This window comes from Budorcas taxicolor, chromosome 11 (assembly GCF_023091745.1).
Source record: "Budorcas taxicolor isolate Tak-1 chromosome 11, Takin1.1, whole genome shotgun sequence".
Classification (NCBI taxonomy): Eukaryota; Metazoa; Chordata; class Mammalia; order Artiodactyla; family Bovidae; genus Budorcas; species Budorcas taxicolor.
In genome coordinates, this window is record NC_068920.1 from 122,731,418 (window position 1) to 122,803,506 (window position 72,089).

At 47.1% G+C, this 72,089-nt stretch overlaps 1 long non-coding RNA gene across 1 annotated transcript; it reads left to right on the top strand.

Annotated features, from left to right (window-relative positions):
- Positions 1-14,276: 14,276 nt before the first annotated feature.
- Positions 14,277-30,395, top strand: LOC128056781 (uncharacterized). Its single transcript, XR_008200177.1, has 3 exons — positions 14,277-14,399; positions 14,631-14,671; positions 30,304-30,395. It is a non-coding gene; the product is annotated as an uncharacterized LOC128056781 (long non-coding RNA).
- The last annotated feature ends 41,694 nt before the right edge of the window (positions 30,396-72,089 follow it).

The window sequence follows — 72,089 nt, forward strand, 5'->3', positions numbered from 1 at the left end:
GGGTGATAGGGAAAGAACCCTAAATCATGACTTTTTAGAATAAGTTTTGGACACCCCAGCCAGCAGCTTCCGAATTTCAAACCAGGCAAAGGCAAGGTTCTGGATAGTCTCATGGTAACCCTGATTTACATCCCAGAAGGAGCTTTCTGGATCACCAACTGGATTCTGGGTGGTGTTCATGGAGCAATGTTTGCATCAAAGACCTGTTTGCCAACCACCTCTGGGATCTGCTGGGGCCTGAGATGGCCCTCCACCTCCTCCCTGCCCCACCCAACCTCTGACTCTTCCTGACCTTGCTCCTTCCTGCTGCACCAAGGTGGGGCCCTGCCACCTCCCCATTGCAGCCCTCTGTGACTCAGTGGAAGCCGGTGACCACATCCCCCCACTCCACCCACACTCACATTCCAATGGCCAGCTCACTCACTTCTTGGCATCCGACCCACACGCACAGGCCTCTGCCTAGAGTAAATAGTCCTCTCTATGGGATGATTTACGACCAGGGCCTTGCCTGTATGGGAAGGGATCATGTGTATCTTAGCCTCCAAGTGCATGCCTTTCTCTGCGCAGCTAATAGCTGGCCTCTGTGAATCTTCCTTTTGACTCCTGACTGACCTGGAGAATTTTGTTTAAGGGAACTAGAGACATTTTTCAGTGCTGTACCTAGTGCAATGCTGGCTCAACACATGTTTAAAGAAAAGAGTCTTTAAAAAGAGAAATTAATAAATGGAGAGTAATTTAAGGGGCCCTTAGTCTTCCCCAGAACCTGACAGATTCCCACCACCTCCATAAGGACTTATTCTGGCCACATTAAAGGTAAAGATGGAGATACCTGGGCTGACACCCCAGCTTTGCCACTCTGGGATCTCAGGCACATTTTAAGACCCACCTAAGCTTCATTCCTCACCTGGCTACTGGAGGTGATAGTTCCATATTTCATCAGTTCCAAGAAGTGTTGTTTCTCACCTCTAAGACTCTGAAGCCAGGACATGTCTTTCAATTCACACAATATAGGAAATTGCATCGCTTTTGCTGCAATGTCCTTTCCTACAGGAGGAACCCAGGGGTGGTCCTGTGACTTGTTCTGGCCAATGGAGTGTGAAAGGTAGTGATACGTGTAACTTATGGGCTGAAGCTTTAAAAGGTTCACCTCAACAGCCACAAACTCCCAGATGGAGACTATTCTGTGGGCCTAGCTCTCACAGTGAGGGGTGATGGGGAGCTAAGCTGTAGTTGATGGGCATTTAAGAAGAGAGAAGCATAAGTCTTTCTTCCTGAACTTTTGGATTCTGTATTTATATATATGTATGTGTATGTATATATACATATAACTTAAACTACTCCACAGGGCCATTTAAAATGATCTTTAGCAGCAATTTATCATGCGAAAATTAGTCACAGCACCCATAAGAACAAAATAAAGCAAGACAGCCACTCAGATGGCTCAATGATTTACTATATTGGGGGCTATTTCTAGTGTTGAACCACTTTTAATACTAAGGATTATCAAAGTTTTTAATCATCATGTCCTGTGCCTCTGTTGGAGTCTATGTTTTGATAGCACAATCTAGCATATTCTGTGTTGTGTCTTCTAGTTAGTTGATAGGTTTTTTTTCTTTCTTTCTTAGTGGTCCATAATGGGGCAGCCCACAGCTGATGGTGGTGTGGATTCAAGGGGACCCAGTAGTGCCTCTCACAGGCTGAGTGAGTGAATCCGTGTGAGCCACTTAGCACAAGTGGTGTCCTGCAGTGAGTGTTCTATTCGTGCCAGTCGTTATATTTCCAGCCCTCTAGGAATACGACAGTGTGTGCTAGAAGTTTGGTAGAGTGACCTGATGACACAGAAAGCTCACAGCCCCCTCAGATCCCTTGTGGAATGAGAAAGGGTATAAATAAATTCAGGTTAACAAGAATGTGGCTTGGGTACTTGCTGGTGGGGGCTCTTTGAGGGTGTAGGTGTTTGGGTAGGTAATGAAGAATGTTAACTTTCTTCTCATGAATTATCAGTTTATTGCCTGGGATGGGAGAAGATGGGAGAAATTTTTCAAGTGTGCGAGTTTTCGGTGCAACAGAATGAAGAAACACCATATTCTTTTAGAAAATCTAAGAATCTTGACTTTTTGCAGAATTAGGAATGGCTCACAGATCCGGACTGAAGAAACCAGTAGTGTAGTGTGCCACATTAGTCCCTCAGTCATGTCCGACTCTTTGCAACATCATGGACTGTAGCCCACTGGGTTCCTCTATCCATGGGATTCTTCAAGCCAGAATGCTGGAGAGGATTGCCATTCCCTTCTCCAGGAGATCTTCCTGACCCAGGTGTCAAACCTGGGTCTCCTGCATTGCAGGTAGATTCTTTACTGACAGTCACCAGGGAAGCCCCAAAGAAACCAGACTGCCAGCTAATTTTGCGTTTCATAATATACCCAGATGATTTGGAATAGCTCTCTCCAGGAATTTTATAGCCAGCCCCTGCAGACCCAAAGCTGTGAGAGTGTTCCACGTGCTGGGCTGGGCTGAAGTGCAGTTGTAAGGGCCACTAGCTCTGTCTCTGATGTGTCATAGCCTCTGTCCTCCTGTCAGCATTCCCCCAACGCTGCTGCAGCTCATGTTACTGGCCTGACACCTCCTTCACTCAGAAGGATGATGAAAGGCATTTATCCTGAAGTATTAGTGATGTAAGCATTACTTCCTCAGGAGCATTTGTACTTTAAAGGCGAACCTAGAAAAAGTGGAAAAGAAAACTACAGGACTAGTATGTAAGGCTGTGTTAGGGGTCTGGTAATTCCAAGAAATAGAAACTCAGTCAAGTTGGCTTAAGTTAAAAAAGAAAAGGACTTACTGGAAAACTGGAATTCATATGAAACCTGGTTGCAGGTAGTCTAGTGTGACCTTAAGGAACGGAAAGTTCTCAGGCAACTCTTCCCTCCAGCTTTTTAAAAATCACATCCCCCAATTCTTCTTCACTCTTCAGGGTGTCCTGGTTTCTCATCTCTCCTGACCACGTCTATCTCAGTCTTTTCTCTCAGCAGGGAGCTCAGTCATCAGCTTGCTCATGGCCCTACCTTCAGTTCAGTTCAGTCGCTCAGTTGTGTCCAGCTCTTTGCAACCAACTGCAGCACGCCAGGCCTCCCTGTCCATCACCAACTTCCAGAGTTCACTCAGATTCACGTCCATCGAGTCAGTAATGCCATCCAGCCATCTCATCCTCAGTCATCCCCTTCCCCTCCTGCCCCCAATCCCTCCCAGCATCAGAGTCTTTTCCAATGAGTCAACTCTTCGCATGAGGTGGCCAAAGTTTCAGCTGGAGTTTCAGCTCTAGCATCATTCCTTCCAAAGAAATCCCAGGGCTGATCTTCAGAATGGACTGGTTGAATCTCCTTGCAGTCCAAGGGACTCTCAAGAGTCTTCTCCAAGACCACAGTTCAAAAGCATCAATTTTTTGGCGCTCAGCCTTCTTCACAGTCCAACTCTCACATCCATACATGACCACTGGAAAAACCATACCCTTGACTAGATGGATCTTAGTCGGCAAAGTAATATCTCTGCTTTTGAATATGCTATCTAGATTGGTCATAACTTTTCTTCCAACCTTGGCTGCCCTGAAATGACGGCTTCAGTGAGATTTTCTTTTTCACTTTGTTTTGTTTACTTTAAAAATTTTTGGTCACACCACGCAGCTTGCAGGATCTTAGTTCCCCAACCAGGGATTGAAACTGGGCCCTTAGCAGTGAAAGTATGGAGTCCTAACCACCATAGAGTTTGCAGAGAGGTGGTATCTTAGAAGTGGTAGTAGAGACATTGCCAGAGGCCCTTGTCATCCTTGTTATCCCACATGAGCATGTGGGAGGGCTATTCAGTTAATGTGTTTTGTAGGTGTGGATGTCCATTCCCTCATACACTTGAAGCCAGAGTTGGTCTACATATCTGTCTGCCCATTCTCTCCTTCACTTCGTAATGTCTCCCACAGTGCTGAAGTGCATTCTCTTTTTTCCCACCACAATCACTCCTTATGTGTGATAAGTTTCACACCTGAGAACCTTTTCTAAAACACAAAGCAAGCCAACCCCTTCGCTGTGTAAATCCTTTCCAGGCTTCCTGACCCAGGCAGGGAGACTCCCTCCCCCTGGTACCACGTCCTTATTTTCAGTTTTGGCTTTTGCCGCCTCCCTTGCTCCAGATCTAACCTCCAAGAAGCTTCTGCTCCCTGATATGCCCTGTCCACTCTTTGCCTACTTAGAAAACTTCTACTTTCCCTCCAAAGCCACCTCCTCTGTGAAGCCTTCCTTGATTACCAACAGGCACAGGCCTTTTTTCTTTCATTTGTGTTGCTGTGATGCTTTGTTTACCCATCTCTGCCAGCAGGTCTGTCTATCAGAGTTGGAACTCTTTCAAGACAGGGACTGGGCTTTATTCTTGTCTGTGCAAAGCCCAGAGTCTGGCATCAACTAGATTTTCAGTGTAAGGTAGTTGCAAGGCAGTGAAGCATAATGGTTCACTAGTGCTATCCTACCTGGGTTCAAAGCCAGGGTCTACTATCTACTATGAGTTAGCAACTTCATGCCTTAATTTCCCTACCTGTAAAAAGGGAATAATGATACTTCCAATTTGATACATTTTTGCTGAAGTTTAAATGAGGGAACATATGCAGAGTGTTTGTTACTTACTATATGTGAGTTATTATTATCTTCATTATTTCTGAATAAGGTGTTCAGCAGGAGAGAGTTCACAGATCCTTGCACCAGCTCAAGATTTTGATTAGTAAAGACTATCACCTGGAGACATGCAAGTCGATTTACTTAAAAATATTCTGTGACAATGGCACACAGGCATGTCATCTTCCTAGTTACAAAATGCCATCTATTTCCTTGAAGGATCTTGCCTATTTCCTCAACTCTTGTCCTTTTGTAGGGAGCACATTTAGTAACCTAAACAGAGTGTTGGAAGAGGCATGGCTGGAAAGGGTTAATCCCAGAGCCTTGGAAGGAACTGTGCTCTGGGGAAAGAGAGGTTTCTAAGGATAGTAGAGAATAATGCTTTCCTGCAACCATCTGAGACACTGGGAGGCATCTCCGTGGTGATGTAGAGTGTAGGCCCACTTTGCATTTATGTGGGGCTTTGTATTTCTTCAGTTCGGGTGAGGTTCAGTTGAGCTACACTGTGGAGAAAAGAGGCACAGAGAAAGGTTAATGCTTTGGTCAGCCAGGGTGGTATGGCCAGTTATTGGAAAGGTGCGGACTAGACCCCTGATTCATTCAATAGCAAGTATCTGTGAAGCCCGCTCTGTGCCAGGCCCAATTTCAGGTGTGGAGGACTCAGCAGAAAGCAAGGCAAACTGGGTCTCTGACAATTCTGTCTACATCAGTAAAGCATTTATTTGGCTGCAAACAAGAGAAAATCCAGCCAATAGTGACTTACGCTAAAGTGCATAATTCCAGTCTGATGGGCTTGCTTTTCCATATATCTTTTCACCCTAGCTTGTCAACTAATATGCTAAGTTGCTTCAGTCCTGTCTGACTCTTGGCAATCCTATGAACTGTAGCCCGCCAGGCTCATCTCTCCGAGGGATTCTCGAGGCAAGAATATTGGAGTGGGTTGCCATGCCCTCCTCCAGGTATCTTCCTGACCCAGGGATAGAACCGTGTTTCATGTCTCCTGCATTGGCAAGCGCATTCTTTACCACTGGCGCCATCTGGGAAGCCCTTGTCAACTAACACAGTCATATAATTCCTCTTGGAAATGTTTGAAAATTATACGCACTCACAGAGTTTATTGCTACCTACAGCGGCAGATTGCAAAAATGGCCACGACTGTTCTCTCCTCCCTACGCTTACTGCTTTGCAAGCAGGCTTTGCAGTCTCTCCCAGAAAGAGCTGCAGGCTGTTTCTCCACTCCTTGAATTCACGCTGCCCCAGTGACTTGCTTGACCCAGAAGAATGCGGTGGGTGTTATTTGTACAGTTCTGAGCCTAGGCCATGAAAGAGCGTGCCTGCTTCTTCTCTCTGTGGAACTCAAGTGAATGGGCCAGGCTAGACTGCCGGAGAATGATAGTCCACGTGGAGCGGAGAGGGCTGCCCCAGCTGAGGCCACTGCGGACCAGTGGGCCCCCAGCCAATGGGGCAGCAGACAGCAGAGCATGCGCGAGCACAGCCTGATGCCCAAACGCAGAGCCATGCGCTAAATAACTCCTGTTGTTTCAAGTCATCAGTTCAATAGGAAGAGCTAACTGATAGGCTTACTGTGTGCCAGACACTGGCTGTGTACTTTATGTAGTTGTCCTATTTCTTTAAACTTTATCCGTACCTATCAGCATGTAGAATACATGTTCTGGGAAGAAATAGCCCCCAGCCAGCCCCTCAGTTTGCTTCTGTCTGAAATTCGGATTGAATTTTGGTGTAGCCGTTGGCTCCAAGGAGCTCTCAGGCTCTGACAAGAAGATCAGAGTATTCTGTGATACTGCTTAGTCTCCTGTGTGGGGGGTTACAGAAGTGGCACTCCAGCTGGCATCCATTCACCTTCTCATTCTGCCAGCAGCTCCGTGGAGGCTTCTGTCTGTTTTCAAGCATATGTAGTTCCTAGATGTCGGGGACCAAGAGAGGATCAGACAGTCCTAGGGAAACCAAAGGGAGAAAGCAAGCTACTCAGTTCTTTCTATTCAGAGAGAAGTGGGAGTCGATGGATGGTGGTAGCTTAAAGCTCTTGGCAGGATGACAGTCACTAAAGCAGTGGCCACGGTAAGTGCCAATGTAGGGCACAGCCTCAGGCCGAGAAGCAGGGTGTGGTCTGAGGCTGGTAAATGTTCCCGCTGGGGTGGCCCCACTCCGGTGCGCAAAACCTCACTCTGGATATTACTGTGGGATTCAAGGCACGACTTATCACAGTCCTTTGGGGTGACAGACATTTATTTAAAGTCAAGGTGTCTGCCAAAAGATAATAGCTTTAAATGTAAAATTACAAATCATTATGGGTAATGTGATGCAAATTGCTAGAGAAGCATTGGCAGTGTTTTACTTTCATTTTTGCTTTTCTTTCATTGCCAGCCTTGTCTAAGGTTGCTGCTAGGGATACCATGTTCACACACAGTTTATCCTTCAGCTATGGCCTGATACTGTCCTCTGGAGGAGATGTGCATGGAGGCCAAGGGGACCATGAAACAGTCCCTTTGCTCACGCAAACGGATTATTTCTAAGAAACCCAGACTTGACTTTTCCAACATTGGTTTCTTCATTTACCCTCTAGGCAGTGCCTGGACATGTTTAGTTTCCACTGGGAATTGGAGGTCAATTTTAATAGTTAATCCAAAAGGCATCCTTCATTAAATGCTGTGACGGCTTTTAAATAACCAGTTGCTAGATTTGTCTCTTCTTTACCACCTCTGGGTCTCTGCCGGAGGAAGACTTATAAGCACTCTGGTCCTTAAAAGGTTCAGACTTGAGTTTGTATACTTTTTTCCCCAAGGGATGTGGATAAATTGAAAAGCGGTCATTTCTCATCTGCTTTTCTTTCTGGCTAGGGGAGGGCGAGATGGCTGGATTTAAGGCCTGTCTCTAAGCCATAAAACCAGGAAAGAAAGGAAGAAGCAACAGAAAAATTAATAAGTGTTAAAACATGTTTTATAGCAAAATATCTTTCAAGGAAAGGGGTTCAAATGGGCTGACGGTTTGGTCGCTGAGAGAAGCCTTACCAAACATATTTCCCCAAACAGTAGATGTCTCCAAGGGGCAACTGCCGAGAGGGTTTTCGACCAAGGTTTCCAGGGTCTTAGGCTGAGAACAATCTCCTTGCAAGGCTGTGTGGGGCTTGCTTCATCTTCCTCTTTTCTTCAGCTCCCCTGTGGCCACCTGTTTCCGAGGAGCTCGGTTCTCATAATGACAAGGAAACCTACAGGCTGAAAATAGAGCGGATTTCCCAGAATCTCAGGTACCAAGAGCGGAGAGGCGTGGGGACTTCTTGGACATGAGCTCACATCAGCTGATGAAATGCCGCTGTCGTGCCTTCAGCTCCAGCCAGCTCCCGGTGACAGGGACGGAAGCCAGTTTCACTGGGAAATACTGCAGAGATTTTCACCATGTTTTCAAGGGAAGAGACGAGCTTCTGCACACTGGAAATAGGGGCCAGACTCAAATGAACCTGTGGCTGGGATGGCTTTTTCTAATGGAAGCGCTCAATCAGTTCCTAACTGTGGGAACTGCATTAGATCCCTAGCCCCATAACTGTCAGGTGGATGCCTGTGACCCCAGCACTTCTCATCTGTGAACAAAGTCTGTCAGCCAGGCATCTCCTCCCTGAGACCACAGGCTTCTCTGAGTTAGTAAGAAACTTATCATTTCAAAACTGAACATGTCTGGATGGTCCTTAGCCTATTTCATTATGCACAGCCTACAGGCAAAGTGTCCTCAGTTAACACTGCTCACAGCAATCTGTGTTAGAGCATTCCCCAGCCTCTTTTCTCAGAGTTCTGACCCAAGAAAATAATATAATAACAAACACAAGACTTCCCTGGTGGTCCAGTGGTTAAGAATCTGCCCGCCAATGCAGGGGACATTGGTTTGATTCCTGGTCCAGGAAGATCCCACATGTTATGGGGCAACTAAACCCTTGCGCTATCTAGAGCCTGAGCTTTGGAACAAAGAGTAGCCCCCACTCTCTGCAACTAGAGAAAGCCTGTGTACAGCATCAAAGACCCAGGGCAACTGAGTTTTAAAAAAAAGCAAACATGTATTTGTTCTCTGTTGCCATGTAATGAATTACCTCCAAACTTAACTGCTTCAAACAATAACCATTTATTGCCTCACAGTTTCTTTGGGTCAGAAATTCTCTTTAACTTGGCAGTTCCAGTTCAAGGTCTCTTACAGTAGGGTTTTAGTCACAATGTCAGCAGAGGATCCTGTCATCTGAAGGCGTGACTGTGGCTGGAGGATCCACTTCCAGGCCAGCTAGCTTCCTTACCTGCCTGGCAACTTGGTGCTGCTGTTGGCAGGATGGCTCAACTCCTAAACTATGGGAAGGCATTACTCTGATGAAATTTTTAAAATACATAGTAAACTGAGTAAATAGATATTCACTAGGAGGGACCTAAGGGGCTTCCCTGGTAGCTCAGACAGTAAAGAGTCCGCCTCCAGTGCAGGAGACCTGGGTTCCATCCCTGAGTCGGTGCCTACTGCTGTGATTATGCCTGCTCTGGTTTATGCTGCCCCTGGTCTCTCCTACTGAGCTGCATGTGCCTCGGGATCAGGAACCTGGGTATCAGTATCTCCAGCGCCCCTTCCCCTGACCCCAGGTCACTGCCCTGCTCCTCTTCCTCTGCTGCCCAGGAGTTTACCCACCATGACCCACACAGAGGGTGTTCAACACAAAGAAAGTCAATCGAATGGGAAGACACTGACTCAGAGGAGACTCTCAACCCATGTTCAATGAGAATGAGCAGAAACACAGATCTCCATCATCCCGATTTGATCCCCCAAAGGAGCTGGGGTGCCGAGAGTGGTGGGTGGGAATGAGGGAACAGGAGCAGAGACCTCAATGATTTCTTTTCTAAGCTGAATCAGGGGTTTCACTCTGCCTGGAGTCTCAGGCAAGAGTGGGCAGGTTTGAAGGTGGCTGGCCACCCTCAAACGTGGTCCTGAGGCCTGACTGATGGCCCAGCACAATAGAGAAATTGATCCCTGCCAGGGCTGCAGGAGGCACAGGGTGAAATAAAGCTTTCTCCTTTAAGAAGGAAAATGTGTTTTCCCACTCGGGCTACTCCCTGTTGGCGCATCCTGCTCAGGCGTTGACAGGAAGGGGGGAGGAAGGAAAAGAGGAAGGAGGGCATTTCCTCTCCTAGGCTGGGTTGCCAAAGCAACTGGTCTAAGATTCCTCTTCTCTGTGGGTCTCCCAGACAGTGTGGCCCTGCTGCTAGTCCAGAAGGCTAGCAGCACTTTCTCGTGTGGCACTCCCACTCGAGAATGTACTTCCTCCAGGGTCTGTTTCCATGTCTCCACCACTGCTTGCCCACTTGCTCCAGGACAAACCCTTTCCTCCCTGCTCCCCACTCCAGCCAGGCTGGTTTGTCTTTCAAGACCTGAGTAAGTCAGGATTCCTTTGACTGCCCAGGAAGGCAACCCACTTCACACTGGCTTAAACTAGAAAAAGAATGTAGAATGTCTGGGCTTAGAATTACCATGTGACCCATCCAATTCCACTCTTATGTATATATTCCCAAAGACTTGAAAACAGGCATGCAAACAAATACTTACACGTGAAGGTCCACAGCACCATTATTCTACTCGAAGGTAGAAGCAACTCAAATGTCCATCAGAATAGACAAAATGTGGTATATTCCTTACAGTGGAATACTATTCGGCCTGAAAAATAAATGAAGTACTTAAACATTCTACAATATGGGTAAAGCTTGAAAACATCATACTAAGTGAAAGAAACCAGACGCAAGAGGTCACATGTTGTGTGATTCTACTTATCTGAAACTTCTTGAGAGAAAGAAGGAATAGGAAGTGATGGCTAGATGGGGAAGGGGTTTCCTTTTGTGATGATGTAAATGTCTTCAAAACTGGATAGAGGCAATGGTTGCCCAACATGGTGAACATACACAATGCCACTGAAGCACACACTTTAGCATAGTTAATGGTTAATTTTATGTTATGTGAAATTTACCTGAATTTAAAAAGTAAAATCTAATGACAATTTGAGCAGGAGTCGAGACTTCTTTGTTGTAAACAGAATGCCCAAGATGGACCCTGATGGCTTCAGACGTGTCTAGGTTTCGGGGCTCTGCAAAGCTATCAGGGTTTTGTCTCCATCTCTCAGCTCCGCATTCATCTGGGCAGCCCTCACAGGATGGGAGGAGAGGACCACTGCCAGCTCTGGTGTCGCGTGGTGTTCAGTGAGCAAGAAAGACTTCTTCCTGGCTGGAACCATCATTCTCACTAGGGTATGAAGACCTCTGACTAATCTGGCTCCAGTCATCTGGTCGCCCCTGTGGCCAACCCGGGATGGGGGTCTTGGAGAAGGCGGGAGGGCGGCGCCACCCAAAGCTCATCCATAGGCTGAATGGGCTACTGTGGAGAAGGTGATTTCCCCAGGGAAAGGATGCTGAGTAGCAAAAGTAATTTCTATAGAGCCTTCACTGGCTCTCTTACCATCTTCCCTGGAAGACCCTTCCTTACCGACCCCCGCACCACCCCCCCTAACCCTGTGCCACGGCTCAGGTCCTTCCCAAAGCCTCTCTGTCTGCTTGACCCACTGGGACCTCCCTTGCCAGCAGTACTACACTCAAGAGCAGAATCCAGCCCTGTAGGTGGTGGTTTTAATTTGTTCAGTCTTTACAGAGAGCAACATGGCACTGTGCACTAAAATTTGAATGTCCTTTTCTTTTGATCCTGCAGTCATACAGGAATATATCCTAAGGAAAATTTCAGCTAGAGTGCAAAGATGTATATGCATATGGATAGCCTCTGGGTAATTATCGACAATAGTGAACCTAGAATAACATAAATGATCATCAACGGGAGATGGATTAAGTAAATTATGGTGAAGATGAATGGATAGCCATGCAGCTGTTTAAAGAATAAAGAAAAAAATCTCCATGTATTGACTTGACCATGAAATTTAATTTTTTAAAGCAGTGTTATTTATTTATTCAGTTTTGGCTGCGCTGAGTCCTTGTTGCTGCTTGGGCTTTTCTCTAGTTGCGCTGAGCAGGGGCTACTCTCTAATTGCGGTGTGCAGGCTTTCATTGCAGTGGCTTCTCTTGTTGAAGCTCCCAGGCGCTAGCGTACAGGCTTAATAGTTGTGGATGCACAGGCTTAATAGTTGTGGATGCACAGGCTTAGGTGCTCCTCGGCATGTGGGATCTTCCCAGATCAGGAATTGAACCCACATCTCCTGCATCAGCAGGCAGATTCTTTACCACTGAGCCAATAGGGAAGCCCTGAAATTTAATTTTTAAAAAAGGATATAAAAAGGAAATATACTGAGACTCCATGTTTTAAAAACATAACCCTTGTAAATGAGCAGGGAGACCATAATTTCAGTCTCTGTATGGATGTAATGGCCCAAATTAATACGAAATAAATTCCATTATTTAATTACATCTCTAGAAGAACATTAAAAGAGTTTCAGAAAAATAACCACATCAGTTCACCTCTGCAGCCCCGTCTTCCAAGCCCAATTCTCTACACCCCGTCGCTTCTCCTGAGCTTCTAATGTGCTACAAACTGAACTCTACTGAACTCTAGTTCAGAAGGCTTTTCCCTACCCTGGACCTCATCCCATCTCGCTGCATTCCTTTATTATGTAGATCAGTTTAGCTTTTCTCAGCAAGTGATCATTCTTCCTCTCTGTGGAAGAGTGAAGTGAAGAGAAACCAAACAGGCAAGTTTAGAATTTTCTTCAGCAGGCAGGGGTAAGAAGAAGAAGACACTCTGATGTTAATAATTATATCTCATGTGAAAACATGGATCTGCATGCATAGAAAATAGTGTGGGAAAAATACACAATAATGATATCAGGGCTATCAGTGGGTAGTGGGATTAATAGGTGATTTTCTGCTCTTTATACTTTTTGTCTGAATTTCTTTTTATAGAGCATGCTCTAGTTTTAAATTCAGAAAGCTTTTTTTTTTAAAGGAGCCTTGTGCCGTGGCAAGTGTCTATTCTTTTTTTTTTTTTTTCCAAGATCCAGCAAAGGATAAAGAAAATTAAGACCCCCCAATCCATCCTCAACACATGATGATGTCTCTTTTTCTGTTTAATTTTGGAACTTTTAAAAAGTAACCCTCCTTTCACGTATCAGGAGAATTATGAATAAAAGAACATTCCTTAGTAGGTTTATAAACGTTATCCATAACATGCTACCGTACAGATGCATTTAAAATAAAGCAGCCTGGGGACTTCCCTGGCTGTCCAAAGGTTAAGACACCACCTTCTGATGCAGAGGGTGCAAGTTTGATCCCTGTTTGAAGAGCTAAGATCCCAGAAGCCTCCTGGCCAAAAGACCAAAACGTAAAACAGAAGCAACATTATAACAAATTCAATAAAGATTTTAATAATGGTCCACGTGAAAAAACAAAATCTTGGGAAAAAAAAAATTTAAAGCAGGCTGATGGGAATTCCCTTGCAGTACAGTGGTTAGAACTTGGTGCTTTCACTGCCACGGGCCCAGGTTCAATCCCCGGTCTGGGAACTAAGATCCGGCAAGCTGCACAGCATGGCAAATAAATAAAGCAAGAAGAGCCTGCCTTGGAAGGACTGAGGTAGTCCTGAGAGTGAAGGTCAAGCTTGTCACAGCCTGGGGTTGGGGGCAGGGTGCTGGCCTCCCTCAGCAGCTGCCCCTACCACCTACCCTTCTTCAAACAGAAAGTAACCCCTGTGGCCTAGCCACCATGTAGGTCCCAGAGCCCCTTGTGAGAGGCTCCAGAGGGCCTGAGTGACCTTGGCCTTTTGTCAAGCCAAGCAGGAACTCTCCCCTCTGCAGACTTGCTGTGTGAGAGCTCTGCTCTCTGAGCAGGATAGAAACGACCTTACTGCCAGCTTCCTTTTTCCTGCTGGGTCCCTCCCTGGCTTCTCTGCCACCTCCCCTGGGTCCCCTCTGGCCAGCTCAATTTTTGTGTCTGGGCCAGGTGGGGAAAAAGCATTTGGCTCAGCCCGTTGTTTGTCAGGAGTCCAACATTACCAGGGGTCTTGCCTGGTTTCAAGTATTTCCCAGTGCCTTGCATTGCTCTGTAGTCAAGTTTCTAGCCAGGATTTTTTGGCTCTGGGAAAGACTGAGTGCCTGTCGGAGCCTTCCTAGGCCTGTGTTTCATTTGCAGCTGCCTGGCTTTGACTGGGTGACGGTTTGGCCCTCCCCAGTCAGCCCATCCCCTTCTGCTTGGTCTGCAGAGGAGGCCCTTTGTGTCGTCATCCTGGGGCTTAGGAGGGAGGAGACTCCTAGTTTCTGTCCCCAGCCTGGTGTCCGGGGTTTACAGCGGCTTTGGCCCAGGCTTGGGGGTGGCATGCCTTCCAAGAGCAAGCAGTTCCTGCCTGTCTGGCAAAGGGAAGAATGCCAACCCCAAATAGCCCCGGCCCCCTCACTGTTTCTAAGTCAGACTGGGACCTATTCAGCACCTGGCACTCTCCCGCTAGAAATTTCCAGCTGTTCTGATCTTTCACACAGAACTTGGCAAGGCTGAAGAGGTCTACAAGCAAATGAATTTCAGGAAGCCTGCAGAACACCAGGCCTGGGCTGGGGGGCACTCTCCCCCTCCCTGCTTTTGGACTCCCTCTCAGGCTCCCTGAAACGCCGCCACATCCTGCCTTTGGATTCACCTGGGGCAGAGGACCTGATGGGGTGTCAGACCCTGGAGTCCAACTGCCAGGAAAGAGAGAGCCGAGCCGTGTACCATGTGACACTGTGCCCCAGGCAAGGTGCATGAAGGTTGCCAGTCCAGTGCAGGGGAAAGGGTGTGAGTCAAGGTTGCAGGTTCCAGAACCTATTTGGGAGCCTGTTTGGGACCTGGACACAGACGTGAAGATTCAAGGGACCCAGATGTATCCTCATCACCATATGCAACCTAGGCCCTGCTCCAGTGTAGGAAAGCTGTGAATGTTAAAATTATGCATCCTTGACAAAGATCTCTTCTCTTCTGTTTCTTTCAGATTACAGTGTATTTCCTGAGCTCTCCTTTGCTTTTCTTAAGGTAAGGGGATCAAAGGTAATGTATATAGATAAATACTCAAGTATTTGTAGCCTACGGTGGCAAACTGTGGGGAGTGTGTAGTTGTAACCACTGAAGGAGGAAAAAGGTATTGTTGGTCAGAGTTTCTTCTTTATACTCTTTCCACTCTAGTACCCTGGAGATAAACCAGGTAATTGGAAAGGTGCCCTGCCTGTGCTCACCCTTCTAGCCCAGCATATATTTCCTGCTCCCTTCCTGGGGGGGAAGGGGGGGGGTGCTTGCTAACCCCATCAGCCCACCTCTGCCTTGGGATTCAGGAGCTGCCAGAAATGCCCAGACTGAGGTGTTTAGGAAAGTTGTGTCAGGCTCTTCCCCTTGAACCTAGGGAATTCCCAGGATGGTGGGGAGGAGACGCTGTAGACAGGGCCGGTGATGACAGGTCCCAGCGACTTGGGTTTGGCCTGGCCTCTGGCTAATGCCAAGCAGCACAGGGGTAAAGAATCCGCCTTCCAATGCGGGAGAGTTAAGAGATGTGGGTTTGATCCCTGGGTGGGGAAGATCCCCTGAAGAAGGAAATGGCAACCCACTCCAGTATTCTTGCCTGGAAAATTCCATGGACAGAGGATCCTGGCGAGCTACAGTCCATGGGGTCGCAGAGTAGGCTTGACAGCGCGACTGAGCACACGCACACACCGGCTAATCCAGGAGGACTTGCACACCCTTTGCCGGCTTGGGCCCTCACAAGCCCCGCTCGAGATGGACAGGGACTGGTCTCAACCACAGACGATTCCGCGACTGTCCAAGGTCTCTCAGCCTGTCAAACGCCCCAGAACTCAAGTGTCCTGGCTCCCCGGGCTGGGAATGGTTCCCGCCTTGGCCCTCTCGGGGCCTGGTCTGCGCCCATCGCCCAGTCCCCTGGCACAGCCTCGGGGCAGGGAGCAGGCGTGTCTGGGCTGGGCCTGGCCGACGACAGCGCACGCAGGGCACGGAGAGCAGGAGCAGGAGCTGGAGGCCGGCTCTTAACCGGTGCCCCAGCCCGGCCGGGTGGCGCCTGGAGGGCCCCCGCGGCTCCCAGCGGAGGCTCGGGCCACGGCTATTGGCCGCCGAGCCCTGGGTCGGGCGGGGGAGCGGGCCCAGGCGTCGGGTTACTCAGACCCGGCGGCTGCGGGGCAGGGGGGGAGGGGCGGCCGCAGCAGCTGGCCCGGGAGGGGGTGGGGGTGGGGGTGGGGGCGGGGGCCTCGGGCAGAAGGACGCCCCCCTCCCTCCAACCCCCCGGAACGGGCCCCTTTCTTGGCCTTAAAGGGAAACTATTACCGTATTTGCATCCAACTCCAGCAGCAAACAGTTGTGAAGGGCCATTGCGTGTCAGGTGCTGTGCTGGACTGGAGCGCGCGTGCAAAATGGCCTAGACGGGGTTCTGCCCAAACTTGCCTCTAATTGAGGAAATAAGAAATCCACACGGAAGAAGAACGCTGAGGACACCAGGAAGCAGGGGACCAGGCCCAACTGAGAAACGCGAGAAACCAGAGTTATAGGGGTTCCTGGAAAAGGAAGCCTCCCCTCCAGGCCAGGGTAACCTGGGAAGCTTTCCTCTAGGGGCCTGGTGAGGCTGCCCTTATCCATCACGCGCCGGGGTGGGGCGCAGCAGACACTGATGAATGCCCCCTCCCCCTGTAACCCTCACCCAGCCCTCTCTGCCTTCTCATGCAATCTCCTGCAAGCCTGGGACCCTCTCTTCCTTCCTCCTGAAGACTGTCTGACCTCTGAGGACCCTGCTGCTCCACAGCCCTGTCCAACAGAGGCTTCTTTCTCCTTAGGCCACGCTTCCGGGCCTGGAGATGTCTCCTCACTCACCACTGAAGCTTCCCAATCCGGTTCTTATTCTTCCTTCAAAAACCCGTCTCCTTTGGAATACATGTCAACAGATCCACCGCTTCTAGTTAGTGTCACCTTATTATCCTTCTGGCCACTTCCTCCATTCCGCGACGATTTCAGCACTGGGCTCTTTCTCCTCCACTGTCACCATTCTTGGTGATCTCAACATCAAAGCTGATGACCCGCCCCACAACCTTAGCCCCTAACTCTCCTGACTACCTTAGTCCTAGTGATACATCTCCTGCCCCACCCTGGTCTCCTGGTCATACCCTAGACCTGGGAACCATGAATGTCTACGTGCATATGTGTTTGGTCGTGTCTGACTATTTGCAACCCCATGGACTGTAGCCCATCAGACTCCTCTGTCCATGGGATTCTCCAGGCATGGATACTGCCGTGGGTTGCCCTTCTCCAGGGGATCTTCCTGACCCAGAAATTGAACCCAGGTCTCCTGTGTCGCAGGATTCTTTACCGCTGAGCCACTGGGGACCATCTCTTAAATCTCAAAGATCCCACTACCTGCCAGCCTGCCAGCTCTTTCACTCCAATCCTTCCACTCCACCATCTTTCCCACCTGAGACCTCCAGTCCATCGCTGTACTGTTTTTTCACTATTTATCTTCCCTCAGGTCTTATCAGCCAGCTGAGGTTCTATGATCTGGCCTGGGAAATCGTCCTCGCAAACACTCTGAACTTCTTACAGCAGTCTCTCTCCATTGCATTCACCTGGTGAAAACCCAGCTGTGGTTAAATCAAACTGCTTACTTCATACCTGCAACAGAGAAGTTGCACACTGCTGAAGAAACTACCCAGCTACTCTGAACGGGCTCACATCAAACTTATGGCCATAAATTTCTGATGGGTATTTGACAATCCTCCTGCCATTTCTTAGAAAAATTCCTTTTCCCTCTCCTTGATGCAACAATTTCACACTTTCTCCTCTTCTGAATACTGTCAACACCCCTTCCTCTTTCACTCTCAATCTGGCCTCTGACTATCCTTCATAGAGAAAATAGGTACAAACAGACCAACCGCCTGCACTTCCTCCCACCAAAGCCACCAGAATGTCCCCAGCTCTGGGTTCCCTCCGCCCATCTGTGGCCAACCCCTCCATCTGTGCCCTGGGCCCCTTCCCCTTTCACCAGCACACATCTTCCCTTCCTTTCAGCTATAGGGTTAGCCAAAAAGTTCCTTTGGATTTTTCCGCAAGATGGTATGGAAAAACCCAAAGGAACTTTTTGGTCAACCCGGTATTTCTTCCTCTCTGCTCTAACCTCCCCATTGCAGTCGAATAGGACTTAATATCCCTCAATTTAAAAATATATTAGTCTTAGCCCAATTTCCTGCTGCACCATTTTCCTGCTCCTCTGCAGAGCAAATATTCCTGGGAGAGTTGTCTACACACTCACACTTCTCTTCCTCGCCTCCCTCTCACCTCCATCCATCCCAGTCAGGCCTTTCTCTTGCCATTCCCTTGTCATAGCTCTTATGAGGACACCAGTGACTGACATCTTGGCTAGATTAGTGGCCAGTTCACGTCCCCATTTCATCTGGTCTCCCAGTGGTACTGAACATCTTCGACTACTCTGTGGTAGATTGAATTATTGGTCCTAATTCCTGTCCCTCCTCCTTGTGTTCTTATCCTGTGTGACTTCGCTGCCCCTTTTTGCACTGGAGGTAGAATATATGTTCTTGCCCCTTGACTTTTGAACATCGCTACATGACCCATTTTGGCTAACAGAATGAAAGAGGAAGTGACATGGTGCAATTCCAAGCCTAGGCCTTAGGAGTCATTTCCACCTGCCTATCTGTGCCAATCTCATCACCAGGGGATAACCTGCCATATCTGCCCTGCCCGTACAAGGATGATGAGGGACATGTATCCAGAGCAGACTTAGACCCAGCCAAGGTCAGCCTCACCTGGCTGACCCCCAGCTGACTCCAGATGTGTGCATAAAATAGCACATGGCTCAGTGGTAAAGAATCCACCTGCCAGTGCAGGAGACATGGGTTCAATCCGTGGCCTGGGAAGATCCCACATGCTGTGGAGCAACTAAGCCCATGTGCCACAACTACTGAGCCCGTGCTCTAGAGCCTGGGAGCCGCATCACTGCAGCGCGTGTGCCCTGGAGCCCATGCTTCACAAGAGAACCCCACGCACTGCAACTAGAGAAAAGCCCGTGAAGCACCGAAGACCCAGCGCAGCCAGAATAAGTAAATAAAATTATTAAAAATATTTACTGTTATATGCCATAGAGATTTTTGTGATTGTTTGTTACCTAGCAACAGCTGACTGATATCTCCCTCTTCTTGAAATACTTCCTTTGCTCAGCTTCCTTAGAATCGCCATCTTCTGGTTTTCTTCCAACTTCACAGGTCATTTGTCTCAGTCTCGCTTGCTTGCTCTTCCTCTGGGAAGTGAAGTCGCTCAGTCGTGTCCAACTCTTTGTGATCCCATGGGCTGTAGCCTACCAGGCTCCTCTGTCCATGGGATTTTCCAGGCAATAGTCCTGGAATGGATTGCCATTTCCTTCTCCAGGGGATCTTCCCAACCCAGGGATCGAACCCAGATCTCTAAATGTTGGAGTGGCTTCAGTCTCATTCCTCTCACTTCCAGCTTTACATTTTCTCTAAACGGAATGATCCAAACCCACGGTTTTGAATACTATCCATATGCTAGATATCAAATTTAAACCTGAAGGAGAGATGCCCCCGAATTCCAGACTCAAACCTGTCTACACATATCCCCCTGACATCTGATAGGTATTGGCATTGCCAAAATGGAACTGCTGATCTTCCCCTCCCCCCAACATGGGCAATCTGTCCATCCAGTTATCCTAAAAACGAAAGAGTCATCCTTGTGATCGCTCCAGAGACCTCACCATCTCCATAGCCACAAACCTGCCGTTACCTGCTCTTGCCAGGACATCTGCAACCGCATCTTTACTGTTCTCTTTTGCTTCTAGTCCCTGCTCTGCCAAGCAGCCAGAGCCATCTTTCTAAAGAGGAAGTGGAATCTTTTCTCCTGGCTTAAAATCCTACAGAGGTTTCCTACTGCAACCAAAATAAAATCCACACTCCTTATTTTGACCCATGACGACATGATGGTCTAGTCTTTGCCTATATTTCAAGAGCCCTGGAAATCTCCTCGTTCACATTGCTCCAGTGACAATGGCCTTCAAAGGTACCTCCTGAGCTTAAGTGCATTCCTGCCTCAGGGCTTTTGCATCACTATCCCTTCTGCTTGGAGCTCTTCTTCCTGCTCAGAAGGTCTTAAAGAGGCCTTTCCTGGCTAAATAAGGCAGCACTAACTAACCCCACCCCCATCCCTACTCTATTCCATTGATTAGCTACTTATCAACATGTGAAACTGTCTGGCTTTATTCTCTTCCATTAAGGCAAAAAATCTTTAAGGGCAGGCATCTGTCTTGGTCTCTGATATATTTCCAGGGCCAGAACATGCCTTGCACATGGTGGGGTGGGGGTGGGGGCGGGCGGCTCTCCGTAAATGTATATTGACTGACTGCAGTCAGAACTGAATGGAGAAGGAAGTGACCAGCTAGATGGCCAGGAAGGCAACTGCAAGGCCAGAGACAGGGAGGCTGAGAAGCCAAGATATATCAACGGGCAGTGAGAGGCCAGGCTGGCTACAGGGGAGGAAGCAGGTGGGGAGTGGGAGGAGAAAAGTCAGCATGGTGAGAGGCCTTGAATGCCTCCCTCCAAGTCCTTTGAGTTAGTGGGTGCTGCCGATGATTATGACTCAAGGACATGATAGGTTCAAAGCAATGATTTCAAATGATTAATATGCTTGAAGGGTTTACGTGTCTGAGTGTCCTTTACTAAGCACTGTCCCATGGGAGGACAGTTTTAGAAGCCAAAACATCTAGAAGAATCTGGGAGCCCAGGGGAGTGGGAGATCTGTCCTCTTGGATTGAGATGCAAGAAAAACCCATTATCCAGCCTTTCAGGGACCAGAATTGAGTTTCTAGTTTTGGAAGATCTCCCTGAGTAATTAAAGGTTTGCTGAGCTACACAGCAGGCACTCAACCACATGTGTTAACGAGCTGGTGCCCCGTGCCTTAGGCTTTCTTACACCTTCGCCGAAAACGCACACACATACGACCAAACTGCTTTTTTTCACCCTGTGATTGAACACAGCTTCACCAGACCCTCCACCCTACGGATACACCCTAGATCCAGCCCCTTGCCTTCCCAGCCCCCTCCACCCAATTCCATTGTCAGAGCGGAACAAAAGGCCCAAGGCATCCTGGGTTAAAGGATTTTAACTCTGCCAGCCCCAGGAGGCTCCAACAAGAAGCAGTTTCCTGCAGGAGGAAAGTGACTGAGAAATCTCCCCAGGGGACAGGGGATTTTTTTTTCTTTTCTCTTTTTTTTTTTTTGGTCTGAAAAAAAGAATCTAGCTGTCAATCAGACACCTTCCCAGCTCGCCGCCGCCGCCCCGGCCCCCACTTCAGGGTTAGGAGCTTTCTCTCCTAGACACCTTCCCTCAGCCAAAAGCATCTTCAAGTCTCTTGCCTAGGACTTGTATTTGTGGCGGTCAGGCTCCCACCCAAACCGGCGGGGCCATCCCCGCCACCCCCATCAGACTGGACTCTCCCTCAGCCCCCCTCCTGGTCTTCCTACCGCTGCTTCCCCGCCTTCACCCTGTGCGGGTACAGCTGCCCCGCGCGCCATGGTCGTCCATACTCCCGTGCCCCCGGCCCATCCCCATCCCCGCCTGCGAGCCTCCGCTCCCGGGGCGCCGCCGGGTGGGAAGCCGGGGCTCGCCGCCTGCTCCGGACCCCGGCTGGCTCCTCCGTGGTCCCGCGCGGCACCCTCTTCGGCCACCAGCTTCTAAACTTGGCCGGAGACGAACCGGTCCTCTGGAGCGGAAAGCTGCGGGCTGGTGGGTTGCTGGCGAGAGCATTTACAGGGCCGAGGTTCGGTGGGTTTGTGTCCACGTGCCTCTGCCCTAACCGGCGAGCAGCGTCCGGAGAGCCCCTGCTGGCTGCTCTGCCCTGGTCCCAGAGGCTTCTGGAACAAAACTGCATTTCGTGTAAAACCCCTTTTGCTTATTCTGGAACTAAAGTATGCATTTTTGTTGTTGTTGTTCTTGAGTTTTTCACGTAGAAGAGATACCGGGTAAATTGGAAACATGTTGGGAAAGGAGTGAGCAATCAATGCTGGCATTTAAACAACACAAAATTGCCCTCGCCAGGCCACACGCCCAGGTGGCCGCGGCGCTCCCGGCGACAGAGCAGCGCCCTCTGGTGGCCGCGCGGTGTGTGTGTGGGGGATCGGCCGCCCCCACCCCCAGGCTCCGGAGCCGGGCGGTCTCGAGAGCGGCTTCCCCGAGTCTGGGAAACACTGGGGCAACTTGGCAGGAAGGGAATTCAAGGTGAGCGTCGCCAGGGTGCTGGGAAATGCTTTTTGTGGTTTCAGGCTTGGGCCCAGGCCCAGAGCCCCGGGAAGGGTCCGACTTAAAAGAAAAACTCTTGTCCCATTCTCAAAGGCTGCTTGAAATTGTATGGATACAGCACTATCCCTTACCTGAAAGATTTGATTCTTTTTAAAATCCTCCAAGCGTTCGAGAAGGGTGATTTTTAAAACGTGGGCAAGTGAAATCACCATCATCACCAAAAAGCGTGATTACACCATAATATGTAGATTTTACATGCTGGTGACATTTACTAAGTATCATTAAGTCCTTTTTCCCCTGCTTTAATCCCAGGGGCGCCCTTTTGTAGTCTGAACAGCAGTGTTCTTTTAGCCCCCGCCTCCTCTCAGTGGCCATTCCCTCTATTGCAGTTTGCCCCAAGTTTTCTTGTTCCTTGTATGAATACATCCTAAATGTTTTTCCCCTTTTCTTGCTTTTCCTTATTCTTGTATCTGCTGCTTGTGGTTAGGCTCACACAGTTTATTGTCTGGATCAGAGCTACTTTCGTGGGAACAGCCGGAGCTTGGCGTCGGTGGTGCCCAGAATCCCAGGTTCACAGACTGTCTTGGGTTCTCTCTGCCCTACAGCAACACCAGCACGTCTGCCAAGAGGTGGCCGCCTCACGCTGACTGCAGACACGCCCACCCCCTTCACCCGCGCACACATACACACACAGGAGCAGACCACTGCTTCAGCTTCCTGTCTCTCTGGAGTTTCTCTCCGGAGAGCTTGGCCCCTCCCCCGCCCGGGGGAAGCCAGAAGAGGTGAGGGTGCTGGGTTTCTGAGGAGCCAGGCAGGTGCTCCCCTGCCCCGCTCCCTTTCCTCTGAATCTCTTTTCCCTGCCTGAGGGGTTTCCACTTACCCATACTATCTGGTGGGAATTCCTCCAACTTCATACCTTCCTTCTCTTTGGAGTATTTTCTGCTCTATCTATTGCTACACACAAGCCACCCAGTGGCTGAAAACAAGAAACGCCTCTGTGGGTCAGTGGGGGCAGTGTCCAGCCTGGCTCTGCTGGGCCTGGGCCTGTGTCTGTGGTGAGCCGGCAGGTCGCTGGATGGCGTAGGACGGCCTCATCCGCTCATCAGGTGGTTAGCAGGCTGTCAGCTGTGGCGAAAGGGTGACAGGGTGACGGGCCAAGTACCTCTCACCCAGCAGGGGAGCCTGCCCCAGACTTCTTGCTGTAGCGGCGAGGTTCCACAGATAGGGAGAGCAGAAGCCACAAGGCTTCTGGAGGCCTGGGCTGGGAACCAGCCCGTCTCCTGTGGCCACATTCTCTTGGTCAAAGTGAGTCAGGAGGCCAGCCCTAACTTGAGAAGTGGGAAACGGACTTTAGCTCTTGGTGGAGGGAGTACAAAGTATTGTTGTCATTTTTGCACACACTGGCCCTCTTCTTCCCTGGGCACACTACCCGTAAGTAAACACGTCAAGATACTAAATCCCTTCTCCGCCCCCAGGACATTCAACAGAGCACAGCTGAAGCACACAAGCCAGCCGTCAACGTGCCTGGGTTCAGATCTTGGCTCCACATTTATCAGAGGCTGACCCGAGAAAGTTGCCTTACCTCGGTTTCCTAATCCGTAAAAGTGGGAGTTGTTGTAAATATTAAATAAGTTAATCCACGTTAAGTACTTACACGGTGTCTGGCACACAGTAAGTGTCCAATAAATATCAGTTATCGTGCCATGAGGGGACGGCTGGCTGCCCACCAGGACTGCTGAGGCCACCAGCGCCGTCTTCCACAGCTGCCCCAAAGCCCCTCCCAACACGACTGACCCCAGGGGGGGGCCCCAGCTGCCAGCTCTGCTGATGACACCTGGTGTTTTCAGGGCTCCACTCAGGTGCCAGGGAAACGGCCCTGTCCGTTTTTACCAGCTCCTTCAGTGAAGCCTGTCTCTCTAGAGCTGTTACAAAAAGGGCTCTGAAGTCAGACAGAGCTGCGGTTTGCTTCCAGCGCCTCTTCCTGAGGCGTTTAGCAAGCTGATTCATCTCTCTGAGTTTCAGTTTCTTCGTCTGTAAAATGGAGACAACAGCACTGCCTCCTACAGAGCACGCGGGGCATAATACGAAGAACGGAAGAGCCTACGCTCACAAAGATGCTGGCACTCCAGGACACAGAAGCGTGTTGTCCTTGAAATTGCCCCTCCTGTAGGTGCTGAGAAGTTGCCACGGGTGAATCCTTTTTCCCAGAAATATCCTTAGTCACTCCTTGCACCCTCCCCCACTCAGTGCATGGAGATGGGCCAGGATCCTGGGGAGCAGGCCGAGCTCTCCCCAAAGCTGTTGGTTTAGCATCGTCTCTCCTCTCCACTCCCTGAGGCCTGACCCATGTTCCACTTTCAGCTTAGTATCTCTAACACCTAGCAGACAACTTGGAGTGGTCTGATGAAAGAAAGGGGCTTCCCTGACAGCTCAGATGGTAAAGAATCTGCCTGCAAAGCACAAGACCTGGGTTCGATCCCTGGGTCGGAAAGATCCCCTGGAGCAGGGAATGACTACCCACCCCAGTATTCTTGCCTAGAGAATTCCATGGACAGAGGAGCCTGGCGGGCTATAGTCCATGCGGTCTCAAAGAAAAGAAAGAAAGACGACATGGAGGAGGGTGTAGGAGAGGAAAGACTTTCCTCTGCTCTCCTAGGTTCCACAGCTGGGTCTATGAGATCAATTTACAACAAGCAGATTAACAAGAGGAAGTGAAAGTTGCTCAGTCCTGTCTGACTTTTTGTGACCCCAAGGACTATAGCCTGCCAGGCTCCTCTGTCCATGGAATTCTCCAGGCCAGAAGACTGGAGTGGGTAGGCATTCCCTTCTCCAGGGGGATCATCCCAAGCTAGGGATCGAACCCAGGTCTCCCGCATTGCAGATGAATTCTTGCAGTGAATTGCAGGGAAGCCCAACAAGAGGAACGGTATACACATTTCTTGACTTTTAACGTGACATCGGCAGGGATATCACAGGAAAAAAGAAAACCTAGAAAAGAGATGAGATTTGAGAGTTTATCTACCTACTTAATAGGGAAGGGGCAATTGAGGAGAAAGGTGGATGGGCCTTTGAAGAACAGATGGGAGATGTGATAGTTTCTGACGTCTGTCTCAGTGTGGGGTGGACTTCCAGTGTCCTCTGCTGTGACCATCTTCCCTGTTGGTGAAACTCCCCGGGAAGGGATTTATGACAGTTCAGTTCCTTCTGGAGGGTCTGTCTTAGGCAGATAAAGGGGAGTTTGGAGAAAGCTTCTCCCTGCCTTTGCTGTTTTTTAAGTGCCTTCAGCTCAAGATAATCAAAATAACAAAGTGGCATCTTTGAATTTCACTTTGAGGGCTTTTGACAGTTTTTCTTTTCCTTGGATGAAACCAAGGTGTTCAACATGCTGATTTGATACTTACGTATTACAAAACCATCACAGCATTAGTTAATATTTCCATCATATCTCATAATTAACATATCTTTTTTTGTGTGGTGATGGGACTAAAATATCCTCTACAGAGCTGGAGGAGGTGGGAGTGGGGCCCCTGGTATGAAGAAAGCTGAGTTCATAAATCTGTCCCCCTATTTTCCCTGCCTGTTGCACCTTTAGCCTGGTTCTTTGGAAAGATGGATGTGTATACATATAGACATAGGTGCGGAGTAGAAGGATGGTTGTCCAGTGTGGTGAAGGGAACCAGTGGTGCTTGAGAAGGGAGCGGTTGGAGTTTGAGAAGACTAGGATCTTCTTGGAATTCACCTTTCTGGGATTGGGGGGCGGGGAGACTGTCACCTTCAAATCAAATGGTTTATAATCTCTGGATTATAAATTTCCATTCCCAAGAAGGGATCTGATTGTTCAAAGGATAAGGGAAGTAAGGCAAAGGTTGTGCTGATTCTGAGTTGGGCCCTAAAATCTCTTTCTGACACTCAGACTAAGCCCTCGAGACAAAGGCTGGTCCGGGGCCACTTACAGCAGTGTGAACTGAGTTGCTTGTTCAGAACTTGTTCCGGGGCCCATCCCAGGTCTACCCCATCTCCAGTTACTGGACTCTCTAGGGATTGAGCTGGGGAACTCCCCTGTGGTCCAGTGGCTAAGACTCTGCCCCACTCCCAATGCAGGGCGCCCAGGTTCAATCCCTGGTCAGGGAACTGGATCCCACATGCTGCAACTAAGACCCAGCAGAGCTAAAAGTGAAGTTGCTCAGTTGTGTTCGATTCTTTGCAACCCCATGGACTGTAGGATATGAGGTTCCTAAATAAATGAATAAATGCCCCAAGTGATCCCAAGCTGCCTAAGGATGGAGGGCCTCTGTAGGATAGGTAGATGGCGATAGAGGAGGCAGCAGCTCTTAAACCTGGCAGCTCAAGAGTGCACCTGGAGCTTTAAGAGCTAGCCTCCACCCCGGATGATGTGAGGTGGGCCCAGGAATCAGTATTCCTTTGCCATTCCTCCAGTGATTATGGTTGTCACCCTGGTTAGACGTCCCTGGAGGGAATTAACTGAAAGGAGCTTTCCTGATCTGTTACTTGATTCTGAAAGTCTCCCCACATAGTTTCTTCACTGAGACTGGGGCATTCCACACCGACCCCAGGGCAGGCCTAGGGCACGGAGATGTTGGGGCTGCTGTGGTGGTGTTCCCCCCTCCCCCAGCTTTATCGAGATAGAATGACATATAACATTGTGGAAGTTAAAGGTATTCAACATGCTGATTTGATATTTACATATTACAAAACCATTACCATCAGAGCATTAGTTAATATTTCCATCATATCTCATAATTAGCATTTCTTTTTTTGTGGTGAGAACGTTTAGGATCTACTCTCTTAGCAACTTTCAAGTATACAATATGGTATTATTAACTGTAGTCTATACATAAGATTATTGCTATACATTAGATTCCCCAGAACTTATTCATCTTATAACTGGAAGTTTGTCCCCTTGGATCAACATCACCCCATCTCCCCCCACCTTCCAACCCCAGCCCCTGGAAATAACCATTTTACCCTCTGTTTCTAGACATGTGGCTTTTTTAGATTCCACATATTTAAGTGATAACATCTGGTATTTGTCTCTCTGCCTGATGCCCTCAAGGCCCATCCCTGTTGTTGCAAATGGCCGCATAGTAGTCCATTGTCTATATGCGCCACATTATTCGCTCATCTGTTGTCAAACACCTGGGCTGTTTCCGTATCTTGGCTGTTGTGAGCAAGGCTAATGAACGCGGGAATGCAGGCGTTTCTTCAAGATCCTCTTTTCATATTCTTTGGATATATACTCAGAAGTAGGATTGTTGGATCATATGGTAGTTTTATTTTTAATTTTTTGAGGAGCGTCCATACTGTCTTCCATAGTGGCTACACCAATCTGCATTCCCACTCACAATGCACAAGGGTTTCCTTTTTTATTTAAATACTTACACAAAATATTCTAGATACTGAGTTTTCATTCTCATCTTCCTCCTCATCTTCATCTAGAGTAATCTGGAAGTAACACAAATTGTAACTTTCTTTGCTGTTAGCAACTCTGTGTAACCAATCACTTAGATTATTCTTCAGATATTTTTTGCTAAAGAATTCCATGGACAGAAGAGCCTGGCGGATGCAGAGAATCGGACAGGACTGACAGACCAACACTTTCACTTTTAAGATATTTCAAATACCTTTTGGAAAAAGGCACCGCATAAGTCACAGTGATCTTGCTTTTGCTTCTTTTGACTGATATGATTGCTGCCCCGACTGCCAGCTTTTCCATTCACTTTGATTCTCTCCTGAAGAAACTGCTCAAAATTGGCAGCATCTATGATTCCATCTTCTGCAGGAAGGGTACAGTTCAGACTAAACTGCAGGACCTGCTTTTTTTTTTGCACACACACCCCCCCCCCGCCCGCCCCCAACAAACTTTTTTACAGGCACCATGATGGCAGCGGAGGCAGAAGGGGAGGTGGGTGAACTGGGCAGGCACAGAAAGCCGCAGCCATCTCTTATCTTTTTGACTAGAGATTCTAACAAGTGTGAGGTGAGTGGGACCAAAAATATTTGAAATATTTTTGGATTGATAAGAACCCCCAAATGGGTTCAGAGTTAGCAGAGTATCTGAATCAGGAAAACGATCAATTTTCTCATATGCTTTTGACCTCACAGAGGGGGTCTGGCCACCATTCTGCCCCTTGCAGTTGAGAACAGCAGACAGTGAATAGCCAGCTGCAACAGAGTTCTGACTCTCACATGACACACTAGTGTCTACACTAAGACTCTGCTTTCTGGTACCACAGGCCGCATCTTTCCAGTGGGTGAACTTTAAGGCAACCTGGCCGTTAGCCGTCAGCCTGCACCTAAGACAACGTTTCTTTTACAAAAAGCCTCCCAATTCTTATTCAAAAATTACACTGTAGTTAATTTATACTTAATATCAAAATGGGAGGTCTGCAAAATGAAAACTTTTCACAGTAAGATGTTATTTGCCCTTTTCACTCTCATTTTCTCATGAACGTATAAAGCTATGTGCTTTGGGAAAACTCAGTCTGCTAGTGAGTCCAGAGGCAGATAAGAGACACCATCTGTCTTTTATTAAGCTAAACATTTAAAAAAATTGCAGGAATGTAAAATGGTGCCATACTTCTCACTTTTTTGTGTGTGAAAATACAGGTGTTTCTTAAAAATATATGGTAAGGTAGTGGATTTATTATTGCAATTTAAAGTAAATACTTCAAAATTTTCAGTTTAATTTCTAATATGGTATACAGAACACTCTTTAAGGTTCTCAGTAATGTTAAGAGCATAAAGGGGTCCTGAGATTAAGAAGTTTGAGACCCAGTCTTCTTTCTTGCCCAAATCGTAGATTGTCTACCCCAAAGTTTTCAAGTGTACAAGCTCCGCCTGCGGTTGGGTTCCACCGCGGTGAAGATCTGACATCTCATCCAGGGGGCTCAAATCTCCCCACAGCCTGAGCACCCCCAAGCCTCATGCCGCCTTCCAGGGTGGGACGAGGGAACTCACGTGCAGTTGGGGGAGTAAGGGCGAAAACACAGTCACCGCCTTCACGGGACTTCTGATTTTGTGGGAGATACAGACGGATAAGCAGCTGCCCGGGAGATACCTGCCACTGCTGTTCACCAGTAACTTCCTGGGGGGAAAGCCGGTAGGTACTGCGCCAACCCTCCCTCCGGCCTCAGATTCGATTCCAAGATCCCAGGACCGGCGCGCCCCCTGGTGGCCGTGCCTCGTCTGCTCAGCCTTTTCCCTCTGGAGCTGCAGGAGCCCACTTTGGGTAAGACCTCAAGTTTGGGGATAGCCCCGCGGGGGCCCCATCATCGAGGTTCTGCCTGGGTCCTCCGCAGCCTCTTGTCTGTCACTCTGCGCACTTTCACCTCCTCGGTGACTAATTCCAGGCCGCTTCTGCCTCTGTGCTAGCCGTTTATGGGTGCTAGGCATCTTATGGATCCCCCCACAACAGTGCCATTGGTGGACAACAGAATATCTCATGGCAGAAATAATGTGTGGTGCAGATTGGATCCAAGTCCAAAGAGTCCGATGCCAAAGTTCCACTTATTGATATGCCTAAGGGCAAATTACCTGATGTCTAAAGCAGCTCTGGATATTGACAATTGAGGAATATTCTACATTGGGGTCAAGTTCTTTCAGGAGGGAAATGAGTCTGGGTCCTCTGAATCTCATTGGCTTAGGCTGGGTTCCTTGCTCCTCCGGAGCTCATGGTTGTACTTTCTGCATTCTACAGTGAGCATCAAAACCCCCAAGATCTCCACCTTCTAGGGCTTTTTTCTAGGAACACAGGGGCTCTGCTATTGAAAACAGGACTCGAGTGGTTTGCTGTAAAATCCTGGAACACCTCAAAGTGGGTATGCAAGTGAGCATTTTGACCCTGGTTTGCTCAATACAAAACAAAGCTCTAAAATCAAGGAAGGAAGCAAAGGTTAATCACTCAGTTGTGTCCAACTCTTTTTGACCCCTTGGACTGTAGCCCCCTACGCTCCTCTGTCCATGGGATTCTCCAGGCAAGAATACTGGAGTGGGTGGCTGTACTCTCCTCCAGGGGATCTCCTCAACCCAGGGATCGAACCGGGGTTTCCTGCATTGCAGGTGGATTCTTAACTATCTGAGTCACCAGGGAAGACCACTTTTCTTTTCATCGAACCCTAGAAATTCAGAATGAGAATATCCTCAAATTGAACAGTGCTGGGGGTTGGGAGAGAGTTTCAGAGACAGCAGTGTATCCTTGGGGACCAGCCTAAGGGCTCTCCTACAGTTCTGACCCGGAGCCCATTAGCAAGAACCTACTGCCCCATTAGCAAACTCAACTGTTGTAACCTAGTGGTTTCCATGGTAACCATCAAAGAATGATCCCCTTTTCTTTTCTACAGATATTTCTCCCACCCCTCCGTGCAATATTCACTTTCAGCTATGACCTAAAACTGGATTCCATACAGATACTGTTTGCAAAGGTGTGATTTCCCCCTTTCAATCCATGTTTTAAGAAAGCGAAAGCTGTTTAATTTACACAGAAATGCCCTTCAGGTACACGGGAGTTTTTTTTTTTTAATTATTATTATTTGTGTACTCATTCATTTTAAATTAAAATTCTAAAAACTATTTTCCTGAAAATTTTTCAAACAAAAAAGAAACCTTCAAAATATTCTTCTTTCAATAGGTTTGAAGAAAATCTGGTCTTTGTGAAGAATGACAAGAGGTTATGAAATAAATAACATTCTCTACAAAAGGAACTCAGGTTGTAAGCCTCAATCCCTGTTAAGGGTGTGGTGAAGATGGCATAGCCTCAGATTTTAGCCTTAAAGCATAAGAAGAATATAAACAAACCTTTAAAGTATGATAAAAAAATATAGACAGTTGGAGGAAATTTTTAAAAATCAATTAATCACAATGTCCTTCCACAGTGTCTACCCATCAGCCTCCTGATCCTTCACAACCTTTCAAATGTCCACAAAGAGAAACCCAGCCAGTGAGAACACCTGCTGTTCTTGTCCTAGACAAAGGTTGGATAGACTATGGTCCTTGGGCCAGTTCTAGCCCAGGGCCTGTTTTTGTATGGCCAGTCAGCTAAGAACAGTTTTTACAGTCTTAAAGGGCTGTAAAACAAGCAAACACACCAAGGAGAGTATGCGACAGAAACTGGATGTCCACCCTCTGGCCATGTCTGATCTGTGAACCATCTCTTCTCCTGTTTGGCTGCCGGAACCCTGGTGAAAGGTGGCTTTTCTTCCATCCAGGCAGCAGTAACAAGAGGTATAGCCGAAGTTGCCATGCCGACAGGGAATTCAGTTCTTAAAATAGTCAACTGTGCTCAGGCATTTTCGGGGTGGGTAGATTTGGAGGGAGGGGGTTAGGGAGAGATGATAAATGAATGAGTCAGACCCAACTGGTGACAGCTGTTCCGTCATCCCTCCCTGTAATACAGTGGGAGGGGACTCTAAAAGGTCTAAAAGAGACATTTTCCATTCAAAGAGTAGGGTAGCTATGTTTCCTCGTGCTGTTTTCCTGCCTGACAGGAGGAGATTGCCCTCACCACCTCTGCTCCCTCCCGCCACCTTGCGCCCTCTTCCCTGCAGAAAACTGAAGTGGGAAACATGCCCACTCACAAAGAGCCTGCACTGGTCCAGAGGGACTGGGGGTGCTGGGAATTAGTTGCGCAGGCGTGGCAGGAGCCCACAGTCATGGGGCTGCCTCAGGGCTTCCTCCGCGGGAGGCCCCAGTCCCATCGTCATCTTTGTCATCATAGTCATCATCATGGGACCAAAATGAAAGTGTATCACTAAACATATGTTTTATCCAGATAAAACAATCCGCCAACAATTGTTCTTTGAGAATCTCCTGTCACCCCTTTGTTATGTTTCCAGTGCCTGGAAAGGTGAACTAGGGGTGTGTGTGTGTGTGTGTGTGTGTGTGTGTGTGTGGTTAAATAAATACAACATAAAATTGACCATTTTAACCAATTTGTAACTTACACCTCAGTAGCATTAAATATATTCACTTTGTACAACTACCACCATCTTTTCATCTTCCTATATTCTGAAACTCCACACATAATACTTCCTTCTGTACGCATCCCCACCTGCCCCCAGCCCCTGGCAACCACTTTTCTACTTCCTGTCTCTGTGAATTTGGCTATTCTAGGAGTCTTATATAAATGGAATCGCATAGTATTTGTTCTTTTGAATTTGGCTTGTTTCACTTAGCGTATCTTTAAAGTGCATCCATGTATCAGAATTGCATTTCTTTTAAAGGCTGAATAATATTCTATTGTGTGTATATATACATTTTGTGTATCCATTCATCCATCAATGGACTTGGTTTGTTTCCACCTCTTGTCTACTGTGAATAATGTTGCTATGAATTTCACTGTATGTACAGATAGCTGGTTTGAGTCCCTAATCTCAATTCTTTTGTTGACTAAGTTTATTTTCAGAAAGAAAAAAATAAGCTGGTTGGGATCCCACCCAGGATGCAAAAGATGCTTCAGCAGTATTTTAGTATCTTTTCCATCCCTTCCATTTAGAATCCATCTCTTATGAGGCCAGCAGTCCCTGGTCCCCTGTTGTCCTCCGTCTTCCAGGTTCCAGCCCTTTGCCCTTACTGCTCACTACCCCAAGGATGGTGGAGAACTTTCAGACTGATTGTTCTTTCATATTTTTATAGGTGAGCATCAGTGAAGTAAAACTTCTTAGCTTTAATATCCATTTTGTCTTTTAGCTTTGCTTCAATGTGTTTTTGTACTGCTGCTGCTGTTGCTGCTAAGTCGCTTGAGTCGTGTCCGACTCTGTGCGACCCCATAGATGGGAGCCCACCAGGCTCCTCCGTCCCTGGGATTCTCCAGGCAAGAATACTGGAGTGGGGTGCCGTTTCCTTCTCCAATGCATGAAAGTGAAAGTGAAGTCGCTCAGTCGTGTCTGACTCCTAGGGACCCCATGGACTGCAGCCTACAAAGGACCCATTTCCCACCAGGAGCAGGATAGGCATACCACTAGAAATTTTCTTGGCTGGGAATGGGCACATGGCCTCAGTTGGCTCATTTGGCTGAAGAGAAGGAACTTTATTTCATGGCTGGGCAAGATGTTCTTTTTTTGTTGTTTTTTGTTTTTTTCTGAGGGTGCTTATTGAAAGGAAGCTGGATATGGATAAAGCTCACACCTAAGGAGAAGGCAGAGCTAAGGGACTAGCAGAGTATGGTGCTAGAGTCTTGATCATGCAATGCCTGAAGCTTATTCTACTCCAGCTACCTGTTAGGAAGCTAATAAATTGCCTTGTAGTTCAAGCTTATTTTGGTAGGGTTTTCTGACCCTCAGGACCAAAAACATCCTGTTTCTTTACCTCAAGAACAGCGGAAAGTCATTACAAGGTATGAGCAGGGAGAGTCCAGTGAGAGGGTGATAAGGCCATGTCTGATCACAAGATCACCTTGAACTCTGGCTGCGGGGTGGAAATGGGTTTGTGGGGAGCTGGGGTGGTTACAGTTATAGAGGTGCTCCTGCTCTAGTTCTGGTGAGGGGTTTGAGGAGACCTGGGAACAGATCTGGGAGATTTTAAAGAAGTTAGGTAAGTTTGGAGGAAGTAAGTTTTCTGTATGAACTCACGTTGACTCTCCCCTGCCTCCACACACACACACACAGACACCAAACACATCACACACACACAGACACATGGATTCCAACGCCACTGACTATCCAATTCCTGCTCCATTTCTACTGATTGAGGGAAGCAAGGAAGAGGTTTTCATTTCTCATGAACACTTCTGCCTCGTGGGCTTCCACTTCCAGGAGCAGTTTTGCTGTTTTGTCAAGTCATGGCTGGTGTGAACCTGAGTCCTTCGCTGGTTTCTACAGCCCCTCATGTAGATGGTCCTGCTGAAGCAGGCTTCTGTTACTTTGTCTCATTTCTTTCCTTTTCCTCCTCCCAAATCTACTCGATCCCTTCCCTCATGGGTTCCTTCGGGAGCTCCAATTTCTCTTCCTTTCAGTTCAGTTCAGTTCAGTCGCTCAGTAGTTTCTGGCTCTTTGCGACCCCATGAATCGCAGCATGCCAGGCCTCCCTGTCCATCACCAACTCCTGGAGTTCACTCAGACTCACGTCCATCGAGTCAGTGATGCCATCCAGCCATCTCATCCTGGGTCGTCCCCTTCTTCTCCTGCCCCCAATCCCTCCCACCATCAGGGTCTTTTCCAATGAGTCAACTCTTCTCATGAGGTGGCCAAAGTACTGGAGTTTCAGCTTTCGCAACATTCCTTCCAAAGAAATCCCAGGGTTGATCTCCTTCAGAATGGACTGGTTGGATCTCCTTGCAGTCCAAGGGACTCTCAAGAGTCTTCTCCAACACCACAGTTCAAAAGCATCAATTCTTTGGCAATCAGCTTTCTTCACAGTCCAACTCTCACATCCATACATGATCACTGGAAAAACCATAGCCTTGACTAGATGGACCTTAGTCGGCAAAGTAATGTCTCTGCTTTTGAATGTGCTATCTAGGTTGGTCATAACTTTTCTTCCAAGGAGTAAGCGTCTTTTAATTTCATGGCTGCAATCACCATCTGCAGTGATTTTGGAGCCCCCCAAAATAAAGTCTGACACTGTTTCCACCGTTCCCCCATCTATTTCCCATGAAGTGATGGGACCAGATGCCATGATCTTCGTTTTCTGAATGTTGAGCTTTAAGCCAACTTTTTCACTCTCCTCTTTCAGTTCCATCAAGAGGCTTTTTAGCTCCTCTTCACTTTCTGCCATAAGGGTGGTGTCATCTGCATATCTGAGGTGATTGATATTTCTCCTGGCAATCTTGGTTCCAGCTTGTGTTTCTTCCAGTCCAGCGTTTCTCATGATGTAGTCTGCATAGAAGTTAAATAAGCAGGGTGACAATATACAGCCTTGATGTACTCCTTTTCCTATTTGGAACCAGTCTGTTGTTCCATGTCCAGTTCTAACTGTTGCTTCCTGATCTGCATACAGATTTCTCAAGAGGCAGGTTAGGTGGTCTGGTATTCCTGTTTCTTTCAGAATTTTCCACAGTTTCTTGTGATCCACACAGTCAAAGGCTCTGGCATAGTCAATAAAGCAGAAATAGATGTTTTTCTGGAACTCTCTTGCTTTTTCCATGATCCAGCGGATGTTGGCAATTTGATCTCTGGTTCCTCTGCCTTTTCTAAAACCAGCTTGAACATCTGGAAGTTCACGGTTCACATGTTGCTGAAGCCTGGCTTGGAGAATTTTGAGCATTACTTTACTAGCATGTGAGATGAGTGCAATTGTGCGGTAGTTTGAGCATTCTTTGGCATTGCCTTTCTTTGGGATTGGAATGAAAACTGACCTTTTCCAGTCCTGTGGCCATGGCTGAGTTTTCCAAATTTGCTGGCATATTGAGTGCAGCACTTTCACAGCATCATCTTTCAGGATTTGAAATAGCTCAACTGGAATTCCATCACCTCCATTAGCTTTGTTCGTAGTGATGCTTTCTAAGGCCCATTTGACTTCACTTTCCAAGATGTCTGGCTCTAGATTAGTGATCACATCATCATGATTATCTTGGTCATGAAGATCTTTTTTGTACAGTTCTTCTGTGTATTCTTGCCACCTCTTCTTAATATCTTCTGCTTCTGTTAGGTCCATACCATTTCTGTCCTTTATCGAGCCCATCTTTGCATGAAATGGTCCCTTGGTATCTCTGATTTTCTTGAAGAGATCTCTAGTCTTTCCCATTCTGTTGTTTTCCTCTATTTCTTTGCATTGATCACTGAAGAAGTCTTTCTTATCTCTTCTTGTTATTCTTTGGAACTCTGCATTCAGATGCTTATATCTTTCCTTTTCTCCTTTGCTTTTCGCCTCTCTTCTTTTCACAGCTATTTGTAAGGCCTCCCCAGACAGCCATTTTGCTTTTTTGCATTTCTTTTCCATGGGGATGGTCTTGATCCCTGTCTCCTGTACAATGTCACGAACCTCCATCCATAGTTCATCAGGCACTCCATCTATCAGACCTAGTCCCTTAAATCTGTTTCTCACTTCCACTGTATAATCATAAGGGTCATACCTGAATGGTCTAGCGGTTTTCCCTACTTTCTTCAATTCAAGTCTGAATTTGGCAATAAGGAATTCATGATCTGAGCCACAGTCAGTTCCCGTTCTTGTTTTTGTTGACTGTATAGAACTTCTCCATCTTTGGCTGCAAAGAATATAATCAATCTGATTTCGGTGTTGACCATCTGGTGATGTCCATGTGTAGAGTCTTCTCTTGTGTTGTTGGAAGAGGGTGTTTGCTATGACCAGTGCATTGTTTTGGCAAAAGTCTATAGCCTTTGCCCTGCTTCATTCCATATTCCAAGGCCAAATTTGCCTGTTACTCCAGGTGTTTCTTGACTTTCTACTTTTGCATTCCAGTCCCCTATAATGAAAAGGACATCTTTTTTGGGTGTTAGTTCTAAAAGGTCTTGTAGGTCTTCATAACACAGTTCAACTTCAGCTTCTTCAGCATTACTGGTTGGGGCATAGACTTGGATAACTATGATATTGAATGGTTTGCCTTGGAGACGAACAGAGGTCATTCTGTCGTTTTTGAGATTGCATCCAAGTACTGCATTTTGGACTCTTTTGTTGCAAAGTGTCAGACATGACTGAGCGACTGCACTGAACTGAAGTGCATTACATTTATTCTGTGCTTTATTTCTGTTATTGGTACCTCATGTCCACCTCAGACTATCAGGCATTAGATGCTGGAGTTTGTGGCCCCTGGACTCTAGGATCTAGAAGGAATGGATTCTGTCTGGGGTGGGAAGGCAGGCTGAGTGATCAGGATGGGAAGGTGAGGCTCTGACACGGTGATGGGCATCTGAAGCGTAATGGAGAGGTGAGGAAGCGGTGCGTGTCGGCACAGGAAGTGTGCCTGGAGCTGGGCCGGAGGAGAGGAACCAGGCCAGGCATGTTTCGTCCCCTCTCGCAGGAGATGTGCTGCTCTCCCAGAGGTGATGGTAGGCACCCAGCAACTGTTTTAGCTTAATCCCTGTGTCCATTCCTCCCTCCCTCTGTGCCAGGGTAGAGCAGGGGACAAAATGGGTGAAAATCTTTAAGATGTTGGCTTCACCTAATAAGTCCGTAGGCCACTGACTGTTGGGACCTCACCTGAGCCATGACAGGCTCAACAGGCCACACTAGGCCTAGGCCTCAGGTTCTTGTAAGCATGAGTCATAATTCTGGGAAGCCCCACCAAGGTCCCCGATAATACCAAGGTCCCCGATGACACCAAGGTCCCCCCTGATGACACCAAGGTTAAGTCAATCACCACGATGACCCAAGGTTGAGTCAATCACCACACGCCAACTACACTATTGCTGAGACAAAAGACCGCCTGTATATAAGCAGCTGTGATTCAGAGCTCAGGGCTCTCATCAAGATTCCACTGCACTGGATGAGACTTGGGCCCTAGCTCGAGCTAGCAATAAACCCCTTTATGCTTTTGCATTGCTGCGGATGTCTTATTCTCTCAGTTTTGGGGACTCGGACACTGGGCATAACATTTGGGGGCTCATCCGGGATTCTTTTTAACTGAGGGGAATAACACCCTCCTGGCAGAAGGGGTTCTTTAACCTGAAAGAGGTTGACCTAGCCGGCGTAAGGCCAAGGCCCGGCATCATGCTGGAAAGGCGGCTGGCTCTGTGGACACCTTGTTGGTAAGATAACCTCAAGGGAAAGGAAGTTTCAGGGGGGCCCAGGAAGACCTAGTGCTGTGTTCTTGGCCGATGTGTATTTGTTATCTGTTTGTCGTGTCTGTGTGAGTGCCGGCATTGTCTCTGCTCTTTGTGTGTTCATTTTGTCTCCTGTGTTCTTCTCTGTAATCATGGGGCAAGCAACTTCCACTCCTTTGTCCCTTATGACTGACCACTTTTCTGATTTTAAGTCTAGAGCACAAAATCTATCGGTGTTGGTGAAGAAGAACAAACTAATGATTTTTTGTTCCGCCGAGTGGCCTGCCTTTAATATCGGCTGGCCGCGAGAGGAAACCTTCAGCCTGTCTCATTGACCTTTTAGAATCCATTCTTTTCACCCATAACCCCACTTGAGATGATTGTCAGCAGCTGTTACAAGTGCTTTTCACCACAGAGGAACGCGAATGGATATTGTCGAAAGCACAGAAAAATGTTCCAGGGGTGGATGGGAGACCTACAACACAACCTAATCTGATTGATGAGGGATTCCCCCTGACGCGGCCCCTATGGGACTTTGAGCACGCTAAAGGTAGGGAGCATCTCCGAGTGTACCACCAGACTCTGGGCTGGTCTCCGAGCAGCTGCCAGAAAACCAACAAATTTGGCTAAGGTAAATCTGGTTAGACAGGAGCCAAATGAGAGCCCGGCAGCCTTCCTTGAGAGATTAATGGAAGCTTTTAGGCAATATACCCCCATGGACCCACAGGCCCATGAGTCATGCGCGGCAATTATGCTAGCATTTGTAAATCAGGCAGCCCCAGATATCAAGAGCTAACTGCAGAAAATAGAGAGGATAGGGGAACAATCCATACAAGACCTGGTGAGGGCAGTAGAGAGGGTTTTTAACCATCAGGAAACTCCAGAAGAAAGAAAAGAAAGTGTTAGAGGGAAAGAGAGAGAGTTCAGGGCCGAGGAAAACCGCAAGAATCAAAAAGAATTAGCCCAGATATTCTTTGCAGGGGTGAGACAAGGAACTAATTCTCAGGGAACTAGTAAAGTCAGGCCGAGAGACAAAAGAAAAAGACTAAGAAAGGACCAATGTGCATATTGTCAAGAGTGAGGACACTGGAGAAGAGAGTGCCCTAAAAGAAAACCCGGGGAAAAGCCCACCAGGGAAGAAGCACCTTCCCCGGGGGCCCATGTCTTATATGCAGGAGATGATAACAATTAGGGGGGGTCAGGGCTCAGTCCCCCTCCCCGAGTTCTGGGTAACTATACATGTGGAGGAGAAACTGGTCGGCTTCATGGTGGACACGGGGGCCCAATACTCAGTCCTTACTCCTCGTCAAGTGAGAGAATTTCTTGAGACTGCTGGGTATTGCAGGCTATGGATCTTGGGTTTGCTGAAAAGGCCCGGCCACTGTATGAAGGGAGCAGAGAGAGTAAAAACTGGACTTGGACTGAGCCAATGAGACAGGCATTTCAAGAGCTTTGGCAGGCTCTGCTGAAAGCCCCGGCCCTTGCTCTCCCTAACCCGTCCAAGCCCTTCCAACTGTTTGTGGATAAAAAACTGGGAGTAGGAAAGGGAGTCTTGATGCAGCAATGGGGGCCTTGGAAGCGACCTGTAGCCTACCTCTCTAAAAGACTGGACCCAATAGCCACAGGGTGGCCACCCTGCCTCCGAATCATCGCAGCCACTGCTCTCCTGGTCCATGATGCCGAGAAGTTAACATATGGACAACAGCTCCTGGTCTACACTCCCCATGCCATTGAAGGGATTCTCAAGCAGCCCTCAGAGATTGTAAAACCCCCATATTGACTGTGAGATTGCCACTCCCGGAAATGGGAACCCTGCCCCCAACCCCCGAGTATTCCTCTTCTGATCTAAGCTGGATTCAAGAAAATGCCAACTGTCCGGAGGGCAAAGACAGATGGTATCGAGTCCAAAATGACAACTTGTTGCTTCCGGCTAACTTGGGTCGACACCTTTGCATGCACCTACATCAGACCACCCATCTGGGAGAGAAAAAGACTCTAGCACTCTTACAGACAGCACGTCTGCGGTTTCCCCGACAAAAGGCAACTATACAAGACATAGTCCGTGCCTGTAAGGCGTGCCAGATGATGAGACCAGAAAAAGGACAGCACACGGGTATAAGGTACCAGGGAGAAAGGCCGGGACAACACTGGGAGATAGATTTTACAGAGGTAAGGCCAGGCAAGTATGGGAACTGTTATCTGTTAGTTCTGGTCGATACTTTCTCTGGGTGGATGGAAGCATATCCCACTAAGAGAGAAACAGCAATAATGGTAGCTAAAAAACTCCCAAAAGAGATAGTGCCTAGGTTTGGGCTGCTGGTTACCATTGGCTCTGATAATGGACCTGCTTTTGTGAGTCAAATTGTTTAGGGACTGGCCTTAGCTCTGGGGACCAAATGGAAACTACATTGCGAATACAATCCCCAGAGCTCAGGACAAGTAGAAAGAATGAATCGGACTCTAAAAAAACTTTGGCAAAACTGGCAATAGAGACTGGTGGGGACTGGGTGACTCTCCTTCCCTTCGATCGCTTCCGAGCGCATAATACCCCCTCAAACGGCATCAAATCAAGACATTAGAGCCTAGATGGAAGGGCCCTTATGTTGTTCTTCTTACTACCCCTACTGCCCTGAAGGTCGACGGCATTGGACCCTGGGTGCACTGTAACCACGTGCATTATGCCACTCTGGAGGAACAAAAAAGGCCCAGAAAAAATGGAAGGTGACACCACATCCCTCCAAACCTTTAAAGATGAAGCTCACCCATCGACAGGACCCAGACAAATCACCCTGGACCCTCAGATAGAGGAAGATTCCTCTATATGATCAAAAGACAGGGGGGACTGTTGGGACCTGACCTGAGCCATGACAGGCTCAACAGGCCACACTAGGCCTAGGCCTCAGGTTCTTGTAAGCATGAGTCATAATTCTGGGAAGCCCCACCAAGGTCCCCGATAACACCAAGGTCCCCGATGACACCAAGGTCCCCGATGACACCAAAGTCCCCCTGATGACACCAAGGTTAAGTCAATCACCACGATGACCCAAGGTTGAGTCAATCACCACACGCCAATTACACTATTGCTGAGACAAAAGACCGCCTGTATATAAGCAGCTGTGATTCAGAGCTCAGGGCTCTCGTCAAGATTCCACTGCGCTGGATGAGACTTGGGCCCTAGCTCGAGCTAGCAATAAACCCCTTCATGCTTTTGCATTGCTGCGGACGTCTTATTCTCTCAGTTTTGGGGACTCGGACACTGGGCATAACACTGACATGCTGGCTTCTGAGTCTAAGAGGGAAGAAAAGAGTGGATTGAAAAGTTGATAAAATACTCTGTGCGAAGGAGTAAAAAGCAGCTGCAAGCACAACACTCCTTTGGAGATGGAATGAATAAATGAGATAAAATCCTAAATAAACAACTTGCATGGCACTAATTGCGTTTTAAAAGTTGCCACTGGAGAACAGATAAAACGATGCTGTATTTCATTAGTGGCTCCCTTAATTCCATGGTATTTGCCAGCAAGCCCTATTAAAGCACTCTGTAATTAAAGACCAGTTCTGGGTCCTGTAATTTAGAGCATTATCAAAATACGGCAAGTGACTGGAGGTAAGAAAATGGAAACAAACACCACTCGCATAAGGTCCTGGGAGATCACACAGAGTGTGAATTTTAAAAGCTCAGCCTTCATACCGCCCCTGCCAGAGGGGTCTTGTCCACATCAGTGTTTTCCATTTGATGGGCAACCGGTTACATTTTTACTATCTCACAGGAGCGTAGGTGGAGAAGTAAATCAGTTCTCTTATTAAAACGATTTTCATTGTGATACAATTCTCATAACATAAAATTACAACTTTACAGTGTACAATCGAATGGCTTTTAGTATATTCAGAATGTTGTACAGGGTTTCCCCGGTGGCATTAGTAGTAAAGAACCCACCTGCCAGTGCAGGAGACATGAGAGTTACGGGTTCAATCCCTGGGTCAGGAAGATCCCCTGGAGAAGAGCACAGCAGCCCACTCCAGTATTCTTGCCTGGAGAATCCCCATGGACAGAGGAGTCTGGTCCTCTGTCACAAAGAGTCAGACATGACAGAAGCAACTTAGCATGCATGCACATGGTAAATCTGTGTTTAGCCTTTTGCAGAGCTGCTAGGCTGTCTTCTACAACAATGGCAACCATTTTATAGTCCTAAAAGCAATGTATGAGGTCTCTAATTTTTCCATATCCTCACCAAAACTTTTTACTATCCCTTAGTTTTTTTTAAAATTAGTTTATTTTTTACTATATTGCTGCACACAGGCTTCCTCTAGTTGCAGCGAGTGTGGGCTTCTCATTGCAATGGCTTCTCCTGTTGTGGAGCATGGGCTCGAGAGTTTGGGCTCAGTAGCTGTGGCCCACGGGTTTAGTTGCTCTGAGGCGTGTGGGGTCCTCATGGACCAGAGATCGAACCTGTGTGATTCTTAATCACTGAACCATCGAGGAACTCCCTATCAGCTTTTTTTTTTCCACTGCTCTCCTTAAGATGAGAAGAGGTGTTTCGTTCTGGGTCATCTATCCTTTAACCATGAAGGTAGCCATCCTGTGCCTTTGCTCTTTGTGGTGAACCACATAGATTCTCCCTGCGTTAGGCTGACAGGAGATGGTCTGTGGTCCTGTTTTCCTGTTCCCTCCATCAAGAGCTGGCCTGGAGACACTCACAACCCAGGACACTGTGGTGGCGAGTAGGAGCCAGCTGGATGGAGTTCCAATCCCGGTTCTGCCATGTCTTACCTAGAGTGACTGTGGGCTAGTTAGTAAACTTTCCTGCACCTTACCTCTAAGGTGGGACTCATTTAAATGGAATTGGTCCTTTTTGAGGACTCCAAGAAACACGTCTTTCGTATCTTACCATCTCTGAAATCAGGACATGTCTTAACCTGTATATCAGGCAGGCTGCAGCCGGGACATAATTGTCACTGCCTGGACATCAAAACTTGCTGACCGGGGGACATTTCTGGTAGTCTAGTGGCTAAGACTCCACGGTCCCAATGCAGTGGACCCAGGTTCAATCCCTGGGCTGGGAACTAGATCCCACATGCTGCAATTAAGACACAGTGCAGTCAAATGAATAAATATTAAAAACAAAATCTTGCTGACCAGATATCAGCTGCCAGGGCGAAAACCCCAGAGACAGCAGTGGAGCCTCGTTTTAGTGGTGCTACATCCCCAGGCTCTTGGTACCCAGGACAACAGTGTGGGGGGCAGGCTACCATGATTCTGAGTCAAAGGATAATGAGAAGAGTGGACCCCAAATGTGAGGAAGTTTGACCATACCATAACCAATTTATTTCACTTGTATTTTGCTTTTTATCTATGCACTGGAATGATGTAGGGCAAACATCTTTAAGTAAACCTGAAAGAGCTCTTTCAGCAAGTCCAAAATGGACTATAAGGAAGGCTGAGTGCCAAAGAATTGATGCTTTTTAGCTGTGGTGTTGGAGAAGACTCTTGAGAGTCCCTTGGCCTGCAAGGAGATCCTAAGGGAAATCAGTCCTGAGTATTCATTGGAAGGGCTGATGCTGAAGCTGAAACTCCAGTATTTTAGCCACCTGATGCTAAGAACTGACTCATTTGAAAAGACTCTGATGCTGGGAAAGATTGAGGGCAGGAGGAGAAGGGCACGACAGAGGATGAGATGGTTGGATGGCATCACCAACTCAATGGACATGAGTTTGAGTAAACTCTGGAGTTGGTGATGGACAGAGAAGCCTGGCATGCTGCCGTCCATGGGGTCGCAAAGAGTCAGACATGACTGAGCGACTGAACTGAACTGAAGAAACCTTTGTGTCAACTAATTGGCGCTTTTTTTTTTTTCTGTTTTAGGCAAGCATAAAATTATGACACAGGTTACAATTGCTGATGAAATACAGATACCTACTTCCCATGGTAAGAAACTGTTGAGAAAACCTGATGGGATACCATGAGTGCAAGATTTACCACAAAGCTTGGCAGTGAGCAGTCCTGTGATCAATATCAATAGTTAAGAGTGTTCTTAATAACAAGGTACCTATTTAACTTGTGTTAAGACACATGTAGTGTTTGCCTGGCATTCAACGACTGACCCCTCTTCTGATCCTTCACTGAATGACTAATCCTGGAGGAGGGAAAAAACATAATTAATGCTAATTTCTTTTATAGATCTCAGGAAAAAAATCAATAACATTAGGTGGCCCAATGAATACAACATTTAAAAAATGTTAGTCGAAGACTCTTAAGGAAGAGTCTTGCTGTGTGCTGTTTGCCACACTGGAAGGTAACGCAGAACTGTTGGCTTCCTCCTAGGGGACAGTCCCCGGGCACCTTTGAGGTCATTTCTGCCCTGATTTATGGGCCCTAAGGGTGCACATGGTTCAGCCACTCCTCTGTGAAGCCCACTAACCCTGCCCACTCTGTTGTGTGGATCTCTGCCCAATGCTGGGTTCTATAATTTCACATTGGCAGCTTGAAATTGACTGACGTATGTTGGCTTAGATGGTAAATAGTCTGCCTGCAATCCAGGAGACCCGAGTTCAATCCTGGGTCCAGAAGATGCTCTGGAGAAGGGAGTAGAAATCCACTCCAATATTCTTTCCTGGAGAATTCTGTGGACAGAGGAGCCTGGCAGGCTATAGTCCATGGGGTCACAAAGAGTTGGACACAACTGAGCAAATAATACTTTCACTTTGGGTGTTTACACAATGGGAATTGGCAAACACCATAAATCAGGACTTTTTAAAAAAGTTAACTTACTATGGCTTATCACTGCATCAAAGATTCTGAGTTCCTGGGGGTAGAGGTGGTGCCTGTAAACTCAACCCCAGGACACAAGCCAAGGGCCACTCCCTGGAAGGTTTGGAAACTGTCGTTTGCCCTACTTCCCTGGATGCATACTCTTGCAACATTGTTCATGTCCATCTCTGTCCTTGAGGTGTGGGTGACCTACTAGAAGGTTCTTCTTGCTCCTATTTGTGAAATGAAAGCCAACATGGAGTCAGCATTGCTAGCAGCATCTTTTAAAATGGAGCTGGGAGGCAGAGGAGGAAGTGTGACCTACACATGCCTTGGCTTGGAGGAAATCTGGGCTCTGACCTCTTACTGTCTTAGCTCAGGCATCCAGAAACTCAAGATACTTATCCGACCCTTAGCCTAAAATAACCCATGACAGCCGATCCCTTAAGGACAAATATTTCCTTTCTTGTCTCACGGTCAATCCTAGTTCTTGACAGAGAACTTGACAACCTTGTGGCTTTTACCTTTATAAGCCCCTGACTCTGTCTCTTCCCTGGAACACTCTTGGTTTTCCTGAACCAATGTCGCCTTAGTTACCATTCCTAAGATCCCCAAGAAACCCTCTTCCACTTCGCAGCCTTCTGCATTTCTTGGTCAACAAATTTCAGCTGCAAGGCATCTTCCAGACACTAGACAACCCTCTCCATGGTCTCTCTGTGGTTTCTGCGTGGCCGGAGTTACCCCAAGAGTTCACCCGTCTGAGGACTGAGTCAGGATATGAGTGGAACAGAGCCAACAGCACAAAAATCAGAACTAGTGTCGATTTGACTACTGGAAAGAGGATGAGACAGGCCTTCTCCTAATTCCTTTAGTAGAAGAGGACCCAACTGAGATGATTAGCATGGTTGGATGCCCTGACTTCCTGCCATTCCAACTCCTCAGTGAGAGTTCAATAAATGTTAGCTCAGTTTCTCTACTCCTTCCCTCAGCTCTCCTTAGGAGGCTTAGAAGATATAGTAATAAAGACCAAAGACAAGTGAATGGGAAGAGGAGAATGGAAAGCCATCCTGCCTGGGGGAAGAAGGCAGTGTGAAGAGGGAGGCACTGGGGCAGCTGTGGGGGAGGAGGGACACAAATCGGGTGGGGAGGCAGAAAGTGAAGTGAAAGTTGCTCAGTCGTGTCCTACTATGTGACCCCATGGACTATACAGTCTGTGGAATTCTCCAGGCCAGAATACTGGAGTGGTAGCCTTTCCCCTCTCCAGGGGATCTTCCCAACCCAGGGATCAAGCCCAGGTCTCCCACACTGCAGGCGGACCCTTCACCAGCTGAGCCACAAGAAAAGCCCAAGAATACTGGAGTGGGTAGCCTATCCCTTCTCCAACGGATCTTCCTGACCCAGGAAACAAACCAGGGTCTCCTGCATTGCAGGTGGATGCCTTACCAACTGTGCTATCAGGGAAGCCCAGAAAAACAGGGGGTCTGGTGACTATTTGATTATGTAACTGAAAGGTTGTTGTTGAATCACGAAGCCGGGATTCTTGGCCCCTGGAGGAGAAGAATTCAGTCTGGGGCCAGAGACGAGGCTTGATCGCTCAGAGCTTTTGTGTAATAAAGTTTTATTAAAATATAAAGGAGATAGAGAAAGCTTCTGACATAGGCATCAGAAGGGGGCAGAAAGAGTACCCGCTTGTTAGTGTTAGCAATGGAGTTATATATTCTCCAGTAAATCCAAAGAATGTCTGGAGGTTGTAAAGACCTCACCAGACCTACTCCCGTAATTTACATTTTAAGATAACAGAATTAGCCAGAAGGTTTAATCCAGAGACTGTCCTCAGGCAGAATACATTATTGTTATATAATCCTGAGGAATGTAGAGAAGAAAAAATGTTTGTCCTTTCTTTCTCCTTGAGAATTCCAGACCCCTCTCTCCTTGGGGACCCCTAGACTTCTTATCAACCTGCCTAGGAAATGACTCTCTCATAACTAGGTAATAGACACACAGCCGGCCAGTGATGCTCAGTCATGTCCCACTCTCTTCGACCCCATGGACTGTAGCCCCCACCAGGCTCCTCTGTCCATGGGATTTTCCAGGCAAAAATACTGGAGTGGATTGCCATTTCCTGTTCCAGGGGATCTACCTGGCTCAGGGATCACACCCTCATCTCTTGCATCTCCTGCACTGGCAGGCAGGTTCTTTACCAACTGCGCCACCTGGGAACCCCACAGAAGCACAAGGGACACAGTTAAAAATCTCCCTCATCCCCTCCTCTGGTCTCTAGCACCCATTGTTTTTTCTAAGACATAATCCCTCTTATTAGTTCTTGGCATATCCTTCCAGAAATTTTCCATGGCAAAAGTTCTCAGATTTCCCTGTGGAGGAAAATCACCTGGGAAGTGTGTTAAAACGAAGAATGCTAACTGACCCCTGAGTTTCCTTTCTGACTCACGTGCTCTGAGGAGGGTCTGAGATTTGGCGTTTCTAACAAATTCTCTATTTCTCTTTTATTGACTATGCCAAAGCCTTTGACTGTGTGGATCACAAGAAACTATGGAAAATTCTGAGAGAGATGGGAGTACCAGACCACCTGACCTGCCTCTTGAGAAATCTGTATGCAGGTCAGGAAGCAACAGTTAGAACTGGACATGGAACAACAGACTGGTTCCAAATAGGAAAAGGAGGACGTCAAGGCTGTATATTGTCACCCTGCTTATTTAACTTCTATGCAGAGTACATCATGAGAAACGCTGGACTGGAGGAAACACAAGCTGGAATCAAGATTGCCGGGAGAAATATCAATCACCTCAGATATGCAGATGACATCACCCTTATGGCAGAAAGTGAAGAGGAGCTAAAAAGCCTCTTGATGGAATTGAAAGAGGAGAGTGAAAATGTTGGCTTAAAGCTCAACATTCAGAAAACGAAGATCATGGCATCTGGTCCCATCACTTCATGGGGGATAGATGGGGAAACAGTGGAAACAGTGTCAGACTGTATTTTGGGGGGCTCCAAAATCACTGCAGATGGTGAGTGCAGCCATGAAATTAAAAGACGCTTACTCCTTGGAAGAAAAGTTATGACCAACCTAGATAGCATATTCAAAAGCAGAGATATTACTTTGCTAACAAAGGTCCATCTAGTCAAGGCTATGGTTTTTCCAGTAGTCATGTATGGATGTGAGAGTTGGACTGTGAAGAAGGCTGAGCACCAAAGAATTGATGCTTTTGAACTGTGGTGTTGGAGAAGACTCTTGAGAGTCCCTTGGACTGCAAGGAGATCCAACCAGTCCATTCTGAAGGAGATCAGCCCTGGGATTTCTTTGGAAGGAATGATGCTAAAGCTGAAACTCCAGTACTTTGGCCACCTCATGCGAAGAGTTGACTCATTGGAAAAGACTCTGATGCTGGGAGGGATTGGGGGCAGGAGGAGAAGGGGACCACAGAGGATGAGATGGCTGGATGGCATCACTGACTCGATGGATGTGAGTCAACTCCGGGAGTTGGTGATGGACAGGGAGGCCTGACGTGCTGCAATTCATAGGGTCGCAGAGTCAGACACGACTGAGTGACTGAACTGAACTGAACAAATGCTCTGGGGACCCTGGTGCTACTGGTCCCAGGGCCACACTCTGAGAACCGCTGTTCTGAAGGTGTTCATAGGAACATTTGACACTTAACCCATTTTTATCTAGTAATTTGAGGATCTGTTCCTGGCAATGGAAACATCCCTTAAGACACTATTGATCCAGCACAATTTCTGCCTGTGGGCCTTCTCTATGCCAGTTTCTTCACCTGGACGACTCTCCGCTCCAACCTCCACTCTTCCTAGGCCCAGTTCAACATCTACTTCCTCCAGGCAGTCTTTCTTGATTCTTTCCCTATATGGAAGGAATCTTCTCCGTCTTTAAGCTCTCATAGGAGTGTTCATCTGTAGCTTCTAAGGGCATCTGTTATTTATTAGAACTGTATGTTAAATGGGACTTTTCCTGCTTTGGTTTTAAAATTCTGTTAAAGAGATATCAGATCCTAAAGTGAGTTTGAGAGCTCTTTAAATGCAGAATTTAGGTTTCAAGACCTTTGAGCTTTCCCTAGTTACCTTGGGGCTATAAAATGGTTGATAGTGAAACCATGTAACTAATATTGAGACCTGAACCCATGTGCTGGGACTTGAACCCAGCCAAAACCCCGATAGGGATTGAACCCATGGTCTTTTAACTGAGATCACACAGCTGGGCTCAGAACTTAATGACGCTCAAGTTCTTGATGTCTCACTGCAGAAAGAATTCAGTGAGAGACAGAGTGATGGGTAAGAAGTGGATTTGTTTAGGTAGAAACACACTCTACAGAGTGTGGACCATCTCAGAAGATGGGAGTGGCGCCAGGGTAGGGGGTTGCCAGTTTTATGCTTCTGTGCTATACTCAGTCACTCAGTTGTGTCTGACTCTTTGCGACCCCATAGACTGTAGCCCACCAGGCTCTTCTATCCATGGGATTTTTCAGGCAAGAATACTGAAACAGGTTGCCATTACCTCCTCCAAGGGATCTTCCTGACCCAGGGATCGAACCTGTGTCTCCTGCATTGGCAGGCTGTCTTTACCACTGAGCCACCTGGGAAGCCCCAAGAGTATGGGGTTGTCAGTTTTTATAGGGGTGGGCGATTTCACAGGCTAATGAGTGAAAGAAGTATTACAGTTATTTTGGGGAAGGGGTGGGGATTTCCAGGAATTGGGCCACCGCCCACTTTTTGACCTTAATGGTCGGTCTTGGACCTGTCATCTCGCCTGTGGGTGTGTCATTTAGCTTGCTGATGTGTTGCAATGAGTGTATACTGAGCCTCATGGTCTAGTGGAAGTCGCCTTGCCAACCATCTTTGGCCCATTTGGTTTTAATCAGTATATGTCATGTCCTTGGGCTAGCTCATTGTTCTGGACATTGTGCCCTGCTTCCTTCCCTCTTGTTTCAGTAGGATTTTTTTAGAATTTCTTAGGAGAGGGCTTTGCAACCCCACATCCAAGGAGTGGTGGCTGCGCAGGCGCATGAGGGCCTAGAGGACCTATTCCACGTTCAAGGTCAGGAGGAGCAATGGTGAGGAGATACCCCTCGTCCAAGGTAAGAGAAATCCAAGTAAGATGGTAGGTGTTGCAGGAGGGCATCAGAGGGCAGACACACTGAAACCATAATCACAGAAAACTAGTCAATCTAAGGACCACAGCCTTGTCTAACTCAATGAAACTAACTAAACCATGCCCGTGGGGCCACCCAAGATGGGCGGGTCATGGTGGAGAGGTCTGACAGAATGTGGTCCACTGGAGAAGGGAATGGCAAACCACTTCAGTATTCTTGCCTTGAGAATCCCATGAACAGTATGAGAAGGCAAAATGATAGGATACTGAAAGAGGAACTCCCCAGGTCAGTAGGTGCCCAATATGCTGGAGATCAGTGGAGAAATAGCTCCAGAAAGAATGAACGGATGGAGCCAAAGCAAAAACAATACCCAGTTGTGGATGTGACTGGTGATAGAAGCAAGGTCCAATGCTGTAAAGAGCAATATTGCGTAGGAACCTGGAATGTTAGGTCCATGAATCAAGGCAAATTGGAAGCGGTCAAACAAGAGATGGAAAGAGTGAACGTCGACATTCTAGGAATCAGCGAACTAAAATGGACTGGAATGGGTGAATTTAACTCAGATGACCATTATATCTACTACTGTGGGCAGGAATCCCTTAGAAGAAATGGAGTAGCCATTATGGTCAACAAAAGAGTCTGAAATGCAGTACTTGGATGCAGTCTAAAAAATGACAGAATGATCTCTGTTCGTCTCCAAGGCAAACCATTCAATATCACAGTTATCCAAGTCTATGCCCCAACCAGTAACGCTGAAGAAGCTGAAGTTGAATGGTTCTATGAAGACGTACAAGACCTTTTAGAACTAACACCCAAAAAAGATGTCCTTTTCATTACAGGGGACTGGAATGCAAAAGTAGGAAGTCAAGAAACACCTGGAGTAACAGGCAAATTTGGCCTTGGAATGTGGAATGAAGCAGGGCAAAGACTAATAGAGTTTTGCCAAGAAAATCCGCTGGTCATAGCAAACACCCTTTTCCAACAACACAAGAGAAGACTCTACACATAGACATCACCAGATGGTCAACACTGAAATCAGGTTAATTATATTCTCTGCAGCCAAAGATGGAGAAGCTCTATAGAGTCAACAAAAACAAGACCAGGAGCTGACTGTGGCTCAGATCATGAACCCCTTATTGCCAAATTCAGACTTAAATTGAAGAAAGTAGGGAAAACCACTAGACCATTCAGATATGACCTAAATCAAATCCCTTATGATTGTACAGTGGAAGTGAGAAATAGATTTAAGGGACTAGGTCTGATAGATAGAGTGCCTGATAAGCTATGGACTGAAGTTCGTGACATTGTACAGGAGACAGGGATCAAGACCATCCCCATGGAAAAGAAATGCAAAGAAGCAAAATGGCTGTCTGGGGAGGCCTTACAAATAGTTGTGAAAAGAAGAGAGGCGAAAAACAAAGGAGAAAAGAAAAGATATAAGCATCTGAATGCAGAGTTCCAAAGAATAGCAAGAAGAGATAAGAAAGCCTTCCTCAGCGACCAATGCAAAGAAATAGAGGAAAACAACAGAATGGGAAAAACTAGAGATCTCTTCAAGAAAATCAGAGATACCAAGGGACCATTTCATGCAAAGATGGGCTCGATAAAGGACAGAAATGGTATGGACCTAACAGAAGCAGAAGATATTAAGAAGAGGTGGCAAGAATACACAGAAAAACTGTACAAAAAAGATCTTCATGACCAAGATAATCACGATGGTGTGATCACTCACCTAGAGCCAGACATCCTGGAATGTGAAGTCAAGTAGGCCTTAAAAAGCATCACTATGAACAAAGCTAATGGAGGTGATGGAATTCCAGTGGAGCTAGTTCAAATCCTGAAAGATGATGCTGTGAAAGTGCTGCACTCAATATGCCAGCAAATTTGGAAAATGCAGCAGTGGCCACAGGACTGGAAAAGGTCAGTTTTCATTCCAATCCCAAAGAAAGGCAATGCCAAAGAATGCTCAAACTACCGCACAATTGCACTCATCTCACATGCTAGTAAAGTAATGCTCAAAATTCTCCAAGCCAGGCTTCAGCAATACGTGAACCGTGAACTCCCTGATGTTCAAGCTGGTTTTAGAAAAGGCAGAGGAACCAGAGATCAAATTGCCAACATCCGCTGGATCATGGAAAAAGCAAGACAGTTTCCGAAAAACATCTATTTCTGCTTTATTGACTATGCCAAAGCCTTTGACTGTGTGGATCTCAAGAAACTGTGGAAAACTCTGAAAGAGATGGGAATACCAGACCACCTGACCTGCCTCTTGAGAAATCTGTATGCAGGTCAGGAAGCAACAGTTAGAACTGGACATGGAACAACAGACTGGTTCCAAATAGGAAAAGGAGGATGTCAAAGCTGTATATTGTCACCCTGCTTATTTAACTTCTATGCAGAGTACATCATGAGAAACGCTGGACTGGAAGAAACACAAGCTAGAATCAAGATTGCCGGGAGAAATATCAATCACCTCAGATATGCAGATGACACCACCCTTATGGCAGAAAGTGAAGAGGAATTAAAAAGCCTCTTGATGAAAGTGAAAGTGGAGAGTGAAAAAATTGGCTTAAAGCTCAACATTCAGAAAACGAAGTTCATGGCATCTGGTCCCATCACTTCATGGGGAATAGATGGGGAAACAGTGGAAACAGTGTCAGACTTTATTTTTGGGGGCTCCAAAATCACGGCAGATGGTGACTGCAGCCATCAAATTAAAAGATGCTTACTCCTCGGAAGAAAAATTATGATCAACCTAGATAGCATATTGAAAAGCAGAGACATTACTTTGCTAACCAAGGTACATCTAGTCAACGCTATGGTTTTTCCAGTAATCACGTATGGATGTGTTAGTTGGACTGTGAAGAAAGCTGAGCACTGAAAAATTGATGCTTTTGAACTGTGGTGTTGGAGAAGACTCTTGAGAGTCCCTTGGACTGCAAGGAGATCCAACCAGTCCATTCTGAAGGAGATCAACCCTGGGATTTCTTTGGAAGGAATGATGCTAAAGCTGAAACTCCAGTACTTTGGCCATCTCATGTGAAGAGTTGACTCATTGGAAAAGACTCTGATGCTGGGAGGGACTGGGGGCAGTAGGAGCAGGGGACAATAGAGGATGAGATGGCTGGATGGCATCACGGACTCGATGGACGTGAGTCTGAGTGAACTCCAGGAGTTGGTGATGGACAGGGAGGCCTGGCGTGCTGCGATTCATGGGGTCGCGAAGAGTCGGACACAACTGAGCGACTGAACTGAACTGAACTGACTTGCTATAAACATGGAGAGGGAAAAGTGAGAACAAATAGTGTTATTTCTTTCCTTTTATGTCCAGAGAGATTAAACTTTGATGGCTGCTTGAGAGCTTGATGTGAAGTCTCTGCAGTTGGGCTCTTTGTGGTCCAGGGCCAGATTCATGTCTGCCTGAGAGAACTGAAGCAGCCTGGGGCCAGGCAGAGGTGGAGGGAACTGCCCTTCTCCCAGGGCACAGAAAGGGGAGTGTAGCTTTCCTTATGGACCAAGGAAAGTCTCCACGGAAGCCGTTGTGGAAATATCTTAAATCCCATCCAATATGGTTAGGATCGTATAGGGTAGCCAGAAGAAAGTGGAAACCTCCAGAGTCCATGTTCTGCAGTGACAGAGTTCTGGAAACTCTGGGGAAGCCCCTGGTTTGTGGGATCTTGAGGAATTCCCAGAGTACACACGAGCTCAAGAGTTACCCTGCCCCACCTGCCATTCAGAGGAGCCTGGTGTCTGGAGCCAAGGGCACCATCTTGGATTCTGCCCTTTCTGCCAGTGGGCAGGGACCCTGTCGGCCTGCTGGTAGGAAAGGAGATGGGGGAAGGGGAAAAGCCACCCCACTTCCCTTCCCAGGTCATCAGGGAGATGGAAGGACATGTAAGGCCAAATCAAGTTCAGAGTATGATTGCATAGGATGAACATTCTACCCACAGGTGACTGTGGTTTTCCCTTAAAGGGGCTGAGGCTGTAACACCACTAGAGCCTTGCTGGAGTTTTCATCGGGGCTTGCAAAATTGTCCTTTTGATGCTGCCGTCTATGGGGTCGCACAGAGTTGGACACGACTGAAGTGACTTAGCAGCAGCAGCAGCAGCACTGTGTTTGTTTAAAATACTGGACACACACACATCCTACACAATCCTTTTATTGCTTTATGCTATAAACTCCTTTATGGTTTATAATACCTTTGTGGCCCTTTGGTACCTAGCTTCGTAACTGGCACACCCCAGGCACACAAGGAATACCTGCCCATTTACTCTTTAATTTTTTTATTCAACATTTATTGGGAACCCATACTTGGCGCTGGGGCTCCCCAGGTGACACAGTGGTAAGACTCTGCCTGCCAATGCAGGAGACACAAGAGATGCAGGTTTGATCCCTGGGTGAGGAAGATCCCCTGGAGTAGGAAATGGCAACCCACTCCGGTATTCTTGCCTGAAAAATTCCATGGACAGAGGAACCCAGTGGGCCACAGTCCATGGGGTTGCAAAGAGTCAGACATGACTGAGCAAGTGAGCACATACACGCTCATTGCTATGGGTGGAGTAGAGAGGGAGACGCGCGCGACTCTTGTCTTCCAGGCTTAAGAGAAGCTCATGTACAGCTGATACCACTTGGGGGAGAGCAAATGCAAACCACCATGGCAGCCAGGCAGGTCCGTGTGCCTGGGCAAGGATAAAACAATAGGGGTGTCGGCAGCTTTGGCAGAACGGGACCCCCACTGCACCCCCTGGAACGATAGCTGCTCTTTATTGCTTTCTGAGAATTCAAGCCCACTTGATCAAAAGGAGTAGGAAATCTGAATTTTCACGTGAAATGAAAGTGAAAGTCAGTCATGTCTGACTATTTGTAACCCCATGGACTGTAGTCTATGGAATTCTCCAGGCCAGAATACTGGAATGGGTAGCCTTTCCCTTCTGCAGGGGATCTTCCCAACCCAGGGATCGAACCCAGGTCTCCTGCATCGCAGGCGGATTCTTTACCAACTGAGCTATCACTATATGTCCTTAACAAAACACATCTGTGGACCAGTTCAGTGCAAGGGTCACCATTTGGGGCCCCTGTGGTGTTGTTGGCACTCTCCCTGGTATTCTCCTGTAGAAAGAGGGGCTGTCAGTAATCAGGGGCCACAAGCTGCTTTTTAGGAATTAATGAGTCAGGGCTTGGAGAAGCTTTATGCAAAGAACTTAGGTTTATTAAAATGCTCCTTTGTCTCAGGGAATAAATATTTTAAAAAATCCCAACCCGAAGTGCTTAATCTGCCTAAAATGTACAACAAATAAAATGAACACTCTAAAAAGAACTTGCTTCCTGTTTCAGAAGAGGCCCCATGGCTCTACAATCTGATTACAGAGACATGGCCTTTCCTGCCAGGGGTATAAGAAGAAGCCACAAACGGGCTGAGCCATACAGTATTAGAGGAACTAGCCAGCAAGTTGCATTAACTGCAATTTCATTACCCTGAGAAGGATTCCATCAGTTGGAGACTTAGTGTCAGCTTCTGGAGCCATCCTCTGCTCCCTGCCCAGTCACTGCTGGGATCAGAAGGTCCAGGAACAGGCTTCCCTGGTGGTCCAGTGGCTAAGACTCCTTATGCCCTATGCAGGGAGCCCAGGTTCGATCCCTGGTGGGGGAACTAGATCTCACATGCTGCACCTAGAAGATCTCACTTGCTGTAACTGAGACCCAGCCAAGCCAAAATAGACAAATAACAATAAATAATAATAAAATGGAGGTCCAGGAGCCAGGCTGTAATTGGAACTGGAGAAGTTCTGGGAGACAGCACACAGCAGAGCAGGCAGCCCAGGAGAGAAGCCGGCTGAAACCCTTCTCTCCAAGTTCTGTGTCCTGTCCTGGGGACGATTCAAGGTGACATTCCACACAAGGATGATTTATGTCTCGTTGGGGGTACATATACAGTCACATTTCTTATGTTTACTGTTAACAACTCCCATCTACCTTTATTAGCAGAAAAATCTAATCGTCCTTCCATTGACCCATCCCTTTAAACTTTCCAAGAATCCTATAATTTTAGTACAAAGAGGTCAGTTGTTGTTGTTTTTGTTCAGTCACCCCGTCGTGTCTGACTCTTTGTGACCCCATGGACTGCAGCATGCCAGGCCTACCTGTCCCTCATCATTTCCCAGAGTTTGCCCAAGTTCATGTTCATCGGTGATGCTGTCCAGCCATCTCATCCTCTGACACCCTCTTCTCCTTCTGCTCTCAATCTTTCCCAGCATCAGAGACTTTTCCAGTGAGTTTTCTTTCGCATCATATGACCAAAATGCTGGAACTTCAGCCTCAGCATCAGTCCCTCCAATGAATATTCAGGGTTGATATCCCTTATGATTGCCTAATTTGATCTCCTTGCAGTCCAAGGGACTCTCAGGAGCCTTCTCCAGCACCGCAGTTCAAAGGCATCAATTCTTTGGCGTTCTGCCTTCTTTACAGTCCACCTTTCACAACCATACGTGACCACTGGAAAGACCATAGTCTTGACTATACGGACCTTTGTCGGAAGAGTGATGTCTCTACTTTTCAACACACTGTCTAGGTCTGTCATCTCCAACCAGATCACCTGTCCTGTTGTTCCAGTCTCCGCCACATGGTGTCGCTGTTGAAGACTGATTTTATGCAGGCCAGCAAGCAGTACTCACAGGCTCCTCACTTAGGCGATGCCCTTGCCAGCCCAGATCCGTGCCAGCCCAAGGTAGTGCCACATGATAGATTTTAAGGTGGCGATACTTTTATTAATACACATGGTGGTTTAGTCGCTAGTCGCTAAGTTGTGTCCAACTCTTGCGATCCCATGGACTGTAGCCTACCAGGCTCCTCTATCCATGGGATTCTCCAGGCAAGAATACCGGAGTGGGTTGCCATTTCCTTCTCCAGAGGATCTTCCTGACCCAGGAATTGAACTCAGGTCTCCTGCATTGCAGGCAGATTCTTTACCAACTGAGCTACAAATCTGCTCTTATTAATGCAAACAGGTATTCCCAAAGCCTGACACTGCACCAGGACAGCTGCCTCTGGGTCACCTTCATGTACTTGTTTGGAGGTCACCACCCCGGAATTCCATGTATGTGCTGGGTGCGTTTCAGTCATGTCTGACTCTTGGCGACCCCATGAACTGCAACCCACCAGACTCCTCTGTCCATGGGATTCTCCAGTCAAGAATACCAGAGTGGTTTGCCATTTTATTCTTCAGGGGATCTTCCCAACCCAGGCATTGAACCTGTGTCTTCCACATTGCAGGCAGATTCTTTACCACTGAGCCACCAGGCAACCCAAAAGAATCCCCATAACCTCCAGCAGACATCCCCTTTGTGGCCCTGGGTGTCCTTTCCTGCAGTTAAGTTTTAGTCAATGATGTCCCAATGGGCTTTTGTAAGTTTAAATTTCACAGCGCTTGGGTTAAAGGTCTCTTAGTTCCTTTCCTCCCTCAAGACATTGAGATGATTCTGCAAATGTGTCCCCCCCTTTTCAGAACTCTGCCTAACAGGGGGTCTTACTGAAGGGCTGCCTTGCTAAATCAAGCAAAAAGTCCTGTTATTCTTTATTTATTTATTTAGTTTTGGTTGCACTGAGTCTTTGGTGCTGAGCATTGGTTTTCTCTAGTTGCGGCAAGTGGCGGCTACTCCTTGTGGTTCAAGGGCTTCTTACTGTGGTGGATTCTTTGTTGCATGCAGGCTCAGTAGTTGTGGCACACAGGCTTAGTTTGTCCCAAGCATGTGGGATTTTCCTGGACCAGGGATCAAACCTGTGTCCCCTGCATTGGCAAGCAGATTCCTATCCACTGCACCAGCAGGGAAATCCATGTTCCTGCTTTTAAAAAAATCTTATACCCAGGGCAGTATGGCATTATTTACAAAAAATAATAATAATGATTTTTTTTAACTAAAAGATGCAAAGAGCAGCTCGTTTCACAACAAAAAAGGCTTGATCCAACATGATTCTCTCCTTCTAACTATAGAGAGAAGGAATCAGTAACTTCTTAAAAATTAATTCAGACCTCCCCTCACTATGCTCCCTATTCCAGGTTGTTGAAATTAAAAAGAGACCATTGAGACTCATGGAAGACTGAAAAAAAAAAACCTGCCCAAGATCACACAGAGGGTGGGAGAAGAGCCACAACGAGACTCTAAAGCCTGGGCATTTCCAGCTGCTCTGCTTCCTTCCCCAGTAGGTTCTGTAGAAGGAGAAACGAAGGTCATCAGAAGTCAGGGTGGTCAGGAAAGGAACAGGGACAGAAATAGGGACCGGGATTCTCCCAGGGAACTAGAGTGGGGAGTCCTTGCATGACTCCTACTTAGGAGATAGGAGCAAACCAGACAGCTGAAGAGGGTTCCCAAGGAAACGCCTTGTGATGGGGCAGCTCTGGAAGCTCCTGAGGTTGTTGCCGCCAATCCCTATATTCGTCCTACCCAGTTCCTTAGTTAAAGGCTTCCCAGAATAACACTTACTTGTCCCAGTCTCCCTTTCAGCTATGTGCTTCCCTGTAGCCAATGAAATATAAGCAGAAACGTTTTGCATAAACTTCTGGGCAAAACTTCTTAAAATAGAAAAAGTTCCCTTTTAATTCTTCTTCCTCCCTTCCTCCATCTTAATGTCTGAAAGATGCATGTGAAGGCTGATCCACCATCTGAGACGATGAATACAAGAGCCGCGCATGAGAAACGATGTAGTGATGAAGCTGTGGCCCTGTAGCTGGGGTGTGGAGGGTGTGAGGGTGTGGGACTGCCACACCCTCCCCGGACTGCCGGTCGGGTGACTTTCACTTCGGTACTAGGGAGACACTTCTGTCTTGTTTACATCATGGTTATTTGGGGTTTCCTATCACACACAGCTGAATTTGTTCCTAACTGCAGTAGCCTGCCTAGGTTATTGGAGAAGGCAGGGGATAACTGAGTGCCAGGCCAAGGAGTCTGGACTTTATCCTGTGGGTCAATGGGGAGCCAGAGAGTGGCATGACAGAAGATGTGACTTGTTAATGTTCATTTGGTCACAGGTATGACATCCACTAGCATAAAGAAAGTGCAGGGGGTACTTCCCTGGTGGTCTAATGGTAAAGAAGCCACTTTGCAATGCAAGGGATGTGGGTTTGCTCCCCAGTTGGGGAACTAACATCTCACCTGCCATGGAGCAACTTAGCCCATGAGCCGTAACAATTGAGCCTAGGCCCTACAGCTAGAGAGTCTGTGGGCCACAACTAAAAGATCCCATATAATGCCACGAAGATGGAGCATGCTTCAACTAAGACCCAGTGGAACCAAATGAATAAATAAATATTAAAAAATAAAAAAAGAAAGGGCAGGGCTACAGACCGTCTAGATGACCTTTGCTGCAGCACAACTGTTGGGCTGGGGAGGGAGTGGAGGGTATGTTTAATCTGATTTTTTAGCTGGCCACTCTGACCAGGCTGACCTCGAGGAGTTCTGTTTCCATAACTTTCTAGAAGGACAGCAAAACCCTTGGACTGACAGGTCATGGCACACTCCTCCTGCGCCAACAGAAGGCAGTGGGCAGTGGTTAAGAGCAGAATTTTGGAGTTGGCTCTCCCTTGGTTCAAATTCTGGCCTCCTCTTTTGGTAGCTATGTGATTTAGGGCAGTTATTTAATCATTCCTGGCTTCAGTTTTCTCATCTATAAAACGAGGACAAAAATACTTATTTCACAGGATCGAGAGCTAAGCCATGTGAGAAGCTTAGCGTGGTGTCTGGCCATGTCTGACTCACAGCTGAAGTGGCCACACTTATGTGTTTTATTTGGGTCTCAGCTATCCTGATATTTTTATCAGAAGGATCTATTTTCATTTGATGACTGCAGATAATGAATACAGTTTGGCTTGAAACTTTCGGATAAACTGGATCCTTTGGATTGGCTGCCAACCTGTTCTATAGTCTTGTTTTTAATGCTCAAACCATAGAAAAAAACATTTTATTCTCCAGTCCTATTCAGGGATGGCCTTGAACAGTACTTGATAGTGAGTTAAATTGTCTATGTCTGGGTTTTAGTTTATGTTTTTAGACAATACAACACGACCCACTCTCCCACTCTGAACACTTACATAATCTGTCCTGGTTTGATTTTCTCACTTCTCTCTCCAGAGAGGACCTCCCCTCATGCTTCCCTGAGAAAACAGAAACCCTTAGGAAGAGACTGCCTCAACTTCCTGCTCCCAGATCTCAAGTCTCCTGTGCCTAGATCTCCCATCGGCCATCCCCTTGTCTGAGTGGAGTGGTGTCCCTCCCACCGTCAGGCCAGCCCCTCCAGCTGGGCCCTGCACCCTCTTCACACCTGCCTTCTCGGGACCCTTGCACTTAACCATCATCCTGGATCACTCTTTGCTTTCAATCTCTCCTTCTCCTGGTTTCTTCCGATTGACCTTGGAACATGTCCAAAATTCTTTAAACACAAAAAGTGAAGACCCCTCTTCCCCCATTATTATTAGAAAATAGGCTTGACTGCTATGAAGTTACCAAATTATGGAAACTTATAAGATGAGCATTTACTCAACTGTCCTGTCAATGTCCAGGCCTTAGCAGCCCAGGGCTGGTGGGGCAACCTCACCCAGAGAGGTGTCAGGACCTCAGCCTCTCCAGTCTCCTTGCTCCATTGTCCCCAGGGTGTGGTCCCTGTCTGCAAAGTCCTGCTGGCAGACTGGGGAAAGAAGGTCAGAGAACACAGAAAGCTTTTCCTTTAAAAGTATAAACCTCTACTCACATCCCAACAGCCTAGAGCTAGCAACATGGCAACACTTAGCTGCAAGGAAGGCTGGGAGATGGAGCCATTGTTCTGGTACCCAGTTCAACACAGAGGCTCTATGACTATAGAAAAGGAGGTTCGGTTCAGTTCAGTTCAGTTGCTCAGTCGTGTCCGACTCTTTGCGACCCCATGAACTGCAGCACGCCAGGCCTCCCTGTCCATCACCAACTCCCAGAGTCCACCCAAACCCATGTCCATTGAATCGGTGATGCCATCCAACCATCTCATCCTCTGTCGTCCTCTTCTCCTCCTGCCCTCCATCTTTCCCAGCATCAGGGTCTTTTCAAATGAGTCAGCTCTTCACATCAGGTCGCCAAAGTATCGGAGTTTCAGCTTCAACATCAGTCCTACCAATGTTACTGAGTTGGTATGAAGATGACCGCTTTAATATTATATATTAAAACATTTTGTCCAACTTGAAAACTCACTGTTTTCCTCCTAATTTAAAAAATAAATGAAATTTCTCCTCTGGTTCAAATTGCTTCAGGAATCTTGGGCTTCTGGTGCAGACATGGCTGAGGCCAGGGCCCACATCATGTACCAACCAGATGGCACAGATGGCATCAGGTAACCCTGGTCACAAAGATGTGAATCTCTTAAGGGGGTGGACACAATTTCCTGAGAATACATGCTTTGCTAAGAAGCACAACGAGAAAGCCCAGAAGAAGATGTAGGTCAGCAACACCAAGGCCTTGGGTGTGGTGCCCAGGTTATCAAGGCCCTTGTAAAGTCCGAGGGCAGAATGGGAAAACAGAATTCTACCAGGACCACACATTTCACAGGCAACAAGGAGGCCTGGCAGAGTTGTTCTCAAAATAATTAGCTGGACTCACCCAAAGGTGGAAAAGAGAGTATTCTGTACAATGCCCCTGTCACTGAGTGAGAAGCGGGTAAGAACCCTAGAATGGACTAGCTCGTCTGCATCGTCGCCCCTCCTGTTTTAACATTAAGCCTCTGTAACCTTGAGTAGGTTCATCCTTTAAAAAAAATTAACCAGTTAGGGTATGCTGTGGTAAGAAATAATGTCCAGATCTCAGTGCTCAGAACATCAAAGATTTGCGGGTTTTCATTTCTGTTTTGTTTTTTTTTAATTGGAGGATAACTGCTTTACTGTGGTCTCTGCCGTACATCAACATGAATCAGTCATTTATATATATGGATATCCTCTCTCTCGAGCTGCTCCCACCGCCCCCCACCACCATTCCACCCCTCCAGGTGGTCCCAGGGCGCCACCCTGTGCTCTCTGTGTTATACAGCAGCTTCCCGCCAGTTAATCTGTTTTACCCGTGAGAATATACATGTATGTGTGTGTGTCAACACTGCTTTCTCAATTTCTCCTAGCCTCTTCTTCCCCCACTGTGTCCGCAAGTCCATCCTGTTTGTCTGTATCTCCATTTCTTATCTGTAAATAGGTTCATCAGTGCTATTTTCCTAGATTCCATGCTACTGCTGCTGCTAAGTCGCTTCAGTTGTGTCCGACTCTGTGCGACCCCACAGACGGCAGCCCACCAAGCTTCCCCGTCCCTGGGGTTCTTTAGGCAAGAATACTGGAGTGAGTTGCCATTTCCTTCTCCAATGCATGCATGCATGCTAAGTCGCTTCAGCCGTGTCCGACTCTGTGCGACCCCACAGACAGCTGCCCACCAGGCTCCCCCATCCTTGGGGTTCTTCAGGCAAGAATACTGGAGTGGGGTGCCATTTCCTTCTCCAACCCTAGATTCCATAAATATGCTTTAATATACAATATTTGTTTTTCTCTTTCTGACTTACTTATAACCGCCTCTAGGTTCATCCACCTCACTACAGCTGACAAAGATTTTTTTTTTAAATTCATTCCAATCGCCCATCTTGGGGTGGCTGCCTGCCTCCTCCGTGGGCCTTATGCAGGGACCGGAGCTGATGGACTAGCCACCGTGTGGAGCGGTGACGGCAGTGGTAGCAAGAAGAAGGGAAATGTGATAAGTTATGGATTGGCTCATAGGGTCTCCACCTGATAGTGACCCATGTCACTTTCACCCACCTTCTTTTGACTCCCAAATCTCACTGAGAGACCTCACTGAGAGGGTGGGGAAGTGCAGTTCCACCACGTTTCCAGCAGGGGGAGAATGAGAACCTGGGTATCAGCCTTTTTTTTTTTTTCTTTCATTGAATTCACATTAAACCTGTAATGGTAACTAATTGCTCCATTTCAGGGTTGAGGAAACATCCTGGATCGCTGCCATTCCTGAGGACAGGAAATGCATCCACCTGCCAAGCTGATGGTGACATCTTGCGGTAGCCAAGAAGCAGCTACCTCTTTCCGGGGCAGGAACAGGTGTCCCTGCCTCCAGGAACTGGTCCCGCCTGCTGGGCAAGAGGCACAGCGTTGAGGGGTTGAAGGTATAATAGATTAAAATAGGGCCAAGGGCTCCTGGGGAGAGGAGAGGGCTTCCCCTGATAGATTCCCTGGGGCATGGGGTCTGAAGACGAGTGAAAGGAATGTGGCCTTGCGCCTTGCAAGTGAAGCAGAACACGCAGAGACGTGTGGCCCTCTCCACAGGAACTTTGTGGACGTTTTGGGAGTGTCAATGATGTTATTGAATCGTGTTCCTAATATAAGCCAAGTGAAAAGCAGGATACAGAGGTATGACTGGTCTACTTTTTAAAATTTTACTTATTAAATTTTTATTTGGCGGCACTGGGTCTCAGATGCGGCCCAAGGGATCTTAAATCTTTGTTGCGGCATGCAGGATCTTTACTTGCAGCATGTGGCATCTAGTCCCCCTGACCAGGGATCAAACCCAGCCACCCTGTGAGGGGAGCTCCAAGTTTTAGCCACTGGGCCGCCAGGGAAGTGCCCTAGACTACAGTTTGACAAGTGTGTAGCAGGTGTGAATCTCAGCCTACAAGCTATATGAACAAGAAATATTTAAGTCCTTTTTTTTTTTTTTTTAACTCAACTTGATTCTACCTCCAAACCCACGCTCCTCCTGGTGGGAATTTACCCTCAGAGATTCTCAGGTCTCCCCTTCACCACAGTTGTGCTGGGGTCCCCTGGACCATAGCAGCAAAACACCTGCATGCTCCTGTGACCTGTGACCATATGGGGCACCCAGGTGGCGCAGTGGTAAAGAACTTGCCTGTCAATGCAGGAGATGCAAGAGATGCGGGTTCGATTCCTGGGTTGGGAAGACCGCCTGGAGGAGAAGATGACAACCCACCCCAGTATTCTTGCCTGGAAAATCCCATGGACAGAGGAGCCTTGTTGGCTACCGACTGGGGTCACAAAGAGTCGGACAGGACTGAGCACATATTCACCTCCCCTCATTAGCACACCCACCAGGGCAGCCTTCCTCTCCCCAGTGCACCCAGTCCCTGTGCGCTTTTTTTTTTTTTTAAGTGTTTAAAAATATTTATTTATTTGGCTGCTTCAGGCCTTTGTTGTGGCATGCAGGATCGTGCAGGGACACGAGGACTCTTTAGTTCTGGTGTACCAGCTTAGCTGCCCCCTCGGCACCTGGGATCTTCAAGGGGACTCTAACCCACATCCCCTGCATTGGCAGGTGGGTTCTTAACCACTGGACCACCAGGAAAGTCTCCCTGTGAGCCTTAGGGCCCAGCCTGGATGCAAGAATCTTGGAGAGTCTGGAGACTCGCTTCCTCAGACCCACCCTCTGAAGCATCACTGCTGAGATCTTGCCACTTCTTTCCCCACATCCCTCCCTTTCTTTTCTCCCTTCATCTCTAACTCCTTGCCACCTCAAGACCTCTCTCCCATCTTCCTTTTTCGGGGCACATAACCTCATCAATGGGTTTAAATGTTTCAAAAGGAAGAAGTATATTAGCCCTGCTACAAAACTTGAGTATAGGGATTACCAGCAACATAGGAATTACATGATTTGAAAAGCCTCTTACTACAAACTCCTAGAAATGCTGAGCTTTCAAGAACAAAAAGAAAAAATCCTTCAGGTACCAAGTCTAGAGCAAAGATTTTATCTTGCTCTGGGATACAAGAAGCATCCATGAGTAAAGAAACAGGTAAACCAGGGGATAAATCTAAAAATAATACTTTATAAAGCTAACTTAGGATATGCAAAAATGAGGCAGGACTAAAACACTAGAAAATAGTCAGATATAAAATGAAAGTGTAATGATCTGGTTTAATGTTTCAGTGTCATTGAATTGTTTAGGAGGAGAATAAAGAAATTGATTCACTTTATATTTTGTGGCATCAAAGAAGCATGTTCAAAATTTAGGGTATTCAGTAAAATGATAAAAATTGAGTGTATATCTTCCGTGCAGGAAGGAGGTTAAACAAAGCCTGGATTTACAGCTGCAAGGAAGCTGGAGGGAAAATACAGAAACTAACATATATGTTAAGAGTCATAAAAAAAATTCTGCCATATATATATGTACAGGAATTACCTCCCGGTGCAATAGTGACCGTTTATGGAGAGTGAGGGTTCAGGTGAATTTTATCTTCTTTTTTTCTCTTTGGATGGGCAGTCTCCAAAATGACCCCCAAAGGCCTTCACCTGGTACTCACACCTGGGGAATTCTCACGATGCAACAGGGTTACTCTGACCAAAAGACTGCAGCAGAATGGATGGTCCAGCACATTGTCCTGAGGTTACAAACGTTTGCAGTTTCCATCTTGGGCTCTCTCTTTTCTGTTCTCTCATCATTTGCTTTTGAGGGTAGCCTTGTCATGAGCAGCACTATGGAGAGGCCCACCGTGGCCTCTTGCCAACAGTCATGTGTGTGACTTTGGAAGCAAATCCTCCAGCCTCAGTCAGGCCCTCAGCCACCTCCCTAGAGTCCCTGCATCAGGACCACCCAGCTAGGCCGCTTCTGGCAGCTGTGAGATGACAAGTGCTTGTTGGTTTAAGCTGTTTAGGTTTTGGAAATAATTATATATAGATAGATGGATATAGATAACTTATCTGTATGCAGCAATAGGTAAGTTGTACAATACTTTTGGTACAAGTTTTAAACTGTACATAATGGACATATATTCCTTTTCAAGCAGAAAAGAAGATTTTTTTTGAATGAACAATCAATTAAATCATTCATTCCAGTGTGATAAAAGACAACCTGTTTAGTCATCTTGTCACCCAGTTGGTGCCTGGCACACCTGTACCAACTGAAATAGCCACATCACCTGTGCAAAGACACCGGCTATACCAGGGCATCTGAACAGGGGCTATCCTTAATTTTGACTTGGCCAAGGACCCTGGCCTTGCAAAATATCCCATAAAAGGGGATGATTCTTTTTGTGTGATCCAGGTCTTATAAATATAACCAAAAGTCAGTTAATTTACTTGCAAAGTTGGATAACTTTTAAACTTGGTTAACTGATTCATAGTGAAGTCACTCAGTCGTGTACGACTCTTTGCGACCCCACGGACTGTGGCCTACCAGGCTCCCCTCTCCATGGGATTTTCCGGGCAAGAATACTGGAGTGGGTTGCCATTTCCTTCTCCAGGAGATCTTCGTGACCCAGGGATTGAACCCAAGTCTCCCACATTGTAGGCAGACACTTTACCGTCTGAGCCACCAAGGAAGATGTTGTGTAAAATAATAAACAACATTTGATTTCATTATATTATTTATGTTGTTGTACCCACGGAGAAGTATCTCAAGTTGGGACTATAGCAGTAGAAAGAATGCTGGACCAGCTCTGTGACTCTGGGACAAGTCACTGAGTCTCTGGGCCTCCATTTCCTCACGTGTCAGATGGTAATGTCGGAGTATATATATATAAACATATATATTTTTTCCCTCTTTTTTTTTTTTTTTTAAAACACGTATAGTTGGTTTACAATGTTTAGTTTCAGGTATACAACCGAGTGATTCAGTTATACGTACGTATGTCTCTCTTGTTCAGAATCCTTTCCCTTTTAGATTATTATAAGATATTGAGCATAGTTTGCCGTGCTATATATAGCAGGTCTTTGTTGGTTGTCTATTTTATATGTAGTAGTGGTATACTTTAATCCAAAAATCCTAATTGATCCCGTTTCCCCTTCGGTAGCCTTAAGTTGTTTTTTTCCTGTGAATCTATTTCTGTTTTGTCCTTAAGTTCATTTGTGGCACTTTTTAGGGCCCACGTATAAGTGATAGCCTGTGACATTTGTCTTCACCTGGCTTACTTCACTTGCTATGATAATCTCTAAATCCATCCACGTTGCTGCAAATGACATTTCATTTTTTTGATCCAGTAATATTCCATTGTATGTGTGTGTGTGTATATATCTTACATCTTCAAGGATTGGAGTATGTAATCTCCCCCACTTCCCTGTGGCTAAGTGGTAAAGAGATGTGGGTTCAATCCCTGGGTCAGGAATATCCCTTAGAGTAGGAAATGGCAGCCCACTCCAGTATTCTTGTCTGGGAAACCCCATGGGTAGGGGAGCCTGGCGGGCTACAGTCTGTGGGGTCACAAAAGAGTCATATGTGACTTAGCGACTAAACAACAACAGATATTAATCTCCCATGGCTCTAAACGTCTCTTAATCAATAATACCAGGTTAACTGTGGAATTTTGGCTCTTCGATTACAAGCTATTTGAAGCCCCCTTCATGAGGGACCCTGCTCTGGCCAGTATGGAAGATGCTAGCCACAGAGGGACTATTTGAATTAGTTGAAATTGACAAAAACTTCAGTTTCTCACTTGCAGTGGCCATATTTCAAGAGCTTGATGATCACAGGTGGCTGCGGCCAGTGTGTTGGACAGTACAGAGCCAGACCTTTCTATGTGCTACCGGGTCTTGCTCTGGGTCTTGCCTTTAGTGAGGTCCATGGCCCAGCATCAGCATTATCCGAGAGCCCTTAGAAATGCAGGATCTTGGGTGCTTACCCAGATCTGCCGAATCAGGGTGTGCATTGTAACAGGATTCGCAGGTGCTGCCTGCACAGGAGGTTGAGGAGTCAGACTATAAAGAGCTCCTCACCAGAATCTGAAAGAGCCTGAAAGGGTGGAGTGGTACTTAGCTGTGGGGCCTCGGTATGGACTCCGGGGACTCATCGCCAGACTCTCTTTTAGCAGCTATGTGACCTTATCTACCGCGAAGGTAAATCTGAAGCTATAGCAAGATAAAGCAGTGATCAGTAAATGCTCTTTAAATGGGCATTTCGTTGTGTTTGGACTTGATAAGGTTTAAGGTCCCTGCCAACCCCAAGCTCAACTCACAGACCGCGGGGCCGAGCGGTTTTCCCTTGCCGCCACAGGGTGGCGCTGTGCCACCAACGTCCTTTCGTTTCCAACCGGCTTCCTGCTGGCTCCGCTGCAAGAAGCCCGAACAGGGCCCTGAGACTTCCAGGTCTCTGCTTTGGATTACCAGGCACGCTCGGGCCGCCGTACACCGATCCAAGCATTCATCTGAAAGATAATGGGAAAACAGACCTCAGCTTTGTGCAGAGTTGGAATGCAAAAGCAAGGTCGGCACAAAGAGTTGAATAAGGACTGTGCGAAAGTCGTGGCGGAAGCAAGGGGGCTCCTGTTGGAAGGCTAGAGGGAGGGACGCCTTCTGATTGTGCAACTCAGCTTCCGACTGACCCGGCTTCTCGGTCCACAGATGAACGCTCTGGCTCTTTGCCAGTCGAGTGTGTGTGTGTGTGTGTGTGTGAGAGAGAGAGAGAGAGAGAGAGCGCGCGCGCGAGAGAGGGAGGGATGAGGTGATCAGGAGTGGGCTGGTGGGCGATTTTTTTAAGGAGTCGTTTTCTAAACTTTCTCAAACTTTAGCCTACATCACCATCACCCAGAAGGCTTTTTAAAAGGCAGATGCTGGCCTCTACCTTAGAGGTCTGGGGTGGCCTGACAGTCTGCATTTCGAACAAGTTCCCAGGTGGCTGGGAGACTGCTGACCCAGCGACTGCCCTTTGAGAACCAGTCAGCCCTCAGTCCCTGGGTAAGAAAGATCCCGTGGAGCAGGAAATAGCAACCCACTCCTCTATTCTTGCCTGAAGAATCCCATGGACAGAGGAGCCTGGGGGCTACAGTCCATAGGGTCACAAAGAATCTGACCCAGCTGAAGCGACTTAGCACTCAACTCAGGGACCAGTTCTAGAGAAGGACTGTGACTTCAAAGGATATTAGTCCAAATCCCCACTGCCTTCCCCCACACTCCCTCCTCCATGGCCCCCACAGGCTGTGGCAGGTACTGGCTAGTCAGAACCTGGTGTGGTCCAGGAGGCAGGCTGGGACCTGGGAGCCAGAATTCTTCACAGTTAATCGCCCCCCTCCCTCTTCTGCTACAGGCTTATAACTCATAATCCATGCTCTGTCCCAGAAGGATGATTCAGACTCTCAAAGCAAGCTTAGACCCACTTCAAGCACAAAACCTATGGAGACCACACTCCTTGCCCGGTGCCATCAAGGCAGGGTCACTTCCCCCTAGAAATAGGTGGAAATGTCAGGCACCTGGATTTTGATGGAGGTGTCGGATATCTCAGAGGAAGTGCAAAGAAATCCTCTGGGCCCCTGCAGTGGTTGATATAGACTAACTGCAATTCCTGTCACTAGAGGAGGAATCATAGGAAAAAGCCTGGGTCCCTCCTCTGAGTTCCTCAGCACCAGGGCCTCTGCAGAGGTTCATTCTCTTCCAGGAAGCCAGCCACTCTGAGTTCATTCTCTTTCTTCTTCTTCTTTTTTTTCCCCCATTCTCTTTCAAGAGCTGGGCCAGCATTTCCCTGGAAGTCCAGTGGTTAAGAATCCTCCTGCCAGTTCAGGGAACGTGAGTTTGATCCCTGATCCAAGAGGATTCCACATGCTGTGGGGCAACTGGGCCTGTACAACCACAAGTACTGACGCCCGTGTGCCTTAGAGCCTGCACTCCACAGGAGAAGCCAGTGCAGTGAGAAGCCCGCACACCACAGCTTGAGAGTGGCCCTTGCTTGGTACAACTAGAGAGGGCCTGAATGCAGCAACACTCAGTGCTGCCAAAAATGTAGCCTTTCCCTTCTCCAGGTGATCTTCCCAACCTAGGGATCAAACCCAGGTCTCCTGCATTGCAGGCTGAGCCACAAGAGAAGCCCAAGAATACTGTACTGGGTAGCTACCCCTTCTCCAGAGGATCTTCCCAACCCAGGATCAAACTGAGGTCTCCTCCATTGCAGACGGATTCCCAACTAAGCCATCAGGGAAGCCCCAATTAAATAAATAATTTTTTAAAAAGACCTAGGCCAATCTGTTTGCAGGCTTCCATGTGGGAGAGGAAGTGGAATTTTTAGACTACACCTCTTCTGATTTTCTGTCTGTGGAACCATATCTTATTTGTTGTTTGTGTTTTTGTATGTATCATTTTGGGATGAACCACTCTGTCTCTTGTGGGATGGGAAAATTCTACTTGCTTCATCTGGACTCACTTCCCTTTCAGGCTTTGCTTATTGCAAACCACTCTGGGTCCTTTCTCTTTCAAGAGCCAGACCACTATGGAAGCCTGTTTGTCCATAATAACTAAAAAAGAGTGACCAGAGCAAAACGGTAAGGTTGCTATGTCTATGTAGATACATGTGCATACGTGCATGCTTAGTTGCTTCAGTCATGTCTGACTCTTTGGAACTCTATGGACTATAGCCTGCCAGGCTCCTCTGTCCATGAGATTCTCCAGGCAAGAATACTAGAATGAGTTGCCATGCCCTCCTCCAGGGGATCTTCCTGACCCAGGGACTGAAACTGCATCTCCTGGATCTCCTGCATTGCAGGTATATTCTTTACCACTGAGCTACCACGGTAGCCCCATAGATCTATGTATGCACCTTATAAATATGAGATGTCTCTGCCTTCTAATGGCATTGTCAGAATTGGTTTGTGGATGAGCTCTGTTTAATTGGCTTAAGAGAAATTAAGTGCTTATATGAATTCTCAGGAATATAAAAGAAACTGATCAGAATGAATTTCAGGTTCAAGTGATCTGGGAAATATTCAGTACTGAGTCGATATCTGGTATTGAAGCTAGCTGAAGCTTGTTGGTTTGACTAATATTGACATGTCTTTAGCATCATCAGTGTTAAGTAGTACTTCTGTCGTACCTAGGTTTGCTGAAGATCAAATAAGACCTTGTGATATTTGTTGAAACTGTCAGTGAGGAAAATAATTTGATAAATTGAAACTAAATTTTTATTATCTGATTTTAACTTTTTAAAAAAGGAATGACCTGTTGATGCATACATGGAAGGATGGCAGAACAATTATGCTAAGTGAAAGAAGCCAGATTTTAAAAGTACCTACTGTATGATTCTATTTATATAAAATTCTGTAAAATGCAAACTAACTCATAATGAGCAGATTACTGGTTGCCTGGGGAGTGGGTGTTGGCAGGAAGAGGAATGGAAAAAGGATTATTAAGTGGTGTGAGGAAATTTTGGGGGGCAGTGGATATGTCCATTACCTTGATTGTGGCAATGGTTTCATGGATGTAAGCTTATGCCAAATTTATCAAGCTATCCATTTTAAACATGTACAATATATTGTATGTCAGTTAGTATCAATAAAGCTCTTAAAAATAGTAATGCAACTCAACTATGACAAAACAAACAATCCAAAAAAATGTGCAAAAGATTGAATAGACACTTAACCAAGAAAAAGAGCAAAAACATTAAGTACATGAAATAATCCTTAATACCATTACTCAGTAGGGAAATGTAAATCAAAACCACAATGAGGTTTCACCATACACCTACTGGAATGGTTACTATCAACACTTACCATATCAAGTGCAAGTTCTGGAGAAGATGCAGAGCTGCTAGAACTCTCGTGCATTTCTTTATCTCATCATGCAAGATAGTCAGTCAGTTCAGTTCAGCTGCTCAATCGTGTTTTGACTCTTGGTGACCCCATGGACTGCAGCACGCCAGGCTTCCCTGTCCATCACCAACTCCCAGAGCTTGCTCAAACTCATGTCCATCGAGTCAGTGATGCCATCCAACCATCTCATCCTCTGTCATCCCCTTCTCCTTTTGCTTAAAATCTTTCCAAGCATCAGGGTCTTTTCCAGTGAGTCATTTCTTCACATCAGGTGGCCAAAATATTGGAGCTGCAGCTTCAGCAAGGACTGATTTCCTTTAGGATTGACTGGTTTGATCTCCTTGCAGTCCAAAGTACTCTCACGAGTCTTCTCAAACACCACAGTTCAAAAGTATCAATTCTTCAGGGTTTAGCTTTCTTTATGGTCCAGCTCTCACATCCATTCATAACTATGGAAAAACCATAGCTTTGACTCAGTTCAGTTCAGTTCAGTCACTCAGTCGTGTCCAACTCTTTGCGACCCATGAACTGCAGCACGCCAGGCCTCCCTGTCCATCACCAACTCCCAGAGTTTACCCAAACCCATGTCCATCGAGTCGGTGATGCCATCCAACCATCTCATCCTCTGTCGTCCCCTTCTCCTCCTGCCCTCAATCTTTCCCAGCATCAGGGTCTTTTCAAATGAGTCACCTCTTCGCATCAAGTGGCCAAAGTACTGGAGTTTCAGCTTCAACATCAGTCCTTCCAATGAACACCCAGGACTGATCTCCTTTAGGATGGACTGGTTGGATCTCCTTGCAGTCCAAAGGACTCTCAAGAGTCTAACACCACAGTTCAAAAATATCAATTCTTCAGCGCTCAGCTTTCTTTATAGTCCAACTCTCACATCCATACATGACCACTGGAAAAGCCATAGCCTTGACTAGATGGACCTTTGTTGGCAAACTAGTGTCTGTTTTTTAATATGCTGTCTAGGTTTGTCATAGGTTTTCTTCCAAGGAGCAAGCATCTTTTAATTTCATGGCTGCAGTCACCATCTGTAGTGATTTTGGAGCCCCCCAAAATAAAGTCTGTCACTGTTTCCATTGTTTCTCC